This window comes from Nothoprocta perdicaria, unplaced genomic scaffold, assembly GCF_003342845.1.
Source record: "Nothoprocta perdicaria isolate Ctin4 unplaced genomic scaffold, notPer1 scaffold_7, whole genome shotgun sequence".
Classification (NCBI taxonomy): Eukaryota; Metazoa; Chordata; class Aves; order Tinamiformes; family Tinamidae; genus Nothoprocta; species Nothoprocta perdicaria.
The window spans coordinates 9209695-9277878 of record NW_020455976.1 but is presented as its reverse complement, the minus strand read 5'-3'; the positions used below and the strand labels follow the sequence as shown (position 1 = coordinate 9277878).

Sequence of the window (68184 nt, the reverse complement as noted above, 5' to 3'; positions counted from 1 at the left end):
CTGGGGGACACCACTGGCCACAGGCCTCCAACTGGACTCGGCCCCATTTATCACCACCCTTTCACAAGTTACATACCTAAAAAGCATGAAACGTAASAAAAGAGTTGGCTGGGATAGAACCCTACAAAGACTTTAAGAGAAGGAAAGCTTTTGGAGGGGCTGAGTCTTTCAGCAGAAGTCATGACTCTGTGAATGAAACAACGTATTATGTACAAGACTCTGCAGCAGCCTTAGGAAAGGAAGATTGGTAGCAGGAAAACCATTTCCTCTCCTAAGAAAGAACCATAAGTACAACCGTCTGGTTTAGCAGGTCCAAAAATGAGTAACAATAAACTGAATCTTGAAAAGTAGCTGCGTCAACAGTCAGCAGAAAGGGCGATTTGAAGTTGTGTCATTCCCACGTCCCGATGCACGAAGYACTATAATCCATAAAAGCCTTGGGCTATTGGGATCCCTCCAGCCTTTCCAGCTACAATAGTTTCTGAGATGCACAACATTAAAACTGTCACTGTCCTTTACTCAWGCGGTGTTTTTTCTGGCATTTAACCAAGGATGACTGCAAGTCTTGGAGCAACAGACTGCTCAGTCCCTGCCATCACCATGCTTCATAAATGTTGGGTTTGTTTGGTATTAGTGGGGAAATTACATGCTTTTTAATGCAAACAAAACTGGTCGAGGTCTTAAGCAACTTGCTCACTATATATATACAYGCTGCTAGAAACTTCAGGGTGACAAATAAATACACTTGCAAAGTTTTCCAAAATGCTGGTTTTGAAAGTGGCAATACAGCTAGAAGACCCCCTGAAGAACAGTGCCCACCAGTCCTGCATGTTATGCAAACACCCTGGGCCATGCACTATGGTTCTTTACTCCCACATGTATATAGACAAAAATAGTAGTTACTTGGATATAAATTTTAACTGAAAATTCAAAAGAAAGGGCTATGCTAAGCCTGTATAAGTACTAAAAATAGTGATGACAATTAGAAACAGTTGTATGGCTAGTCAAATGTCTCCACAAACAAATACAATTCTTCATTGAAATTTTGAAATAAAAAGTTTCTGCTTTTTTCACTTTTTCTGTCTAAGCCTAAGTTTACSTTTTAGAAGAGGTATTTGCCATTACACATATGAAGAGGTACTCCTCTAAAATTAGATTTGGTCACAATGAAAATATTCTTTTCATATTTTGGCATTTGGCATCACTAGATGCACCTTGCATGCACAGACGCCCTCAAAATCTCAGCCTAAAGAGAAAATGTCCATCTAGCTGCCAGAGTTGCTCTAAAGGTCTATCTTGATCTGGGCTCCTGCTCAGGTGCTGAGAACAGGAAAGGACACAGTCAACGTAAGTCATAGAGAAAACTGGTTCAACTTTCTCTGCTGCACGCTCAGCAGGGCAAAGGTTCAGCAAACAGGATCAGTAGTATAGCTAAAAGGGTATTAAGAAAGCCAAACTATTTCRGAGCTTTTACTTCTTGTTATTGCTGGCCCTGGGAATCTGCAGCGATTCCTGCTCCTGTAGCCATCGCTCTCCATACAGGCCCTGCCTGTATATACGGGTCTGTGCAGGCTGCAAGTGGCCGTGCATCAAGCAGATATAGCATTTATGGTCGGTTTAACGACTGTTGTGGAAGCCCCAATATGATATGAAACTTTTTTAATCACAGTGTGTATTCTGGCCTGCCCAACAGTCAAGGTGGACTTGGAGGATTTATACTAATCTGAGAGCGAGCTCACAAGCTTTGTTGGAAGTTCATATTTATAGAGCACGAAGAGACCAGAATACACGTTTTAAACAACAGGGAAAAGGGGCTCTTTCAGAGCAGGTGTTCCTAAATCATASAAAGATAAACGAGTAAAAATGAAAAAAAAAAATCAAGTCCTAAGCTTGTAAGCATAGACCAGATGAAATGATGCAGCCCTGTCAACCTGGGCTGCAATTGCTGCCAGCCCGAGCTAGCTCTAAACTAGACCTGCAAATGAAATACTCCGGGAAATCAGGGCTCTAAGACACTGCCATCCCGTGGCCATTCAGGCAGAAATGAAACCAGATCCTGGAATTAATTAAAAGTCGGGATGTGGCCAAAACCCAGGCTGAGCCAGGCCTCAAAGCCAACGTCACATCTGCCTCCTCGCATCCCCTCTGCTCCCAACCAGTCACACCAGCCACTCTGGGGTCAATATTACAGAACCAACAGGGAAAAACTTCTCCTGTCACAAATTTTTGGTGCTCTTTTCTAAATGCAGAATAAGCTACTGTGATCTACGTTCCTACATGGGAAGGGTGCCAACAACTTGCTGTGCATTACAGGCATCTGTATTCTCTGACGCTCGGAGTTCGCTTGCAGCAGTTTGTTTGAATTGAATTTTCAGTAATCTGAAAATCAGATATATTTTCTGCAATTTCTTTGTGCATGGGAGTTGCTCTTTGTGTTTTGCAGGGAGAAAACTGTACTTTTTTTTTTGTAAATAATTTATAATTAAAAGAGACTTCTCCATCACAGACATAAGAGGAGCCAGATTTCACTGCAACCAGCCGTCAATTTTTAAAACAAACCTCACTCTGTGGGTACTAGATACCAAGGAGTTAAAAGCCACACTCATTAATGCCTTTTCCAGCACTGTTTACCTGCCAAGCCAAAACACATTTCAGATGAGGTGCAGCTCAGTGTTTAAAAACAACCTTGGCTCCTGCTTATCACCTTACAGGAAAACTGGAGCGTGTTGCTCTTGCTTTTCCAAAGAGCCTGCAGCCAGCTCTAAATTACCCTGCAATCCATGATCGCGAGTGCCCTGCTGGGCTGGCACCTTGAGCTGCTGCACTTTTTAAGGGCTGAACATGTAAGTGGTTTTTTAGTGGGAAAGAAAAATACAAACAATTCACATTATTTCACTGTGCAACCGATTTGCCTACTTAGCCCCTCCATTTCCTTATCTCTGCTGCCCTCTCCTGTAGGAAATATAATGTTTAATGCAACAACACAGAACTTTAAATGATTTTTGTATGCCCTCATAAGGTAGGAGCTCTGGGGTTAGGGGGAAAGGAAGATGGAAATGGAAAGGGATTGTGAAAGGGCTTAGAGGGTAAGAGGGGAAAGGRAAGAAATGGAGATAATTAAAAAAAAGTGGAGCTGATCTGTATTAGAAGACTCTGAAAGAGAGATGTCCAGTAAGAGAGGAGAAAATTTAAAAGTGAGTGCACTTATCTATTTTGTAAATATAAAAAAGAGGTAAGCTTCTCTCACATTAGAATCAGCTAGTTGTTTTCCTGCCTGGACTATTTTGTACAAAAAAAAATAAAAATAAAAATAAAAATAAAAATAAATAAAAGAGGTGTTTCAGTGTGTCTTTAAATAAAAAAATGAAGACAACTGAGGCTGAGATTACCTCTAGGGATGCCTAGCATACTAACTGGTAAGGTAGTGATTTCAAAGCATTTTTTGGGGTTAAAAGCACATATCATAGATGAGATTATTATAAAGCACTGCAATTTTGCAGGAATACAAACATTTTAAAATGCATGGCAAAAATGGAAGYGTGGTGAAATGGGAAAGGCAAGAATGTTCTTTGCAAACAGCTCTGCAGCTGAGGAATGTGCTTGCAAAGCACTCAGATAATTTCAGTTTTATGCAAGAAAATTGTCTTGGCTTTTTTAAAAAAACCGCTGTGGTATAAAATAATAATAAAATCCCTTCCTACACATCAGCTTAGCCCTACCAGGAGGAAAAGCTGCTACCAAAAACCATTGCATCCAGGACAGGTGATTGTTTCTGAATTACCTCCCTGCTCTTTTTTTGTATTAGCRAGGCTGCTGTTCCTTGCCGTGCAAGAATCTGCCTTTCAGCTTATTTTTAATCAAAAGCAGACRACTGTGGAGCGAGGAGAAAGAAAGCAGATGCTGGGGTAAGCCACAAAGCTGAGCTGGGAGAAACAGCCATAACGCAAAGTCTCTTCAGTTTGATGAGTATTTCAGCATTAGTTTTCTAAAGGGAAGGGAGAAAGAACATACTCAACATTGTTTTAGTTTAGAAGAGTGGCATTCTTTCCCAAATGTTGGACAAAAGTACTGTTTTATACAATATTTTGCATGCTGGAAGTGCAAAACTCAGTGCTAATGATGGGCAGAAGAGGTCTCAGGGATTGCGGAAGCTCCAGCAACCGCAGGGCTATGATAGAAACTAAAGAAAAAAATAATGAAATCAAAATCAAACTGTTCCTCTATGTTCTGCTAGATAGATAGTAGATATAACTGAAGTCAAGATATGATACTGCAATTGCTAAAAATAAATGGGTAACTTCACACTTTGCCATYTTTCTGAGAGATCCATCACATCACTCAGTATTGAAAATAGGAAAAAAACAAACTTTTTCTTTTTTAAATCAATCAAGAGGAAAAAAAGACTAATAAATACTATTAATACTCAGGGGAATGACTTATCTCSGTATGTTCAGGGGAAACTGCAGAGGAACGACAGGGTGTTCTTGGCTTGGTGTGCAGGTGAAGGCACGGAGAGAACAGAAGCCTTTTTTCAGAATATCTGATTTTCGGTTGAAGCCTTTCCAAAAACAGCCATTCTGCCCAGGTCTTCCTGTTCCAAGCTGCTCTCCCAGTAAACCAAAAATGCACCAAGGAACAGGCCAGGTTATGGATCACCGGCTTCTCTTTCGCCTGTTAAAACAAATAATAGCTTACCATAAAAAAAAAGTATTTTCTATTGCCCAAAGTAGCAAATGTTTATTCTCTAAACATTAAATCCACAGCTTTAATATGCAACCAATTAGCTCCTAGGGCCATTATCTTCTACATCAGAAAAGCAGCTGTTATCAAACCCCRAGCGAGGGGTTTCACTTTAGGAAACGTATCTTCTACAGACTTTCTCCAAGAAAAAATATGAAATTTTATAGGATTTCTTAGGATTCTATGAATGCTGAATACTGTCAAAAGCAATATATATACACACACACACACTATAAAGTAGACTGGTTTTTGATCACCCTTTAAGAAGACACGGACAAATTCAATTTAGTCTGGTAAATTTTGCATTGTCCCTCCAAAATTCCATGAGGGAAAAAAATAAAATTGGCAACATCTGCCCATGCATTAGGGATCTTGGGTTTCAGTTTTGCAGAGCTAGCTTAGGCATGGATTTCATGGAAAATAACTGCATTGGAAGATGTGTCCAACTCCTCCATTCAGCTTTGAGAAATCTTTATTTCAGATCTTATCTTTTTGGCAAGTCAAGAATTTTCATTGTCATAACTAAGGAGATAYTTCATTTAAAGCTATATACCCATTTCTCCTGGTTAAAATACAGGGGAGAAAAATATGACCAAAAGTTATCTCATAATTCTTTTAAATAGTTCTATTTTCATATAGAATGGTCAAAAAGTTATTTAAAARAATAGGGATGAAGAGAACACAACTCATTTTTATTCTGACTTTATATTTAAAAAGTATTCCTCTCTCCTTCTATATTCCTCACTTTTCTTTGAAATTTTTGCTGGGTTTGGATATCTGACCCCGCTACCTTTATTGAACAAGAAGGCAGAGGCTGTTCTYTCCCAGCAGATGAATACAGCTAAATGTGCAGCAACCTGTGCAGGATAAGGCCTCAACGGGATCAGTGCTGGGCTCCTCCTTTTCTCATCTCTGATTCAACCGAAACAGCTTTTAAAAATATAAGGCTGCATCAACTTACCTGGAGAGTAAATCAGYAAAACATTAGTTAATGAAATCAATACAGCATACTCAATGAAAACAAAAATAAAATAATCTGGATAAACATTTGATGAGCAGTAGGATGATAAATGGTTCTACCTATGAAATACATAATTAAACAGACATTAGTTTGGTGTGTTTTTTCCCTGTTTTTCTTGTATTAAATATAAAAACTTAGTCTTACCGTCCACTAAAAAGGAATTTTACATGTAAAATTCTGCAGGTATTTTAGGTACCAATTTTCACTCATCTGAATAGAAGGGAATCATGGAAACTAATTATAAAACATGCTGCTTTAAGAAAACTGTCGCCTGCCAAATCTTTTTAATCTTAGCTCTTTCCTTTTTAGCTCTGCTTGATTGCTCTGCTTTCCAGCAATACCAGCTGAGTTACTTATAAGCCATAGCTGTACTGTTTTCTATTTCCAGTGTTTAAGTATAAACCACGTAACAACTTATTCTCAAGCAGTCACAGTTCAACGTATTAACAAGTCAGTAGCATCCTGGCAACAGAATTTCATGCCAATCCTTAAATSAGATACAAAATGTTTACCCTGAAGTCACTAACAAATTCTCGCATAGGGCTCATGTTAACATCAATGCTGTGTTGACTTCTACTGCCAAAATTTTATTATTACTCATCAACAACTAAAATTTTAGTTATGCTTTTGGAGGACAATTTTAGCAACTAGTGATCATCACCTCAAAAATCTGTGATCGCCCTTGTTTTTCTCTCTCCAGGGTCAATTCCTGCAGAACAACATCTCTTAGGTTGTTTACTCAGATATTGATCACAACAGTTTGGGCTGTTTCCTTATGTGCAACATATGCCTCTATCTGGTTACAAAGTCTCTGCACTAACAGATYATCAAAAAAGGTTTGCAATTTTAATGAAACTAAATTATAAATATTTTCCTTGCAATACAGCACTAATCAGTTTTATGCTGCAAACAGAGATTCCTTAATTATAGCTGCATTACAGAGTTCATATTTGATAGAAGCTTCAAAACACAGTAAGATTACAAAATAAGATTACAAACCTTAAGTGCCATTTGTATTATTCATAGTGGTTAGAGAAAGAAATTCTTATRAAGTAGTTAAAAACATATTTACAGGAAATATTTATTGCTTTAGTTTACTTCATACATACCAAACCTCTCRTGCTTGTCCTTTAAACATACTGTATGAAAAGCTTCTCATCTTGCATGCTTAAAACTCCAAATATATCTCAAAAACTCACCTGTACTTTTGTTAGGAAAAAAMCCACATTTTTAAGGCAATATTTCATATTTTGAAGAGTTGATTAACTACATTGAGTAGTTAATGTACTCTTACATTACATGTACAATGTACMACAAGTACATGCAAATACTTGATTCCTTTTCCAAAATAATAATAAGTCAAGACATGCAAACTTTCCTTTTATCAGTTGAAAAGGGASAAAAGCCTCTTTTTTAGTAGTCTAGCATAGTTAGACAGAATGCACGAAAACAAAAAGGAAGTATTCTTTGTTCATCGCTTATATCCACGCTTTTAAAGATGGGAAAGGACGGCCAATGACCTGCTCAAATTTAACTGCCATTAACTTTATTGTGTTAATTAAGGTCGGTAATTACCACCTTAACCTACATTAGACTTTAAYGTTTTGTTACTAATAATACAGAAAATATAACCACCATTCATCAAGGATAATGACTTCCTTTACTACAAGTAACCATGAGTACAGTTCCAGTCTGGAAGGCAAAATGGCAACATAAAATAGCACAATCATCATTCGGAGCAAGTAAAAATAATGGTATTTTTGCATTAAATYGGGACAAGCAGGAGATTTTCAAAGTCTGGTTTATTATTGTAGTGTAACTACAACATTAAATGAAATTTTCAATCACTTTTACACTCTATTTTCCTCATATTGCTTTCAACATGGAATATCACACAGTCTTCACACTTAAAAGTAGATAGAAACATTCAGTATTAAAAGGACTTTGCAAATATTTTCTTTTAAAAATGATTTATAATTCAGATTTGCAATTCCACCTGGATGCAAAAGCAGTTTTTTTTTTACCCAGAGACCTAATGACAGACAATYCTCGATGGTTTGTTGAGGGCAGGGCTCAAGTGTGCTTGTATCAACTGGGTAGTAACCGTGTCTGCAAGAACTGCTTCCGAGAACCAGAGCAGGAATTGAGGAGCATTGTAGTGGTAGTCCGTGTGAGACAGAATTTGGCCCACTGTTAATGACAGGTATTTTTGCATAACTTTGTGGTTTTCCAGTTAATACTTAAGGCAAAGTGCATTGTATAGTTATTTTTCCAAGCTAGAGTAACTATATAAGCTTTGTTTATAAGACACTAAACAGAAGTTTCGGATGTACGTATTATGTGGCAGAAATAAACAAGCCACATTGTACTTAAAACATTTAGTTTTCTAAGTAGAGCAACAAAACTCACATTTTCAATTTGTATAAAACTGATCATTATTCAAAGTAATTACAATGAAAAAAAACCTTTCCAGTTTTATCGGAAATGTTATTTTAGATCTGGATGTAAAGGTTGATGGAGTTACAAGATGTCCTGACGCTGGTGCTCCTTGAAGGAGGAGAGTATAGCTACAAATGTATGGATCTACAAATGCTCAGACATAAGGAGAATCCAACGCCCTTTAAGTAAGCAACACGTGAATTACATTCAAAGCAGTGAGAGATATTTTACATGATATTCTTTCCACTACTGCATAATAAACCTCTGTAGCTCCAATAACTTTATTTCAAGAGGAATAAAGTCTTTCAAGCAAAGAATTATTTCCAGAGCCTTCAGTCTTCCATTTGTAAGTATGATTTAACATTCACATCCACTCTTCCGTTGTAAACTCTCTCAATGATTTCCATAATAAATAGAAAAGATACATCCGACATGAGAAAGAATAATGAAAACTATCACTTAAACACTSTGATACTGTGGAAAGCTATTTTGCTTCTGATGAAATACTGGCACAAAAATGAAAACAAGGACACCAGCAGCATCCGCAAGTATCTGGACCATWGCAAGTGTTACCATTCAAAAGTACCTCATCAAAATGCCAACATTCAGGCTTTGCTGCAATGCTTCTTCCATCTACTGTTTTATTAACACTATCAAATAGAAAATAAATCAGTAACTGTGGAGACAGCAATAGCAGCTCAAGAGTATCATACAGGACCTTAACGCTTGCTGCTTTTGAGGTAGGATCTTTCCTGGTCCTTCGATCCCAATAACCAGTCAACACAAGGAGGCAGAATTTACTCCCCAAGGTGTGAAGGGAATGCACACATAAGAAGATGGAATATAACAATTACCTTGACTGATCAAATGATATTTGATGGATTTTCTGAARTTGCATAATTCCTATAATTAAAYCCAATAAAACTTCCAGTCAGTTATGAAAATGACAGTACAGGGAACTGATTTAAAATACAATATTTTTAAAATTGATRAATGGGATGTGAGAAAACATGACTGTGATCACTATACACTCTTTAAATATATTTATATTTATAGTACAGACTAAGTCATTTACTTATATAAATACAAGAGCAGTGCAGATCTACATAGATTTGATTTTTAGAAGTGTAGACTTCTACATATGTTCAGAAATCTCAGGAAAATTTTAAGATTTCATCTCTGCTTTAGTTGAAAAAAGTTGGAAATATTCTGGTACAGGTTCATCATATGCTTCCACCTCTTCTCCTGAAGATGAAGACAATTTAAACACAGAAATGAGATACTGTGAATCATTAACCAATAAGTTCTTAGCCTCGCCTCCACACATATTTAACAATTTTTGCTCAAATCAAATTTATCAGGTATTACAGCAATTCAGGAGAAAATTCATTTTTCACACAGTGGACTCTCAATCTGATTGATCTCACCCTGTTTGACAGGAAATCTCCTTTTAGCAATGAATTGTTACTCTAGTGCCACTTCCTCTTTAGGCTGTTTAAGCTCAATTAATAAATCTTTGCCAGCTTCTCCTGCTTTTGAGGCAAAGAGAACAGCTCCCTGTTTAAAGCCCAGGATCTTCAAGCTCCTGGCATAATCTGCAAACACAGCATGGATCAGTTTATGTAAAAGAAGGATTAAGGAAAACATAGTTGAAATGCAAATTTAAAAGCTTGCAACCCATTCCCCATTCCTAAGCTCTCCTAAAATGAAAAGAGTTCAGGATTCCAAATACTGTGCTGGAATAAATATAAATGCCATCTAAAATATTTCCCAGTGCAAGTAAAAACAAAAAAGCTGTTTTAAATGATGCAGTTGACTACACACTATCATTTACAAAGTGACATGTGAAATATTATTAACCAAACATATAATAAAAATAATAAAATTAACTAAATATATKAATAGAAATAAAATATAAATAGAACACAAGTAGCTGCTTGTTATTTAGGACATAATCCCATGCCCTAACTTGCAAAAATATTAAGAAATTATACAAACACACAACAAGACTTAGTCATTGTTTGGTCATTGCTCAGATTTATAGTTATCTACATGATGAAGTTGTTTTTTTTTTTTTAATGAGATGACACTGATGATGACTCCATGGAACTCAATAATATTTACATATGCATTATTACTTACTACATATGCATATATACACACATCTAAATATTCTACATAAATAGAAGACATAGTTTCAAAAAAGGATATTTGTATCRTCATTAACTTCAAATGCCCCATACTTCAGACAAGCTTCAACAAATAAAGCTGCTCTATCGAAGTACCTCATACTGTGGAAATGAATGTGGAAAAAGAAAAAGAAATAATTGTTATAATAGTAAAACAGCCAAGTGTTCCAGGACACTGCATAAAATGGTGGCAGATCTTTCTCACACCATCTCCTCATGCATGGCCATCCCACCCATCAGTGTGGCACTGCTCTCTCWCCAAGTTTCAGACACCATCCTGCACCTCCCTTCTTGCATCCAGGGAACTGACATTCGATACACATTTTTTGAAAGAGCAAGGCTCAAATTGCTTAGCTAAACTGTAGCTACTATAAATTGTTACTGCTAGATCAAAACGTGCTAGTGATCCTAAAGCCTGCAGTAAATTAGAACGCCTGCATTTTCCTGAAATTGCAGCAAAAACATCAGTACGAGCCCACAGAAATGATTCACTGAAAAAGATACTGACAGACAGGGGAAAAAAACCAAACCTATTCTAAATGCAAACAAATCTCAGAAATGAAATCCCTTCGGCTTCCAAGAGACRTGTTCAAATGACAATTTTAGACAGGAAAAAAAATACAGACTGATTTCTCAGCTTTACCTGTGCAACATCTCCACAACTTTTGTGAAGTACCCAAGTGACAAGAGGACGAGAATGGCTTTGGATTTCTGGTTGACTTGGGGAGAGCAAAGGTGGTCTACCCAACGCCTCAACACATCAGCACACTCTTCTGAGCTTAAGCGAACCTTTATGAGATGGAAAATAGTTCTGAACATATTACATGAAGCTTAGCATACAGTCACAGACTAAGTATTTATTGATTTCTAACAGTGTGGTGTTTTTTTTTTTTTTGCAGTTCATGTAAACTCTCTACTGCTGTGACAGACCACTGCACAAAACTTAGACATTTGCACAATCCAGACAACTTCAGGACCCGACATTACTCACATTCAACTAGAGTCTAGAGGCTGTATGGCAGTTTTCTTGCAAAAGAATCTATCAGAATTGACTGCATGGATTGGTTTGTTGTAAATTAATGCATGGAAAGAATTAATCATATTATTTTGAATTGATGCCTTTTTTTTTTTAAATGGAGAATTTGAATCATGCAAGCAGTTTCCATACCTACATATGCTAAGCAGATAGTTTATGTTAATAAAATAAAAATCAAGAAATTACAAACTTTTGCAAGCCATGCTGCACGATTCCACTCGCCATAAGTTTGCAAGTAGCGACAGGCATCAGCAGCCTTATCTATCAGACACAGTAACTGGACACCCTCTAGAAAATAAAAGCAGATTATATAAAAAGCCAAAGAAATATAATATTATGTTTTAAATTATAAATATAAATAAATTTATTGCAATTTAAAATTATAAGTGTGAGCAGAACATTCATCCTCAGAAGAAGGATCCCTTTGGAATTCCTTCCCTGCGTTTGAAAGTGTTGAAAAATCCTAGTTTCTACAACTTGACTCTCCATGCAAACTAAGTGCTAAGGCTTTTCCCCAGAAGGGCTTCAAAGTGTCTTCTAAAGCTCCCATTAATCTCTGCTGTAAGTTGAAATGACAGGAAGTTCACTGAACTTCTCATCATAAAAACACRATGACCTCTATAAATCAGAAAAAAATCATTTTAGAAAAAAATGCTTAATGTTGTCCATAATGCAATTAACATAATATCATCCATACAGTAGAAAGTATCTTTTTGATTTGAATATTAAAAAAAGTATTTGAAAAAGTACTAAAAAGAGTATGTACTTTCCTTACACATCTAAATATTTAATCCAATCCTAAATCATGAACAGCTCAACTATCGCAAAAAAATAATCCGTACATACGTGTAAAAAATACATGTAAATACATGTAAAAAACTTTTTGAAATAAGTTCTGAAATTAAAATGAAACTAAGTCTGTATTCTAACTTCAGCATAAAACATGATTTTTATTTACTTTTACAATTAGGAAAGCAGAAAATACGTAGTGTTGTGTATTYAACCTCTTTTGTTACATGCAAACAATTCTAAGAAAATCACTCTAGAAATGGTTTCAAATAAAAAGAAAAAAAGTCAAAACCAGTTGAACTTTTAACTGCTGAACTTGCTGCTCATCTCTGTCTTAACCACTGTATGTAGCATATAGTACAAAATATAAAACATGTAAGATTTACAATAATAAGACATTTTCTTCTCCTAGCTGCATTAGTAGCCTTAAYAAACAGAATTACTAGTTTATAAGTAAATGGAAAATCCAAGTTGCATTTTACCTGCAAGCTTTCCATTGGCTATCATGTTGGTTGCTACCAGTTTGATCGTACTTTGGGATGGACCTGATGAGGTGACAGTTGTGACCAGGCAGGCTTTGAGTGAATCACAGTAGTAATGTGCATTCTCCGAGCTTGTTTCCAGCAGAAGCTGCACTGCTCTGTCCGTCTGGAAAGAGAAATAAAACAAAAATTTCACGATGATATATTCACTTAAAAATATCCTTAAATTGCATTTTTAACTTAAGACATGAAAGAAATTTGAAAGCTGAGATATTACCTTTGTTAAATAGGATAAGCATATAAAAAGACAGGGAAGAACAACGACAATGAAAAAGTCCAAGTATTACCCACCAACCTGGCCTAAGAGAATAAGTTGGTCAGCACATTTCTTGGTGTGATCATATGTGGATCTCTTGACCTCCTGGAGATTTACCCGTTCAAGTTGAAATTTCTATACAAAGAATAATAACAAAAAAAAAACATGTGTAAGAGTAACAGAATAGGTGACAATAGCATTTCAAAAATATGCCAATGGTATTTATTGCTGAAATACCTGRAAGTAATTATTTTCACACAGGATGTCATAGCATATATCCAATGGATTGGTCAAGTTTTCTTGAACTAAGGCTACATCTGTTGTTTTTGCGAGTTTTTCCTGGGATAAGCTGTGTAAATAGTGGGCAGCAAGAGTCCAGAAATGCAGTTCAGATTCATCCCCATATAGTCTGAGAAGATAAAAAAAATCAGGATGAGAAACACGATGATATCTTTCCTATGACAGGCATTTTATACTTAGAACATATACAAAAAGATGCATCGTTTTGGGTACTAGAACTATTCTGAATTATTAGTGTAGCAAATTATAAGAACAAAAATAACAGAGTGGCATTCAGCAAACTAGATAAATAGGATATTATTACAAGAGAAAATGAATTCAAGGATCTGTTCATGTAAATACATGCATGTAAATACACCTGTAAYTGCTTTTTTATTATGATTTTACACTCAGTCATTACAATCCTCTATCCTCTTTTAATAGCAAGTTACTAGCAATAATTTGAAAAAACTGCGAAAAAGACCAAATTAACTACAGTTAATTAACTACAGAAAAATAATACAAAACAGATAAATTTGATTAAAAATATATATACCGTATGACATGAAGTTCAGAATTACACTTTTAGACACTACACAAATTTCCCTTCCCAATCCTGAAAACACTCAAATAACCTCAAGTACTTCAGCAATACCATGGGTTAGAGGAAAATTAGCTCATATTTAAGCATGTTCATAAGCATTAATATGRTCGATATGATTAATACACGCTTTATACTGCTATATAAATCTTACCTTGCAACTAGAAGGCATCTTTGCAAAAGAGTAAACTCTGGATCAAGCAAAAGTTTCTTTATGTCACTGCAAAAAGAGGAAATCRTAAGTAATCTGCAAAAATGCTGGGCACTTTTTAATCAAACAAACAGTATTTGTTATCTAATAAATCAAAAATTAAAGCAGCACAGTTTCTTTTCAGAACTGAAAAAAGGATCTATCAAATAAAAGGTGCAACAGGTATAACTGAAATATAATTCAACCTTAGGAAGCAAGGCACAACCAGTTTAGATAGCAACAGTCAGCCTGTAAATTACACTTTCTTCTTGCAATAAAGAGAACAACCACACGGGTGTATAAGAAGCTGTAATTTAGTTTGCAGTAGTTCTACTGTCTACAAGATTAAAATATTCACATATGAATACATAATTATTCAGTCCCATAATTTAACAGGCCCATATGTAGGCTTTCAACAGAGTTGAAAAAAAAGAAAAATCTATCCTATTAAGTGAAACGCAAAAAAAACCAACTCTATTGGGTCAAAGCAGGAAAGGAAAATGGCAAAACTTATGATTCTTAGTTTTGAATAACAATTTTCATATTTTAAATGCAATACAATATTTCTATGTAAGTAGAGCACTGTAAATAAGAATCACCCAGAGCAGGAACCTTATTCGAGAGCTTCAACAGAAGATTTTCAAAAAGTTTCAAAAGGTTTTTTTTTCTCTCTCTCTCTCTCTCTCTCTCTCTCTCTCTCTCCCCCCCCCCGTTTCAGAGCTTATATGTCTTAGCTTTGGAATATTTAAGCAGCAGAGTCCTTCAAGTCCATCAAAGACCATTAACAGAGTAGCACCAGCTAATAAGCTGCAAATGCTCACTAGTGTATTAGAGACTATATAGTGACTCCCATCAGTATCTTTAAATCTACAGTTGGCAGCCACTACTACAATAAACCTATGTGAAAAGCAATGACTTCCAACCCACTCTACAGATCCAGAACACTATCATTTTCATTTTTGAGTCATTACTTAAACTACCTGTTTAAGTGCAAACTAAAGATAGTTTGCTTAATAAAAACTGTATTTTAAACATGTATTACAGTTTAATTTTATAAGTAATTTTTTTCCTAACAACTGAATAAAGGGACATCTTTAGGAATTACATAGAAGTTATTAAATGTATTTAATATAAAAGCTGCTAGTACTCAATGTTTATCTTTAATACTAGAGTCAAAAAACATTCCTTTTTTACTTTTGGTCCTTCTCTGAATGCAATATCCTAGTAATTTTAATAAAAACATTCTTACTTGGACAATGAATTCAGCTGCTCTTGCATCAGGTTTTTAACATTTTCATTTTCTGGATAATCACTACATTAAAAAAATGACAATGTTATTTGAAACATCAGAGAATTATTATTAGCAGAAAATACCAGTGTGTATATGGAAATTTTTATTGTGTTCTTAAGGAAGCAATTCATACAAGACTTTCTCTAATTAATAGTTCTAAAACACAATTAAAAATTATCTTTGCTTTCTTTCAACCTCATTGAATCAGTGTAATGTTTCTTTCTCCCCTTTATTCTCTTTATTCATTCACACTGAAGTTAATGAACTACCCTAAAATACCAACACTTCATTAGAGTGTTTTCTTATAATTCTTTTTCTCCCTCGGTTGCAGTAGCACCGAGGATCTTATTCCTCTGCCTTACTCATTTTACAAAATAAATAAATTCCMCTCCAACATCTGCAACTGGTTAGTCCTTCCAGCACACTGATCTCTTCCACATTGCCACAAATCTGCAGATTTTATGGATTTCTACACAAATCAGAATTCACAAACTCTTCACCTCTTCTTTCTTGCCCTTGCTTACACATTCCCATGGATCTCTTTACACGGATTTTAAGAATCTGACTTTCTCCTTCTTGTTCATTTCTTTTGTTTCTATGTCCTACGCACACCTATGACCTGTCATCCCCTCTTGCCAATAACTTTTTTGAATATATACACATATCTATACACATATATACACACACATATATTTATATATATACGCACAAATACACACACACATRTATTTGCTTACATGTTTAATATATCTAGACAGTATTTCCCATTCCATGGTTGATGCAGTAAGAATGCTTTTAAAGCTAATGAAGCCCTTGGAACAAGGAGATAGGGACACCATACAGGTTCTAAAAGAAAAGGAAAAGATTCATTGTTGAGTGACTTATGTGCAGTAACACTCTACTCACAATCTATAATATGCAAGAGAAAGTCATAAACCATATCTCTTCATAAACACACCATGGGTTATCAGACATAAAAACTTATTGTTACCTTCAAGCMAGAATATTTCATAAAAGGCCCAAGGGCTTTCTATCATGCTGAAATGAGAACTTTAGAGCTACTGAATTTACAAGAGATCATATTTCAAGAAACTAAATGCTCAGAAGCTCAAATACCAATTTGCAGAAAATTGATCATGAAAGGTACTAATTATTTGGGCACTCATACCCAACTAGCAGGTAGTAATTTTAGTTTAATTTGCAATCGTATCTTCCTTGGAATAAAATGGGGGTTAAACGCATGTTTACATCCACAAATATGATAAGAAATGGGATGAAAGTTATTGTACCGTCTATTTGTCATACAAGCTCAGTCAGGAACATTCAGTATGAGGCTTGGATGAAACACAGTAAATACTATCCAGCAACTTCAGAAAAGAAAGAAAACAAACACGAGCTAGCTACATTATTACATAATTATTCATTGTCATTCATAGGGTCTGAATGATATATGTGTCTTTTAAACATTATTTTTCAATTTAAAAGTTACCAGAGTATATAGTCAGAACTGAAGTTAAATCACAGGCAACCTTTGAAAAACTAAGATACTCAAGATATTTTGTATCTTTTTTCCCCTCCAAATAAAGGTATCCTCATAAGAGATCTTGGATACTACTCTATGAAATGAATACCACAGAAATATGCTCTGGAATCAAGCTCCGTATTTATCATTTTCTCCCTTTCTACTGAGTACTTCACTGAGAGCATAAAAGAGCGTGTCTGGGTAGGTAGCTGCCACAGAAAGGGCAGCACAAGTTCTCAGGAAGCAATACAAGAGCAGATGCCTTTATTCCTGAGGACAGTTTTATCTTCAGCCATTGAAATGAGTGGTATTTTTGGTAAAACTGTCTGTCAAGAGGTAAATTGTTTGCTTTGAGAACCCACCTATGAAAATAATTCCCTTGGGGCTCCCTCCGTAGTAGTCCGGCCTTTGCCGTGAGTTTTGGGGAGCCCASTGCAGGGGTCACTTTCCTTGGGTAATTAACATACTAATATGAAACAAATGAAACAACCTTCTTTGCAGTGATCACCATTAACAGAGGGAACTTGAAAAAAACATGAAAGAAGTTTTTTTCCTTTTTTTTTTTTTTAAACAAAGATGTTTATGTTTATGAAACTGAAAAACTTCTATCTCTAGAAGGTTTTTTTGTTTTTCTAGAAGTAAAACTCATCAGACTCTTAAATCTTGCAATATATTTTAACTTTTCAGGATTTTGTTTTTCTTCTAGTAAAATATTGATGAYTGCCTAAAAGCTATAGCTAGATTACAGAGAAGCAACTTTTGACATCTAAGAAACCRAATATTTTTCTTCTTTTATTGTAACATGTCATTAGATCAAACTGCTTCTTTGACAGTGCAAATAAAAGATTTTATTTCTACTGAAGTAACCAAGAGCGRCTGTTAGTTTGCAAAACAGCACAGAAATTGGATTGGAAGACCCTGAAGAAAAAAAAGAAGGAAAAAAAAGAAAAAAAGAAAGAGATGTAGAAGAAAACAGCCTATCTTTAAGACGATATTTTCTTAAAGATTTTGTCTGAAAAATATTCAAGCTTGAATGCAAGCTGCTGTCATTTCTGTCAGTGTGGGATGCCATGAGTAAAACAAAAGATACCAATTTACACACACTTTTCACTCCATCCRGGTTCCTAGTTGCTGGATCTCTGTTTTACTAAACCGAGGCAAGTATGCAGAATTACAGAATGGTTGAGGTTGGAAGGGACCTCTAGAAATCATCTAGTCCAACCCCCTGCTCCAGCAGGGACACCCAGAGCACAGGGTGGCATCCAGATGGGTTTGGAAGATCCCCAGAGAAGGAGACTCCACAACCTTCCTCGGCAGCCTGTTCCACTGCTCTGTCACCCTCATAGGAAAGAAGTTCTTCCTCACAAGRAGATGGAGTTGCCTGGGTTTCAACTTGTACCCATTGCCCCTTGTCCTGTCACTGGTSACCACCAACAAGAGTCCGGCCCCCTCCACCCTACCTTCTCCACTCAGGTACTTATACATATTGATCAGATCTCCTCTCAACCTTCTCTTCTCCAGGCTAAACAGGCCCAGCTCACCTAGTCTTTCCTCATGAGAGAGATGCTCCAGCCCCTTCTTTTCTTTTTTTTTTTTTTTTTAGACAAATGTTGACAAACTATAGTAAACAAAGATAATTACGACAAACAGCAAACTACATACAATATTTSTCATTTTTAATAGTAATTCATTGAATATTTATTTCAATTGGCTCAGAATTTCCCATGCTTTCCATTTATCTGTATACTGTGTTTTTCCCCTAAGACTATTAGTTTAACTGCATTAAGTTCCCCATTGAAGTGTATGGTATAAAAGTCAAACAGCATTAACTACTAACAGTTTAATACTTAGTGGGAAAAAAATCTAACTTGGAAAGTAAAGGATTAGTCTACAAGCAGGCTGCAATATCTGGAAATTTCACCAAAATCCCACCACTGTCACATATTAACAGATCTTGCAAAATTATGCAATGCATTTCAGTGATTTATGTAGTGGTAAACAGGTGATGCCCTGATATTTTTTACATTAATTTTCTAGACATCTGTAAAAAAAACTCTCCTATTGTTAGCTATATTTCTATTAAAATATTAAAATTATCTTACTTGGGAAACTAAACATTTATTGTAAAAACATCCGTATTTCCCAAGCCCATGGAAATATGTATGTGTGAAAAATACATAAGAATATCTAACCTTCTACTTATGACCATTCCCTGGTCTACTAGAAGTCCTGAGCATTTTTATAGTCCACTTTCAAAATCAAATATCCAGCAATCAAAAGCAAAAGGAAAATCAATCATACCTACTAACTCTTGTTCATCCATTTTAAAACATGATGGTTTCATGGACATCTCTAGGACTCTAATGCACCCATCATCTGATGCCAAGATGACTTTGTCTGAAGTGCACCAGTCTACATCCAGGATCCGGAAAGTGACATTTCTTCCACTTCTTAAACTGCTTACCATTTGTACCTTGAAAAGTTGAGATATGTTTCATTTTTRGCAGGCTCTCTATCATGCAGTGCAATACTCTGTCTCATTCCCATGAGGCACATCACAAAACTTGCAATAAAAGTTGAAGTTAATCGTGAATAATTTTCTAATACAGAATTTTCAAAGGTGAGAATCTAGACAAAGTTAATTATCAAGTGTCTAGTTTCCTGGTATTCTCTAGTAAATTAAATCCATGCATGGAAGCAGACATGCTCTTTACTACACACAGAAGCAAGGAAATCTTTCATAAAAATACTCTTCTATTCAAAGATTCAGACTTCAGGAACGTGGCTCCGAGCCTTAAATCTTCAATGCATGTCTCCAAAACTTGACTAAAAAACTGACACAGGATCTCAGAGCCACATCAGCTTTATGAATGAAAAGCATTTTTAATCTGAAACTGGTTTGAAAATGTTTTATATGAACTAGGAGAATTCTGAGCACTCTTCCCGACTTCGAAAACAGGAGTATTTTGAAAAAAAAAAAAAAGAGGAAAAAAAGGCATATATTAGAAAAATAGCAGATATATACCTCTTTTGCATCCCAAACTTCTGCTCCATCATTGTACACTGCAATAAGCTTTTGATTTCCTTTCCCCGGGGCAAAACGAATTTTTTTCACCCAGCTTCGGTGRGTAGGGATTCCCCTAGGAAAAGGGAGAGGGGAATATTCATCATTCTACAACTAAAACTTAGGGTTATTAGGTCCTCTCCATAAGCATTACATCCTGGTACTACATATGCSTGTGTACTTATGGTTAGATACACATACAGTTGGTTATGCAAACTATCATGAAAAATAAAAAAATAGATACCTGAAACATTCTAAAATACTTAATATTTTATCAAAAACCATTACAGACTTACTACACTGAGAAAGGTCTTTAGTTGATATTAAAACTCTGATATTAAAACAGTTTCACATCAGCTGCAAACAAACTGGAAAGTATGAAAAACTATCAGAAAGTATTTTTAAGATTTTATATTGAAATATTTATACTATTTTATCAAACATACGACCATCCAATAGTGAAGAGAAATGATAAACACACTCAAAAACTCCTTAGCTTATGTTTGTCAAACTGAATTTGCAGTCATACCTGGATACTCGAGCTTTCAAGTCCCAGAAGTTTAAGTTTCCATCAACATCTCCAAGAACCAAAGTATCCCCTTTCCAGGCAATACAYGTAATACTACCCATACTTCCCTGGAAATATTTAGAAATCAAAATCTCATTTTAAAATAGAAAACCAGAAAAACATGAAAAACAGAAATATTACAGAYCTCATATTTTAAAATCTATTCCATATTTCAAGCAACTGAATTTAGTGATCACTTGCCATTAAAAAGCATTTTCTTAATTATTTTTCTCTTCCTCTATGGCAACTAAAAAAAAAAAAAATAAAGCACCAATTATACACTTGGAACTCACATCAGGAGGAATTCTTGCACTGTCTTTTACTGAGTTTCCTTCTACTGTGAGATGATAAACCTGTCCATCATTATCTGTAAGCACAAAGTGCTCTCTGGCAGAAATGTTCTGGCTCAGCTCAGATTTACTTTCAGCTTCCTGTAACAAACTAGAGAGAACACAGTGAGACACAGATGCTACCTGAAATCTGAATTGCAAGTTAAAATCCCCCTAACTATTTACAGAAGTGATATAAAAATACATATTTCCTTCAAAGCAATTTACCAAAAAAAAAAAAATATCATTTACACACTTATGGCAATGTTCAAGGGACAAATAAAGGGTTTTRCCTGAAGACCCAGACAACTAAAAGACAGAGAGCAGTCCTGCTTGCTACACTGCTTATCTCATCCAATAGTAAAATCAAAGTTTCATATTTAAAAGCTCTCCTACAATGTTTAGGTACTAAAAGGAGCCCAGAAAGTTGCCTTACCTGCTATGTATCCAAGAACCAGTTTCAAAATATTCCATTCTATAAAGCAACAGCATGCAGTAGAAAACAAGAAGTGATGTATTATGGAATTCAATTAAATAGTTATCAGAAATACCTGATAACAGAAGACTCTACACTGCTGACTTCAGTATCTGAGGCAACCGTCTGTCGGGCCATGGCCTCACGGGCTGCCAGCTGCTTCTTTCTCAAGCTTTTTAAGTTATGAGAAGGTGACCATTCCTTTGAAAAATAATGGAAAATATAAGGTTTTACTCTGCAAATTTAGTGGGATTTTTTTTTTTTTCCTAATTGTAATGATTTCACTGAAAATTGCCTTCTTTGATTCCTCACCTCCCACCTCCCAAGATGCGGATCAATTTTCCGCCAAGTATTTCCTTTTTTCTTCACTATGTTTGATAACAGACAAAGAAAGCAAAAAGGGTGAAAGCACTTATCTTTATGCTACAGATTAAAAAAAAAGAACAATTTTGCGATAAAACATTATTATGCTGAGTATATTAGATTTAATAAATGTCAAGCAACCAGAGATGTTATTGCTTACCAAAGCTGTCACTACCGGGAAGTTTTTTGACATTTCTCTGAGCAGAGTGCATGTTCTGACATCCCAGATTTCCAGGGGCTTGTCTTTAAATACTACAGCCAGATACTGCCTAAAATAAGCAAGACTTTACTACATCAACAGTAACCATTCCATTTTAATTTCAGCATTTTATGTCATACATGGAAGTTTGTAACAGTACTTTGGAAACGCTCAGAAACTAGGAATAGAAAGCAGAATAAATTAATTTCACTCAAATCCCATTAACTTGAGATTTTCTTGAGTTACATAGGTGCAAAAGAGTCTGCCTGAAGAGAGTCCCCCCTTAGGATTTTCTTTTTCCCCCAGAAATTTCTGTCAGGTTGATGGTGCTGCTGAATTATGGTAAAGATGACATGGGAAGGAATTTAGAGAAAGATGCAGCAGTTTCAATTTGGCCACATTTGGCCACGCAGAGTATCAGAATGACAGGCCGAGACTATAATTTAGACAGATTTCTCTACTCCATGTGCATGCTATTTCCGTAATCCAGTGATAAATGAGTAGAAGATACTTTTATTCTAAACCCCTTGCCAATCCTTTCTTCATGATTTGTATCTGTTGAACTAACACATTAGCAGCTTCTACATGTAACATGAAAACAGAGAAACTAGTTTTACTCTCCTCCGCTGAATTTATCTATTACTTATCATCCAGTAATTCTCCAAATGCTTCCTGCTCAAGCTAAAGAGCATTATTTCTCTACTATAGAAAAAAACCTTTGAAAATTTAAGGATGGTATCCTATTAAATTGAGCACTATTTTAATCACATTTACAACAATAAAGAAAATACTTACTTCAAATGAGACACCTTTATCATTTCAATAGCTGGCTCATCATTACCTCGCTCCCCACGAAATGCAATGCTCCTGCCTGGAACACAGAAGGGACATGGCAGAAAACAGAAACGGCCAAACTAAAACACAACCTCTCTAACTGGCCTGCCATACCTTACCTAACTCGTGTCACTGTTAGAATTTAACTGTATTTCTAGAGATTAATATGATTCTGTGATTAAGTTTTCCTCATATTCACTTGGAACTTCCTGTGYTTCAGTTTGTGCCCGTTGCCTCTTGTCCGATCACTGTTAACCAGTGAAAACAGTCTGGCCCCATCCTCTCGACATCCCTTCCCTCAGATATTTTTAGGCACTGCTAAGACCTTCTTTCAGTCTTCTCTTCCCAGGTCAAACGCCCAGCTCTCAGAGCGATACCTCAGYCTCCTGATCATTTTTGTAGCCCTACACTAGACTCTCCAGCAGCTCCATGTCTCCCTTGTACTGCGATGTCTCCCAGTGCTCCAGACATGGCCTCACCAGGGCCATAATGCAAGTATTTCTATGAATTAGCTCATCATATTCTTAGTGGGACCATTGTTTTCTTTCCAGGTAAAACAGCCAACTCTGATAAGATAGTGAGTTTGTGTTTGGGTTTTTTTTTTTTTTTTTAAATCTTCAAACAAAATTGTGATCCACCTATACAAAGCATCACAGAATTAAGGCTTTTACACACAACACTGAAATAAAGAATGACCTACAAACATTAAACATATCACAGCATCTTTATGCAAGTTTCTTCTCTTTCCATAACATGTTTTCAAAAGCACCCCTCTCATTGCTACTCACAGCTAAATAATTTAGCTTACACTGGGTAGATGAACAATCCCACTATCAACAATATAGCAGCACTCATGTCAGAGGCCAGGCAACAGGAAACCTTAAATCTCCATTTTCTTCATTACTGATCAAACACCTTAGGATAATTTTTCCTTGATGCTGTTTATAGCTCGAAAAATAAAGCAAGAATTTTGTCAAGGCATTTATGAAATGGATGCAAATAGCACTTATTTCTCAGCCCTGAAAAATGAAGTTGGACTAATACTGACAGCAGACCCAATGCTCATTCACTTAAATATTATGCCTTTCTTGTAGGCTTTAAAAGACCATTTTTTTAAAATAAATTGCAAGTATCAATTATTCATATTATARATGTTCCCACAATTTAAAAATCTAAGTGAAAAATTGAGATCACATTTTCCATCAAATATATCTTACCAAAGTTCATCTCTTTACTCCACATTTTGTTTTCAAAACGGGCACCACACATCTGCACCACAATAAACGCTTCAACACTATGTCAGTTGCACATGAAACTACAGGTATAGCTTATTTGCAAATACATGGATTCTGTGACTAAAATATTCCTTTAACATCCATAGTCTGTAAATGCTGCTAGACCTCCTGCTGACAAATGGTCATTATTTTATTGAGTCCAAGGCACAGACRTCACTCCAAACTTATTGTTTGCAGTGGGTGAAGCACCATTTGGAACACATTAGGTGGTTTCAAAAGGGAAGAAGAGCAAAATCTGTTAAATTTCCCTTCTTTTTTTTTTTTTTTTGCCATGACAACAAAAATTATTAATAAAGAAAGCAGTAMGAATTCATATTTGTCACTCATCAACAAATCTGTCAGCCTCCTAAAAAGATTTCTCAGGATATACTAACCTGTTGGTAAGTCCACCAGCTGCAGCTCGTTCCTTACTAACCCCAAATTGTTAGGTGTTGATGTGGCAAAGGAAAGAAAACCTGTCAAGCTTATCCACTCAATTCCCCTGTCATCAAAAGGGAGCACACAGAGCTTATTAGCAGAAACATTTGAATAGCTGGAAAATATCCCAGCTTGAAATAAAGTAAGAACTTCATATAACTGACAAAAAGACATACAACTAGTTTTCTACAATTTACAGAAAGACTGTATTTTAGCTTAAAAAGAAGATATACCCTTGCAAATGTGATGTACATACAATAATAATATTTCAAATTGAAAGAGCACTCAGACTATACTGGCATATTAGGTTCTTGCTTGATCACACAAAAATTTGATTCAACTTTTTCAGAACTCATCATAGATGCTCAGCGCTACTGTGGACCAAAAGCACAGCCGTAATAAAAATCAGTGATTTATCACCTGGAAGAACTATGAAATAACTCAGATCTGCCAAAATATAAAAATCAAGGAAGGAAAATCTATGCCTTTCACTCCAAAGCACCAAAAAAAACTGGCAGACAACCGGGAACAGATTTTCCTCTTTCAAATAATGCCATGGCATCAAAATAAAAATCACTTTGTGTTRTAAGGATGTAAAGTTACAACCTCATGTAACACCATGGCAGCCTATATGGGTTCAAGGCACATTCATTTGGGTAGGATACCACAAACAAAAAAAACTATCACAAAAATGTGAGAGGACACAATTTCAAAAAGAGATAATCTTGTCCTTTCCCTTTTCCCATGTGCATACTTTGTGCAAGCACAAACATTTTATCGGTTAATCYGTTAAATAAATCAAGGAACTAATATGAAAGAAAATTAAGACCATTCTAATATATATCTATATAAACATATACATAGTTCATTTTTATTYAGATAAAAAGACTTGGGTTTCTTCCTCAAATCCTTCAGATGCAGATTACATAACTATCTCTAAGATGATTGTTCTGTTGCATTACTTATAAAGTAATGGTCTGTTTTGCAGCAAAAGATGTGAAACACAAGATAATCAAACAAACAATAACTTAATTACCATATATTCACAGTATATGAAGTCTAGAGGTTGTAAAATCCTTTAAATGCAATTTAAACAAACAAGGCAAAAAGTATTCTTGTAACATTTTACATATTCAAAATATATCCATATCTTGATTTCTTTCGTTTAAACTATTAAAGGTCATAAGCTTCAATGCAAATGAAAAGCATCCAATTATTAATTGTAATATTGAAAGAAGAGCTAAAAAGAAATTTATGATTGTATGCAACGTGTGATGTTTCAGGTCTGTAAATGATTAAGAACACTGGCAGCATTCTGAAAAGGATGAAATACAATTTATGACACCTTTCTGATTTTTATCTGTTATTCCATTTTTTTATTATAAATAATACAGAAAAATTGTAACGTATTGCTATTGTATTGTAGTTACTTTGCATTCTCTGTCAAATAGATGAATCCTTTTCTTTTTCCTTCAYCAGCTCAGATTTAACAGAAGTGCCGTTTCCTTGCTTCCAGCTGGCCATTTGTCAATACCAATAAAGATATAAAGAATCCCAAGACATTCATAATCCAAAAGAAATCCTAGCTAATCTGCTTGTACCTGCCTGAGGCAATGTTTTTTTTCTTGTCAAACACAAAAACTAAGGATTCAAACACATAAACAGCAGTTTAAGGTTTAATAATGGGATCAAGTAGTGACTTCCCTATTGCAATATTTCCATTTTGCAAAATTTCCTCCTGAAAGACACCTTTATCTCCTAAAATTGAGGGTTTCATTCAGCCAGATTTACAGAATGGGTCTATTTAAAAAAAAAAAAAAAAAAAAAAGTATTTTTTTAATGAGAGTATTTATACATATAACTTGAGTCAATTACTTGAGTAAGAACAGAAGTAAAACAGTTATTAAAACCAAAAACTCAGAAAACTATTTCAACCTCAATTGTACTTATTTCAAAAGTATTTTACTTTTATTTCAAAAGAATTTGAATACTTTGAATATCCAGATTTGAATATCAGCAATGGAACAACCTTTTTTCCTAAGAAATCCTAAGTGCTGAAGACTGCAAGTCCTACATAACATTAAAAAATGAAGCTCCATTTCAAATGCAAAACTTAGAAGTCATTATCAGCAGTGGTTTGCTCTTCTCAACAATTTTGGCCTTTTTCGTATGAATTTCAAGATAGACTGACACTAATTTTTATGAAAATTACTCTATTTCTAGTACTACTATTACTATTCACAATACAGTGTATTTTGATTTTGAAACAGATATCACTCCAGCTTATTAATCTTAGTTATACATGTCTCTCAACATCAAGTTACTTTCAATGTATAGTCTTTATATGGGATGTCAGTACACTACTGAAATGTAAAAATTAGAAAACAACAAACTACAAAATTATCTTTAAAGAAAATGACCTGTGTTTTCAAATTTCTCCATTTCACCATKCAAAAGCAATGAAAAACATGTAATTTTGGACATTCCTCCTATTAAAAGGCCCTAACAGAAATCAAGCTTTGACTTCTAACTCTGTAACACTGCCTAAGAACTCAAAAACACACTCAAGAAACCTGAAGATTTTCTTACAGGGATGTTTAAAAGCCACTGAGCCATCCAMCCATTTACATCTCTAATCTTCTACTTTATACTTTTTGCTTCTGCAACTTCCCCTATCCATTACTGGAGAATTGAGAATACACAAGATTTCACTGAAAGGCTGCTGGCACCTCTCAGGCAAAGCGTAATTTAAAAATACACAAAAATAAGACAAGTTCACTAACATCTGTACGGCAGAACTGGCAGCTATCCAGTTCTCCATCTCTCTCCAAGTGAGAAAGGGTTTTTAAGGAGGTGATAAGCATTTGCAAAAGCATTTCCCAGGGGGAGCCAGCCTAAATCTGGCTGCTAACCCATGGAAGCTGTGCATTAATACACCAGCAAGATGTCATGTTTTGCCTGCAGGCCATACACATTCTAATTTACAGGCAGCAAGATTTTAAGTTTAAAAATTAAACRTGTTGCTTCTTTGAACTTGCTGGGCATCGGTAAAGAATTAAGCAGCACTGCTCTAGTCATGGTTATCTATACAGCAATGAGCCAAAGCAGCAGTGAAAGCATTCAGAAAGAATCATTTTAACTAAAAAAGAAGCTAAATCACAGACATTTTAATTACATGTCTCCAATGTGTTGCTTCTACCCTTATGACATAMTATCACCACCCATTTTGCCACCCCGGCTTATGAAAAATTCAGGTTGCTCCAGTTAGGAAAAAAAAAGGGAGAAGGTAACAGAATTATTTTGTAATTCTAATTCCTCTTTGTAATAAATAAATAAAAACACATTTTTGGTATAAAAATGTAACTATATTTCTCTGTATTGTAAAGGAACAAAAACACCAACAAGAACAGACCAATCCCGCAGTCGGAGCCTCTCTCGGCCAGCCCACCTTCCAAAGCCTCCTGCTTGCTCCTGCTCCTCCTGGCCCTAGCCTGGCTTCTTCCTCAATATCCTCTGAAGCTCTTCTGCTGTTTCTTTCCTCCAGCTCCAAATACAAACCCAAATCAAACTCRAAGAAAAAGAATTTACCTGCATAGTTTGTACTCATGAGTAACAATAATTTTTMATTTTGTCACTGATTGCTATTTAGATGTTCCATTACTTCTTTAGAACTGTCTTAAAAACAGATAGTTTTAAAAAATATTTCCTCCTAATCACAGTACGGCTCTGCAAAGGTTTYTGTTGTTGCTGTTTTTAAGTCATAATTCCCAGCACCTAGTAACACGTGTAGGTAACATGTGAAGGACAGCTGCCTGCACTGTAAGATTCAAAGACCTGAATTTTATTTTTTTCAAACCACAGTGCACAGAAAACTCTGCTGGCATTAGACACAGTTCTAGGGTATTATCAATTACATACTAAAATAATGTTGCTCCCTGCAGGTATACTATGAATTAAAACTGAATCCAGCATTTGGAGGCAAAGAACTCCCACTGAAAGAAAAACTGTTGCACTCTATAAATATGCATTTAAAAATTATCATGCATTATTCCACACTGCTTCAATCACTCCTTTGAACTCATSAGAATTATGTAGAAAGTCACTGAGACCATTAAAAGCTGGATTGAAAAACTAAATAAATCTTTAGATGCTTTGCTCAGATGACTGCTTTTGACTCTAAGCATTAAACAAAATTCATAATCGTTTTAATTCTGTTCTGAAAAGACCATCTATGCAAGGACATTTCCTGGAAAGTCAAAGTACTGATGAAATYGTTCCAGCATTGCACAACTTCTTCAAAGTGAAGAGCTCACACTAACTATATTTTCAGTAATACATATAACTTAAAGAAAATAACAAAATATTTTTCAAAGTATATTTTAGATGTGTTCTAATCTTAAGAAAACATTTTAACCCCATGTGTGAAATGTTAGCAGTGACTTTTATAAAAATTTAATTATAACYGTGTAGTAACATCAGCATTAACTTTAAATGCAATAAGCACATGAACGAAAATTTCATGCAAAAAAGCAAAAAAGAAAGTATCTCCTTGGGCTGCATAAGAAAACAGAAGAAAAACCAYCTTGTGAACAGTTAATCATATGAAACAAGTGTAAAGCTCAAATGCACTGGAATAGAAAGCAAATTTCTGTTCTTACAATATCTATCAACCACATGACAAATGCAACAAACACACAAACAGCCGATACACATCTTAGATCAACCTGCCCAGAATCAATTCATTTATTCAATTATTTATATTTCAGTGTAATTTTCACTCTAGTTTTGATAGTGAGTAACTGCTTRTATATGGTCAGTATATTACTCCTTATGACAGATTATTCAACAGGCAATTTTCTTGAGTGTCACTACCGATGAAACAAGACACCCACACTGCTTGCTGCTTGTACCTTTCTTTTTCCCTATTTCCCAAAARRATTATATATGAATTCAAATCTTACYTGACTTCACAGGAATGGATGCTTATCTCTTTGTGTAAGAGTCCACTTGTAAGATTAAACACCAAGACAGAGCCATTACCTGTACCTACAAAGAGCGATTTACAAAAAAGACACACAAATCAGTTTTATTCTTCTTTTTCATCCTTGAGTGAAAATACAAGATTTACAGCTATTTCTCTCTTTTTTTCTTTTTAATATCTTTAACTAGCATGTATTATGCAATTTTAGAAAAGGCACTTTGATTTCTCCTTTTTAAATACAAATTAAATCCTCAGATTCTCTGACGCCAGCTAAATTATCTTGAGTCAAGACATTTTCCTGAAGCTATTTGTGATGCCTGCAGAATACCAGCTAATTCTTTTTGCATTTTCACCATATACCAAATCACAGGAGAAAGAAGTATTTTTATTTTGATTACTCAAGGAAGAGAATTAACCATTTACATCAGTAATCCCAGGAGARAATCATGAGTAAATTTTACCCAATCATTAAAGCAATTCTGTTTTCTTATCCCTGAGATATTGACCTCTTTCAAATAAGAAATCAGTAAACAAGTAGCTGTTAGATACAAGTAGATGAAAAACTCTGGGGGATGCTGAAATTATAATTTTCTCATAGACACTGGGAAGACTTACAGTCCTTCTTTATACTCTCATCAACTGCAAAGGTTCACGTACCTCAAGTGCAGAAYGCTGCAGACTTTGCTGTAAATGCTCTCTGCACCTACAACTAGCTTCTTAATCTTGTGTTTCACCTAACAGCAATAGCTAAAATGTCTATAGGATTGAAAGTTATATTTTGGTAGCATGCTATCAAGTAATCACAGCTTGCAAAACTAGGGAAGGGACACTGGGCTGAGTGATAACAAGTGTTATAAGAAGTGCATGTGTTCATGCATGCATTAGTGTCATACTCATCACTGCAGTGAAATGTTCATGAGGAGCTTGAGAAGCTCCTCAAGATAAAAAACAAAAACTGTTGAATAGAAAGACTATCTTAGAAGACTCTCTTAGATAAAACCTAATACCAGGGTTACAGGGAGCAGTTACACACACTCAAAATAATAGAAATGTATTTTTTCCACATTTTTTTCATAACTATGGTTGCATTTAACCAAAAATATAAAACTTTCAGAGCAATCAATAAACTATTCAAGATACTTACCAACAGCAAGGAGTAGCTCATATTGCTTAATGTTTTTTGTTGTAAGAGGTGGGCACATACGGATAGCAAATGGAGGCAAAGGAAGCCCTGAAAGAAGCCCAGTCAGCAGAAATTTCAGGTGTACTTCTTGCAGAAAAGGACTTTTTGACTGTTCTTCTGYGGCAGCTGTGCCTTGCCCTGCTTTACAAATTAACACATCTGTTAGTATTACATTTTAATCTCAGAGCTTGTAGAAAATTATCAGACACAGAGGCTAAAAAATAAAAATTACAATAGCTTAACATATAAATTTACTCAGGTGACACATGAAAGATGTGCAAAAACAGTCAATTGTACCAGTTCAAGTGATGCATGATACAARTTGACAATATCTATGATGTAAATGACCACAGAATCTGTAGATAACAGAAAAAACACTTAATCTTTAAAACAGCGGAGATTAAGATAACATCACATGCTGGTAAGTCTGCACCAGCAATACACACAACTTTTATCAACGGCAAATCCAAATCTCTTCCWTGACACCTCTGAGGAGCACTAGACATTTTTCCAATAAAGATCAACTTCAGTACATAATTGTCTGTATGGAACTTCTTCACAGAACAGTTCTCTGTACTGAAGTGTTAGTTGCTATCTAGCTTTCACAGAGGCCTGGAATAGATCAGTTAAACTGTCTTCATCCACTTAAGATAACGTTGAAAAGAACATAAAGGAATTGGATTTTTGGCCAAATTCCAATTTGAATTACATTTTCCTCTTAGAGGGTGTGAATTCTGAGCAACAGTTCTCAACTAAAAAAGGATAATCGATAATTTCTTTAGCAAGCAGAAATTATTTCTTTTACTTTGYGATTGCTATTAAAATTACATAGAAAATAAACCTAACATAATTCTCAAGTTAGAGGTACAATGTTTCAGAAATCTTAGAAATTAATAACCATATTATTGTAGCAAATTCTTACCTATCATGTTGTCTAATGAAAGGTCTGGAAGCTTATTTTGGAATGTTCCTATAGGAATCCCACAGAATGACACTGGAGAATACAAAGGCGACACACTTGAACGGCTGCAAGAGAAAGCAAATGAGTTCCTAACGCAAACTGACTCAAGTCCTCAATTCAGAAGCTTCTCCATATTGTTCCCTCAGCATTCCCACTACTTATTACTTGCAATATCATTTGGAAAGATTACTTCCCGCATCATTTTCTGTACGCAACTCTACCATGAGGAAACATACGCAATTCAAAACTACTATCATCTTGCATGTGACTTCTACTACACACGAAAAAATGAATATAGGGTTTTTTTTTCTAATCCAGAAGTGCACCCAGCATTGAAAGAAGCYTTTTAAATACATTGTTTCTTCATATTTAGAGCTACATTAATGAATTCACCTAATCAGAAATATTTAGCCATTTAAGAACACAGATCCCAGAAGTTCTGCTCAGAAGGACTTCCTTCCTAGACTGGATTCGTTTAATGAAACTCAACACTGAAGCAAYGCCTGCCACCTAACAGATGAAATGTGTGTACAAAGGTACAACAAAAACTCATACGACCTGTTTTCATACTTCTGTCTGTATCTATGCCTCAAATTGGGGGGTGGTTTTTTTCCTGCTAACTGCATCTGGACGCTCCAATGCGATCTCCAGCTGAAAGGGACTCGAAGGGGCCCTGCAGCCTTGACAAGAATGTTACTGGCCTGAGGACAGATCTAGGCGATCCACAAAAGCAATGGAATGCWCCCAGTTTAAGGTACCTAGAAAGCCTTTTTCCTTACATTTCCACTTCAACACCTTGTATTCAAAGTTTAAGCAAGATCAGAACAAATTCATCAAAAGCAGAAGCAAAGGAGGAAGACTCTTAAAAGTCCCTTTAAAATTCTGTGTCAATGAGAAATATTCTTTACTTTTCAGCACAACCCAACCATGTTTGGGAATTCTCTAGGCTCAGTACTTCTTATTTTATTCTATTATTCCTAGTTATATAATCATGACAAAAGCCAGTGTTTTAGACATGTACTTTAAGAATTCAAGGAATGAAACCTAGCAACATATGGATCATAAACAGCCCTCCTGGATATGCATCACAAAGAATTCAGCCAATAGCACTTTTGGGAACATCAACAATCAAAAAGTTAAATTCCTGACGAGCAACAAAAGCTGCTATGTTAAAAATCTGCTATTTCTAGCATTTAAAAGTGTAACACAATTTTTTTATGCAAATAAGCAACTTAGTTTATTCCACAGTCACAGGTTTATTGACCTTAGTGCACTGAAGGTTCAAAGAACTATACTATTTCACCAAATATTTTTGGCGACTGCTCAAAAATCTGCAATATTAAATGCTTTGCATGAAAGATATATTAATTGCTTATGTCACCATATTCCASCCATGTGCTCTGCAGCCTCATATTGCCCAGTGTCAAACTCAAGGGAAGCCAGGAACGGCTAGCTAGGTATCTTTTTCCTCCTAAAAATGTAGTAATTTCCAGATTGACTTTTCAGGCTCCTTTTTGTATGATTTAAACTCCAATTGATGATACATGGCTTCAATTCCATGGAAAAATATACAGCTTGAATATATAGCCTCTATAGCTTATAGAGAGAGGAATAAGAAAGTGTTTCCTGTGACTATTTCTTCTATTTTTTGTTTCCTTATGCATCCACTCAGGAAGAGATTACTTTTACAGGGGAAAAAAGCAAATACTAGTCCCTTTGGATAATATATTTCATCTTCTTTTCATGCATATGTACCACACATCCGCACTATCCACTACCTAAGTGGAGAAAACACTTGTTACTTTTAGAATTTAATTTACCAGAGGCACTTATTGTTAAATCACGCTGATGAAAGCTTTGATGAGAAAAACAAATCCCCCTCACCTGTTCGGTAAATTTCTGCCAGAAACATTGGATTTTAATTCCCAGATCATTACCCTGCCATCGCTGACTATGAGAGCTGCAGAATTCTCATTCACTGGGCAACACACCATGCTGAATGGGCGAACGGTTTTTGTTACTCTAATTGCATCACACTGACTTCTCAGGTCGTAAATCAGCTCCTGGACTGGATCAGCATCTGCAACATCAACGAGCCACACGAGACAGTTAGAAGAGAAAACATAAAAGGAGATGGATGCTCAGAGGTAAACGGTTACAGTGACCAGGTTCTTTCGTTGAAATCACATCCTGTGGACTATTCAGGAGAAAAAAAAATCCAAGATTAGATTCTGCCAATTTTCCTGTATTCAATGTGTGGCTCTGAAGAGGTCTCCAAAGCACGATTCTGTCTTTGAAGTGGCTTTTTTCCACTTGGATCACACAAAATCTGTATTACCTCTGAATGGAAACTGCCTCTTCTCTCCCCAGTCCAAAACTCATTGACTTGCTAGTAAAAACGGGAAGCAAGTAACATTGTAGCTCTCTAAAAACTGCTCAATTGCCAACTTCATTAAAAAAGTAATTAAATATATTTATTCTTACAATGTAGTTGACATTTATAGAATTGCTTTTAGTCAGCTTTTATTGTCTCCTTAATCATACATTTACAGAAATATTTTTAGATGTCTTTTCCAATCCTCTTAACTACATATATTTAGAAATCACTCTTAGTAATACTCTGTAAAAAGGTAACGGCTTAATAGTTCAGAAGTTAATGCAGATTTAAGTCAACAGAAAGTAGTCCCAGAATCAATTCTTCAGACAAAATGATTTCCATAAAATTGGTTGGTAGTAAAATACATTTTTCCCCTAAAGGTAAAAAGAACAAATAAATCACATCCAAAATGTGCTTGTATATCTGATTATTAAGCCATTTTACAAACAATAATATCTTCAGCAATTCATCATGCAAGGCAAGACAGTTGATGCCTTCAAACCTGAAGCAACAGCTTAAATACTGGTGCTAAATAACAGAAATGCCTCAAAGTTCATTTCTGGCCGTTTTTTGACACCTGACTTACCTGGTTCTTCATTTGGAGATCCAGCTATACAGCAGTTAGATCTTCGAACTCTTAAAGTTATGCAGCCATTTTCATGTAGACAGAATAACCCGTCACGCTGGAAGCAAGGGATTACCTGTGTAAACAGATATCATATTGCACTTGGTTACTGAAATTACACCCTTTGCCAAGTACATCTGTAAATGAACATGATGCATACCCAAGGTCATCGGGAACATGGAAACTCGTGATTAGGGCAAACTTAAAAACTGATGTAAAAAGAATAAAAAAGAAAAAAGGCAACAGGTCCCTATCTCCTATTCTTCACAATGAGAAATTCAGTTAGGTTATTTTATCTTATGCTGTTAAATAAAATCCTTAACTTTATTCCTTAAACTAATTAGTTTACATAGTAAAGTATACAAGGGTATAGCGTAGAAAAAGTACTCTTTTGTAAACTTGGAGCAATTTCATTGCTCAAAATACAGTCAAATATTCATGAAAAATCCAACTGTCTAGCGAATTTGGCACAATAGTATTTTAAAGTGAACCTGAGGACTTCTATGATCATGTAACTAAATATAATCTGTCCTATCAAGTAATAATATCCGTAGCACATATGGGACAAGACAAATTTTTATTACCTGTAGGAAAGGCACACCCGTTCGTTCAATTGCAATCACACCCACTGTCTGATTCACTTCCAAGTCAAGAATCAAAATTTCTCTGGGATAGAGTAACAGCATGTAATTTCTCTTGGAAGGCAGGTATGATAATTGAAGACAATCGTTGAGCGTAACAGATTCAGCACTGTAATATATCAAAGAAAAATTTTAGGTAGCCCCAAAACAAAGAATATCTTTAGTACAGTTTCTGTATTAACAAATACTTCAAATTCAAAATAAGATTCCTGCAACACTGCTTATTTTGATTGCAGGGAATTGCAGAAATCCATTTAATTGCTACAGTCCTGCAAAGCAACACTGATGCTCAAAGTTTTCAAAACACAGATTCAACCTCTGTYCAAAAAAGACCATAGTGTAATTTTTAAAATAATACATGATTCAAACAAAACAGGTATAACTTTTACACATTTCAAATATTGTGAAATTAAATGATGAACAATGCTAGCTGACAAGCACTTAATGGTATTGATGGGAAACCACCCTAAACACATACTGTTGATTTCAATGTTTATATTATTGTAGATACTTATTTTGAATGAATTAGCCTAAAATATCAGTCTTCCAAATCACAGAAAGTAACAGATAACAGGGAYGTTACACAGGGATGCTGACTGTAACACTTAAGTCAAAGGTGATGGTATTTCAACAGTATTATCATGCTTATACTGTGCTCACTGCTGACGCACCTCTTTTGAAGAGCTTTGTTTTTGATCTAGCACACTCTATCCCTCCATAAGCTTCTTATATCTTGCCTCTTGTTTCAGGAGTTTGAGTCAACTTATGTTTTGCAAACACTTTCCTGACAATCTCCTGCTCCTCTTTTCTCAAAGCTTCCTTAAAATAATGTAAAATCAGACAAATCACTGCTGCTACAATTTTTCCTCCCCTTTTTTCCCCCCATTCTAGCTTATGGGCTGTTCTGGAGGGGAAAAAGGGAGAGATTACTCTCACATCCTTAGCGACATCCACATACAATTCAAAATGCAATCAAAAGAATGCAGAAAATTGCATTGCTGGTTTACCTGCATTTGCTGTTTTGCTGCTATTATTTAAAATACATAATGTTGCAGAAGAATATGTACTATTTTAATATTTGGAAATCTAGTGTTCTGTTCAATACAAGTCAGACAAAATAAACCACAAAAAGACTATGCCCTTCAGCTTAATGTCAAATTCACCATTATTTAAATGACTACAGAATGACATGTCATCAAGTCTTCTGCTCTGTTCACACTTTAAACAGCACAAATTTCAAATAYACAAAAAAGTTTGCTGTTAAGTGCTGGCCGACAATACAGTCTGATCAGTTTGTTCTCAGTCACTGATTTGAGAAATACTTTTGTTATGTAAAGTGCAAAAGGAAAATTAACAGTTATGAACATTAGAAGTCATCTAGATAAATCCTAAAAAGTACTCATGCTTGCAGCAAATTTAGTTTTAAAAACTCATAAAACATTTTTAATAAWTACAGTACATGTTTAAATACTAATTTTATTTATATTATATTAAAAAAGCCTATTACTGCGGCATCACACATCATCAGGGTGACAGAACTATTCTCAGGTGCTACTACTAATGCTCAGTTCTCTTACTTCAACCCTTCCTCATTCCACAACTGAAACAAACTCTTTCAGCCCCTTTTCATTCCTCACCATCCCTTCCCTGCCGCTACCTCCCACAGCCRAAGGGGTGTTTTCTGGATTTATATTTGCATAAAACTGTTAGCTAACTGTTATGCCATCCACTTACCCAAAACATGCTGGGATGATACAGCTGCTTTTACAAATAGAACTGGAAGAACAACTATCAATATTATATCCTAATATAAATGCGATAAACCCAATGCGATCTTTCACAAATTATCTCATATTTAATCTAACATCTACAGAATACAAAGGTATAAAACCATCTGAGAAGAAATCTTTGTAACCTACCTTGGTTTTTCATTACTAATTAAAATTTTTACTTTATCAAGGGCTTTTTTGGCCCCTGTAGCAGGAGCCAGCTTGCTGTGAGAAGGACTAGAATGGGGACTGGAGATGTAGACCTTCTTCCCTGAGCTGGCTGGAGCTTTGGAAGGAGAGAAGTCAGAGATGAACACTATTCCCTCGCTGGTGAGCACTGTACCAAGAGAAACAGGTTTTACTACAGCAAAATGCAAGTTTATCAATTTTACTGTAATATGCAATTTCATCTGCAATTTTATTTTAATGCAACTTTGGTGTGGAGAAATGATAAGGGTTTTAATAGTCGCCTATCAAATGGAAAACTCGTAATTCCAGCTAGAAGGCCCTTTCTACCAAAAAGATAGCAGATGTCTACAATTCATTAAAATCCACAAAACTTTTTCAAAATTAAGTCTATACTAAAAAACACTGAGATTATTGGCAGAAACCTTTTTCTTGTCCTTTCATATTTGTTTTGTACAGTGAATCTCTGTCTTCAACTAGTCTTCATTAAACTACAGCACAAGAAAAGCAGAATTGTTGATACCAGCTATATCCCTATTTCTGTTCTCATACAGAGAACTGCTCAAAGGATCATTAAAATCATTAAGTCACATTATGTATGTGACAGCATAAAGATTTAGTTAAGCTGTAAAGATATAGCTAAGGTTTTTCTACATATTTATGAGCAAAAAGTCCTTTCCTATTTGAACAGCAGATAAAAAAGACAAATATAAAACCTCAGTTCTATAGATTATCTCATTACAGATCAGTAGTGATTAAACTAAGCTAAAGAATAAATGGTCATTCTCGTTACTTCTCATTTTATTTCTGCTAAAATGCAAATAAACACACACTGAATTGCTTCAAACAGATAGTAACACTTTAAAACAAATTTACAAATTACAAATTTAAAACAAATCCTTCACGTTGAAGATGCAACATTTTCTTCGTCTACTTTTATCAACTTGGATTTTCTTGCTCAGCATCCARGTCTTCCGCAGCTTGTTAAGACAGGGCTTAGTATTAACAGGGCTTTCTGTACCTGCCTTCCTTCAGCTTGCTCTTCACATGCTTCCCACTTTGAGATAAAAATCTCAATCATTTCGTTTCAGATCTCTGACTTGTCTTCCATACCAATGCCCACTGTTCCCCTCTCTCAAAAGCATCTTTCAATCCAACAGGAATGAAAGACTCCTCCACTTTGTCATATGAATTCTTCTCAGAATTAACGACCTTACTAATTCTAATCTACTGCTTCAACTTCAAAACCTCTTTTAATTACCACTTTTTTTCTTGTCACACGTATTCAGCTCACACCATGCTCTTGCAAACTCTCTGGCAATATTTCTTAGAGTAGGGCTATTTTCCCCCTCACTTAAAGTTCTTCTCCAGCTAACAGTACTAACGTAATGAATTAATGTAATCCGTAAGTATCAATGATTCTTGATAACATTAAATAAGATTTGTTTTTTTAAAAAAAATTGCTACTGCAAATTAGCCTCCTGTACTAAAATTGCCCTTTCTTACTACTGTATAAACTTACATGCTAGGTGTGATGGATCAAAGGGGTCAAATGAAAAAGACAGAATATTTTCTGCATAACTTTTCTTCCAAAGTTTGGTGCCTGTATCTGCATTCCACAGTACAATATAGTTAGGTGGATGAACTGCAAGTAGCAGATCTCTTGAAGCATCCTGATTCCACAACCACTGCATGTCTGTCAAGACAAAGAACAAAAAAGAGTCAGCTTGGAAATCATAAAAAAAAAAAAAAACACAAAACACCTATTGTAGAATTATTCTTTTTCTGTAATGCCTTGTCTTTAAAGGAGCACTGACTTGTGAACATTATGTTTCCATTTCTTGATTCCAAAACACAACTTCTTTTGCTCCCTGAATTTACATTTTTAACAAGTAATAATGCAGTGTATTACCCATGTCCACACACACATACACAACCCACATCCCTGCTGATGGGTTCATTTTTTACAGCCAGAAAATTTCTATATGCAACAACACGCTCTACTTAGTAGAGCCATCATAGAGTCAGTGAACAGAACAATACAAGATCCCAAATTAAACAGTTCTATGATGCTGTTTTCTATCTTAGCTACATCAGTCAGAAGAACCAGACATAGCTACATTGATAACAACACACTGAAACGGGTAAATCCTTCTTCATTTGGAGATAAGCAAGTGTACTACCCCATGCTAACAAATACTGTGTCACCTTATTGCCTCTGTATCTATATTAAATACATTCTGATTTTAGTCTATAACTATAATGATTTAGTATTTGGAAATATTTATGTATTTAGCCTTACAGTTAACTAAAAGAAACATATAATTAGAGAGAAGTACTCAGACACCCTCAGATATATTCAGATAGAATTTCTCTGTTCCTTCCTTCCTCCCATACTCTTTTTGCAATTTCCTTTAGATTTATTTGTCAGACAACTATAAATCTCTACTGCTTGAATGCCCTGGACAATGTGTTCTAATCAAAACAAATAAAAATGATGGAGGGAGAAGAGAGGCAAAAAAGGCAGAAATGGCTTTCAAATTGAAATAAGAGCTGCAAACAAAACTCAAATTTGCAGAATATCTAAAACTGCAAAGAGAAAAGAAATTTAGTAAAATAAAAAAAAGGAAGCAATAATTATACTGAAATGTCTTTAATCTGAAACCCAGGATGTAAATAACAAAAAAATCAGTATTTCTTTTGATTAAATTAACATTTTATACCTCATGTTTCCAGATGGTACCATTTTTTCACATGTCATGTATAATAAAGTTAACATTAGGACGATACAAAAATACATATAAATCATTTATATGAAATATCAATTACTTCTGAGATGTTTAAGCTGATGAGAAGAAAATTATTTAAATCTTCATAGATGATGGTTTTCACTATGCAATTTTTCTCTTTAGAAAACAAACATGAAAGACACTCAGTGGATTATATGATATATTTTCAGCATATCCTGTTGAGGAAGAGTGTTTGGTTTGCTACTAAGTAAAGAGCATAGGAAAAAAAAAGAAAAACAGAGATGAAATATGTTAAATCATTTTATCTGCACTGTATGTTTTATCACAAGCATTATCTTCATGCTCTAACATATTAAAAATTTGCACTGGCTGAACTGAATTCAGTGCGCTTTGCTTTTATCTCAAGCAAACTCCAAAAGGACTTGTTCTATAACTGTTAAAATCCGACAGCAATGCACATTTTACATGGGAAGACGTGGAAGACAAGGGAAGGGGGGAGGTAGGGAATGGATAAAGCCTTGCCTCCAGCCTCATCAAGTCACAGCTTCTTTACAGCACATTCCCTTATATGAAGATGGAAAAAACTGAGATCAAGGCATGTGAATCAGATGAAGGACACCTTACAATACCTTATAATGAAGCACCACCTGCACCACCACCAACTTGCCCTTGCACCACCACAGAGGGCTGGCAGCTCCCTCGGGTGCCACATCACTGCATTCCTACTGTTTTCCATAGGCTTGCAGAAAACAGCCAGCAGCTCAGAAACAGAGGGAAAGGAAAAGTTGCTGACCAGCTGCTTTTGTTACAGGCTATTGCCAAATAAAGCCAGGAACTGAAGAAACAACAGAATTTTAACTGTTGCTTACTGACTTTGTTTTCCTACCCAATAGAATAGCAGACTGCAAGGCTTCCATTAGGTCTGCAAATGCACAAAATACAAAAAACACCTTCATATGGCACAGGTAAAACCTCATTAGAAATTCAGTGACTCGGTGTCAGCGGGAGCAAAACAACTTGTAACACAAAAAAATGCCAGTAAAATTTACTACACTCAAAGGCAAAATAAATATTCGGTGTCCTACTATATGACTTACAGGTAGTGCACAGCATATACTTTATAAAGATTTATAAAAGCAGAAGCATAATGTAAAAAACTAATTTGGTAAGTGGTTTTTCAGATGACAGAATTTAAAATAAAAAACCAAAAAAAACGCAAGGGTGATGGTAAGCTTCTAAAACACAGTCCAAATGAACCATAAAATTTTCTTAGAAACTCACTATGGTTGGGTTTTTCCCTCCCCCTGCCCACACACACACAAAAGGTACTCTAAGTTCAGAAATAATTTGTAGACATGTTGCTAATACAATGTTTCAACTACACAGGAAACTTCTTTTGCACAAGTCCCTTCCTGCAAAATCAAGCGTTACAACAGTAGTACTATCAAACTGCACCAATTAATGAGATAATAAAGATGTTAACGGATACATGAGGTTACTAGAAAGGAAGTCCAGATCTTTTGATTCCATTACTGTAATTTCTAACTGTACTGCTAACTAATATACCATAATTAATACAACATTCSCCTCACTAACAGAGGAACATAAGTGGAAGCCAGGAGTAATATTATTCCTTTCCGATCTTCTCTTAGTTGTGTTGAATCAGGTCGTTGGCTAAATTTTCTGTTTCCTCCTCTTCCAGTCCAGTTACGATTGCATTAAATGTTTTGCTTGGCATAGCAGTCAGATTTCAAATGTTTAGTTTCTTTTTCCATTTCATTCCTACTTCCCTCATGTTTTRTGAAATATGTACACTTTTAAAAATTACGGATATGCTGAGAATTACTGAATTAGTCTTTTTTATGCAAAAATAATAAAGATTTTTTTAAACATCCAGCTGCCCAGAAGAGTTCATGTACAGTTCCCTGGATATTTTCCAGACCTTCCCTGTTGCACTGGGCTACAATATGTAAAGCAGAAATGTAAGCAGCAAATATCAGCTATCTTCTSAAATGAAATTAAAGATCATATGCATTCACACCAAATTTCCCCTTTTTCTTGACTGTTCAATTGTTTATCCTTCATATTTATCTCTATTATTGTTATCTATGCATAGAGAAGCAGTACTGTGCCTATAAGCAGCCAATTGGACAGATGCCTAGGAAAAAAAAAAAACACACTCTCTTTATGTTTATATTGCAGAATTATGGTACCAAGCTAGCATGTCTAGCCAACAGCAGCTATGTAAATCATTTTAAAAAACATCAAAAAACCTCTAACTTACACGAATGCTATGCTGTAAAGATACTACACCTACATAAATGGCATTAATGTTTGCATGGAATGCAAGTTTTCTTAGATTTCCAATTTAAAAACAGGAAGAGGTACCTGACATTCAATAGTATAATTTCTGCCAATAACGTTAATGAAAATGGTTTGCAAATTTTTGTCAAAAGAACTTRGAAAATATTACAAAGAATTAACATAGCATTGCTTTGGGAGATGCTAAGTCTTACACAGAAAATGAGTAAATGAACATACAGAAGGTGAATAACCCCAAAAGTAAAATTCAGTGGCAGAACTGAGCATGAGTTTATAAATCATAGCTGATGGATTTGTACATACAGCTCCCTAAGGTAACTTCCATACAAACATTAAAGATAATCATTACCTTGAATTGGTTTTGCATGTTCTTGTATTTCACAGCGAGCTGTTCCAGTTGCTACATCCCAAACAATTATTTTTCCAGAAGCATCAGCAGAGGCTAAACGTAAAGAATATGGAGAGCCAATATTGTGATGGTAGTTTTCTTTAGCCCATTTAACCTGCAGATATAAATGAAAACTGGTCAAAGGCTAATTAACTGATAATGGTATCTATATGCTATAAAGCATATATTTAAGAATTACCATTAGGCAGCACTACTTTGAAAAAAAATGGATTTACAAGTGATAGTGGACAGCAAATTAGCCACTCTCTTGCTACCCACATACTCCTGCTATCACCAGGATGCACTTCAAAAAGCACAGCTGAATAAATTAAATAAAACATTAGATATGTACATATGCACAGTAAGCAATCTTAAAAGACTTCTAGCTATTAAGCTAAGGCATACTTCTACCAGAGTAGCCAGAGAAGAATTCCTGTGAGAGTCTATCTGTGAATTTTAGCTTTGTAATTCCTACTCCCTCCTGTTAAAGGCAAACAAACACAAAGGCCAGAAAATTATCTGTGAGGGCACCTTCGTGTGAACTGTGCATGTGCAATATTTTTATATATGTGTGTATATACATGTATATATATACGTATATGTGTGTGTATATGTATATATTATATATATACACATAGAGAGAGAGAGAGAGAGAGAGAATAGTAGAAATCTACAAGCCTATTTCTTCCTCAGCTACACAGATATTACTTCCAAACTAATGGCAAGCTGGGACAACATCAGTTCTCAAGGGTGGAGCTGTCAGCAGTTACGAACAATAAGTGGGTGGCTTTAAGCAGGGTACGTGCAGCTCTAGCAACCTAAGCCCTCCTTCCCCATTGCACTCCACCAGAATCCCACATGCAACCCAGTYCTCTCCTACAAGGAACGATTTTCTCACTGTTGATCATTGCTTCTCCATCCTGAGTGACAAAAGGAATTTTCAGTGAGACCATTACTTATTCCATACGAAGTTAAGCAGCCAAAGAACAGTAACTATTTAAAATAATTAAACAGAATGCAGATGGATCATGAAACAATTGTTTATTTGCTTTTTAACTGCAGACAGTGATGAGTTGTAAAGGCTGGCCTGAGGACAGCTAAGGCCAAGGATATACTTAACCAAACAAGGTGCCAGGGGAAGCAAACGCAGATGCGCATAGTGTTATAAATTCAAAGCAATGTTACAATACACAAATCTAAAAATTTTTAGTAAGCTTCTATTCTGAAATTTAATTCTCAATCTTCCTTTCTGCTGTAAACAGTTGTAAGATTCCACCTAAGCAAGCTAGAGTGACACCTAAACTTCACAATCCTAAAAAGGCAAAAATTTTTAAAAGAACAAGCGCAATCCTATTCTGTTAATAGTTCTGAAGCCTACTTTATTTTGCCTTATGAAATATTACCTAGTAGACAGATCAAAAGATCAAAACTATTCATTTAGGTTCATATTTATCCCAAAAAAGAATTYCTATACAGTGAGGTGACCAACATCTTTCCTCTGATACACGGGCAAGAAGTTTTTCCTATAGAAATGATGAACAACCCTCCTATGTAAGGCTTGCAGAGAAGATGTAGTCTCTGCTGTAGTCTACTGGCTGTTCATAGACCATGGAAAAAAGCATCTGCAATCCAAGAACCTCTGTAGAGCTTGATAAAGAGCACAGGAGGACCGGAAAAGACCTGTATTTGCCCCTCAAAAGCTATTACAAAGCGTCCTAAAACTTTCTTAGTGAAAGTTGGGTTAGTTTTCCCCACAAGGAAGGTCAGTAGCAGAAGCAAGAARAGATTCAGTTAACATTTTGTAAAGTTAAAAATATTCTTGGAATCTCTCGGAATCTTTTTCTGTGTCCTATAACACAATCGTGTATATTTCTACTTATAGATACACTACCAATATCAGCTAAAACTTATTTAGCCCTAAGAGATCATTCAAAATACAAGCATTTTATAATAGACAAATTCTATATAACATTAAGTATTGGCAGTGTTAGAATAACAACTCACACACCATAATACCTTAAAACACATATCTCACCTTGACAACGTTAGCTTTGTGTCTTTCCAAGACTTGCAAAGTCTGAGCAGTGTTGGCATCAACCACCAGCACGAGGGAATGACATCCATATGCAATCAAACCTTGCCAGCCCCTGCAAGAGCATCGAACGGGTCAAAATCCACAAATCGCCCCTCACAAGGCTTTTTTTTTTTTTTTTTTTTTTTTGTAGGACTTATTCATACCACTAACACAAATATCAAACAGTGAAAGCTACGTAGCAACATAAAGCCCCAGGGCTCTGTGAATTGCAGTTCCAGCACCATCTACAACAACACTTGCTGTTGTGACCCTGGGAAGCCACAAAGCATCTCCTTGTGTCCACCTACAGAACCCCTTTGCACTCCTGATTTTGTAACGGAGCAGGCTGATAAATAAAACACTCATTTCTGAGACTATGCATTAAAGCTGACAGAAATCCTGGGCTGTTTGGTCTAACAGGGTGGATCAACACAGCCGCTGCTGACAGCCATAAGGCAAGGCCCAAGCGAGGAAGGAGACTCCAGGAAGGAAACCTAAGCGTCCACAGAGCAGGGAGAGCCCCAGGCAACGCTCACCGCTCGGCGCGCTGACAAAACTACAGCTCCCCGTTTCAAACGCGTTAGTTTCTCAGGCTCGGCAGCGCCAGCGCGAGGGAGCCCCAAGGCGGGGGTTGGGGTTGGGGTTGGAGGCGGCGGCCCCGGCCCCCCGCCCGCCACCGCGCGGCCCTGCGCGGCTCCTCACCAGTCGGCAGCCGCCCTGTTGTGCGCGCTGAGGGCGCCCGTGAGGGTGCGCGCCGCCAGCTTGATGTTCACYGTGAAGGGCTGCATGGCGCCCGCGGCCCTGCAGGAAGCGCCGCCCGGCCGCCCCGCGCCGGTGCGCGCCGCCGGGCTCCGGCTGCGCCCCGCGGCCCCGCAACGCCCGTTCCGCGCCGCGGCCCGCGCAGCCTCTTGGGGTGTTTTCCGTGATTCCTCACAAAGCAAAACCAACCAAAACAGGGGCAGCCACCCACTTCCTCTCTGTTTTATGCGGTCAAAGCGAAAAAAAAATCGGAATCCACTGTTTTTAGTGGCCTGGGGGAAGCCACGTCAGTTCCTCCATCACAGGGTTACCAAGAGGGCCRGGTGCAGATAATCGCTCAGGATTCTCAAATTGTAGTTTTGTAGTTCACWTATGTCCTGCTGTTTGCACATCTTGCTTCCTTTCACAATAGATACGGCTATTAGTTCCTTGACTGTTATTTTTGGTAACAAAATACACAAAATGTTTTGCATAAAATACAAAAAGAATGTGGACAAGATGCCACTAGATGGCCAAAGACAGCAAAATCCCAGTGCCAGGTGTTTTTGAAATGCTGAGGTGCCCCTTGGTTACAACAGGTGCCATAATCCTGCTTTTCCTTTTGTTCTTATTAATCAATCACAAGTGAATTTGTGAAAAGGGGAACTCAAGAAACTACCTGCTGCTGGTGTCCGCTCCAGCTCTCACCTGGAGAAATCTGCCATTTAAACACAATTTTCAGCTGCTCTTGAAACRCAGTCCATGACTCAATGCGATTTTAAGCTAACCATTTAATACAGAAATTCCTCTGTCAGAATCTGGTCCCAAAACATATCTCACTGTTTGGAGAAATAAGAGGATTGTTTTTGTTCTTTTTTGTTTACCACTACTTAAGAACAACACCTCAAGAGATCAGTTCTGCAAGATCCCGAGCAACCACTAACCTCGCTGATTTCAGTTATTTTTTTGCTTATCTTCTATTTTTACTCAGTATTCTTGGGCATCCTATTTCTACATATGTTTTAGGGTTTTTTTTTTTTTTTGATAATTTGCTTGGTTTATTGGCAGTATTTTGTGGTGGCGAGGGTGGGATGAAACGTTTTCACACATCGGAAACCAAGACTCCTTTTGACAGATTTTTAAGTTTTCGAGCCATTTTCTTCACCTCAGAAAACCAGAGGATAAATGAAAAGCTCCACTCATTAAGATTCACTAAGGTAGTTGAAGGAAAGAAGAAAGGTTTTAGGAAAAGGGAAAGATAAAGGAAGTGCTGACAATTTCAGCAAATAATAGGTTGAAGAGTTAAGACTGTAAGAGTGCACTGGTTTACTGCATCAGATAGTGGAGCAAAAATCATTTCAGAGTGCATTAGTTGTCTCTGAATACGTTATCAAGATTCTTCAAGGGAAGAAAGAGTTGATGAGGAAGAGATTTGAGACAATGATAAGMGTTGAAACGAATGGGAATATTGTGAGATGTCTGATAGAGAAGATCTGTCAGRGGAGAAGAAGATGGACTCCATGTGACAACAGCGGATGTGAATCAAACCTTTTAGTTCTCTTACAGTAAAAGCAACTCAGCATCCTCTCTGGGCCTGTCTTTCTTGAAAGGTTTCTCACGGCTCAAGCACACGTCTCAGAATCAAAGAACGTTTCTACAGATACCTTTACTTGGCAATACACCCTGATCAAAAGCTGTGTAAAAATCAATATATCATATTGCAGAGATGCCAAACATAAATCTACAGAAGTTCATATCTCAGGAAAATTGAAATTTTATTGATTTTAGGAAAAATCAGGGCCTGAGAAGATGTGTTAAATTAGTTTGATGATCTCCTTGAAAATGTCACAAAAGCTTGGGTGATGCTTTGGTCATTTTTACAGTTTTACATTGTCTGTTGTTACCAAGTAAGAGTGTGAAATGTTCAGATGAGACAGTCTGCTCATTCAYCTGTAGGTATTTTTGTTGTTCTGCAAGCAATAAATATCAAACCTCGCTGCACAGTCAGAAATGCTGTTCACAGAGCAAGCCTTGGCTTGTTAACACTAAAGCCTTTGGGATAGGCAAATTTCTAAGAAATGATGCCTAGTGAGAGAGAATTCTTTCTGGACAGCTTGAGCTCCAAGTGTCCTCACAAAGTTTGTATGGAGAGCAAGGTTGTGGGTTACCAAAAGAATCTGTGAAGTAGAAAACATCCTATTAAATGACCATATTAAATAAAAGCTCATGACTCAACGTGGTATGAGTTTGAGCAATAAAAATGGCACCAAAATATAGAAATACAGTCTTCCTCTTTTTATCTTTTGTGTAATAATAACTACTGTAAGAATAATCCTTGTGAAAGCTTCTGAGACTTCCTTAATTTCCAYGGCCTTCAGCTAGAGCTCTAGGAGCTCATGGGATCCACCAGCAAAGCACCAAGACTGGAGAATGTGCTATGTTACATTCCTTTATACAAAACCCTGTTTGAAATCAGGATATGTAACTAAGTCATATAGGCTGTTGGGCAGAGTAGTATTTGCATTACAAATTACATTGCTATTATCCTGGCATTATCATTTCTGCTCCAAGCATTTCAGACTTCTTAAGTGTTCTCCTAATTAAGTGTCCCTTGGCAGGAGGAGTAATCCCATTTTCAGATCTATCTGGACTGAGAGAATTAGGTTTTCTTTCAGCAAAGTGTACGTATGCAACAAAGAGATGTAGGCAATCACGTCACACTTTATTCAGCATGCTTACATAGCAAAACACTTCAGATATTTCTGAGACTGCACTAAAGAAAGAGAATGCAAATATCTCAAAGCATTCCTGAATTCAGGTGGAGTTGAATAGTGAGTGTGAATAACTCTGTTATTTAAAATCAAGCAAATGTTTTTGTTTTTCCCAAAGGAAATGCATCTGAAGTCAAGATTAATCCAAAYACAGCCTAAATCCGTAACCCTAATAGAGATCTTTGCATTTCATTTCATAATTTCAGAAAGAGAAGATAGAAAAGGAAAAAGATGTTATAAAGTTCTGCTGAAATTCACATAAAATAACAACCTTCAGAGTCTGAAACATTTTACTCCTAAAACCCTATCAGTTTTATGAGAAATTAGATGCTTTTGACCAGAGCCTCCTTATACCAAATGCAGTCAACTCAAAAGTTGAAAAAATATCCAGGAACTGTCCTTCTAAATGACCACATATGGCCTAATCCAGCTCTACTAAAGAATATATTAAATTTCAAGGCTGTTGCTCCAGATTCAGTTTGGAACTAAATAAGAAAAGAGTCTCTGCAGCACAAAATCCTCAGAAAACAGTGAAGTCCACTCTGCTAGAATGAGTTCTAACTTACTGCCATCTGTCAGCTATTTCATTCAGCTATTCAGAAAAGGCAAAAATAGGATGTTATTTATAGGCGAAAGAAGAAATATTTTTGCACTGACTTCTTACTCAAAAATAGCAAAACTTCCAACTTTTTAGTTCTCTGATGTAGTTGCAGAGTCCACAGCTGCACGTCCCCAGCTCTAAGCTGCTACATGGCCCGATATGTCTTACTGCAAGTGAAGTTGATCCTTTAGGAAACACTCTGGGACAAGCGGCTTACTGCAAGCTGCCTTCAAGATAAACAAGGCATTATCATGTGCAAACATCCCACATTACAAATATAGCTGTATCTCTTCAGAAATTGCCTTTCCAGCTACTTTAGAGGGCAGATACTTTTGCTTGGGTTCAGATATGTGTGGGCCCATCATTCTGTAAAGCGTGGCTTTTCTAAACCTGATATACTCACAGAACCAGCTGTCACTCAGCTTTTTGCAGCAAGAAAGTTTATTGGAAAATAGGCAATGAGGACAATGAAAAGGAAGATGAAAGAAAATATCCATTTTTCTATTGATATATCTGATAACTGGAGTAAATTATTGCTCATTTTCTCATTAAGGATGGTGAGCAGCAGACACAAAATAAATAAACCAGCACTCACCAGTGCTTTTTTTGATGGTACACATACTGGCAACTGCTCCATCTTATGCAGAACATCTACATTTCCTGATAGRTAACAGTGTCTTTTTGAGTCCTTTCATGAGCCTTCTTTGAACAGTATTGCAGATAAACACACACTGATTTCTCAGAAAGATATTGCTAAAGCAGAGTTCACATCTAAGTCAGATTTCCTATCTGCTGTTGTTAAAGAAAATTTTCATTAAGCATTACTTTGGATTTCAGATGTGAGTTCGGGAAATGTTATGACAGCCATGCAGAGAAAAGTCTTCTGCTCAGTCTATGATCCTTCCCTTGCATCTGACAATAACTACACTGGCAGCATTCAGGCAGGGCAACTTTTAGCCCTTTTCAGGACAAACGTCTTATTCCAGTGGTATACATTGCTAATGTGCAGCTTAGTACATGCCTGAGGAGACCTAGAACAAGATATGAGAGCCTCACGGGAGAGCTTGAGGTTCCTCCTGCTGTCCTGCTGCTGGCTCTATGTGACTCATGCAGCTCGTACTTACTGGAGCTCTTGTATGCAATATATGAACAGTATATCGTGTCCATTATCTCCTTAGATTATGGACACACGTATTTACCTCTTCTGTCTGGCTTGAGTAGATTTTTGTGAAGAGAAAATCAAAAACTACTTAGGACTTGGAATCACACAGTGTATTGATGCTGGACCACAGTATTGGGGTGGTTTAATCCTTTGAATGAGGGATGAAATGAATCATAAAAGATTTAAAGCTTTTGTAAAAAGAATAGAGGATTATTCTGTTACCCGGGCAACATCATCTTGTCCAAGTAATAGTGCCATGAAATAATTAACTGGAATGTGATTGAGCAGGTAAATTACTGCTGCATCAACTTTGACTGTAATAAAATTTCATACTTGGAAAYGCAGCTTCGGAAAAGTCATAAGTAAAATGCAGAGAATAGAGACACTAGCAAAAAGGACAGTGAACTGAGACTAAAAAGATTGATTCCTATTTCTATCACAAATGTGCAAATCTTTTTAAATCATGCTACCTCATCTAATGCAGGCCAAGGCAATCATATCCTTTAAAAAGTACACAGTGATAGTGAGTTTATCAGAATGCACGTCTGTTTACTTACATTCTCATCTACTAAACGACAATGGTTATTTGSTTTTTCCTACCTTTCTCTCGTGTCTTTGGTCTATGAGGTCTTGAGACAGAGGCTGTCTATTTCTCTGTAGTTGTCGCGCATTTTGTGCTGGAAGTTSTGAGCTCAGTTTCTAACCTAGAAGCCCTACATGAAAATAATTCATAAGAGCAATACAGTCCCCATCAACTCTGTAATATCATACACATGGACAGCATGAAAAACCTCCTGAGATGTACCTTAGATATAGACATAAATGTGAAATATCAGTGTAATCATTCACAGACACAGAGAGGGAACTGCTTTCACATTCTTAAAAATAATTCCTATTACTTGTCTGATTCCAYTGTGAACATGGGCATCCAAAGTCTTTCAACTAAGGCCCTGCTTCAAGGATTTAGATGGAAGACATYGATTGGAAATCTCAGTATAGCAAGATAATTCAAAAGGTGGAAATCCAGTCTACATGAGGCTGGGAAGCCAACATCCTAGCGTATCAGTCACTTGAACTATAGGGAATGGTGCACCCGTATCTCCCCTCTGCAGGTGAATTCTGGGGTCTGGACTGATTTATGAACAAAGTGAGACTGGAGATTTGAGCTTCTGAAGGTCTTGTAAGCTTAAGAAGGACTGAGGATGCTTAAAGATTGACTAGATAATGCTCTGTAAATAATCAAATAAAAGGTAATGCTGTGTGAATAATCAAATAAAAGGCTAACAAGGCCTGTGAAGGATCAAATCCATGTTTAAACACAAATGGCTTTAGTAAACAACAACATTAAATAAACAAATAAGAGTTTGTTCAACAGGCTTGATGGGTCTTCAGTCCTCGTGGCTGTTACGAGCTGCTGTTGTTACTCTAAAAGACTGACACTACACTAAATTATAGGTGTAAGTCTCACCAGTTCCCTTGAGTGGTATTAATGCCTCTAGATGATGGTCTCTATATATTAATTTTCCTTAGCAGTTTTGAAATTGCTCATATTTATTCTAATAAAGACGTGTTAAGAGTGCTGCATAGCAGTTTATTACTGGGTCTAGGTTCTTTGCTCAAACTTTCTGTTCTTTGAAAGCCTTTTTGGAAAGAATTCTGACCTCAACACTGAGATATATTAAGTAGGGGACCAAAACATTGGCAAGTAAGCAGGAGAAAAAAAAAATGTTTCAGAATTTTGAAAATAGGATGTGCAAAGTTTTCTTTCTCATGCAGCACAGTGATGAACAGTGACTTATCTGTAGATGTGCCATGATTTCTTGTTCCTCTGGAGGAATTATAAATTGAATACAAGCAGGAAGATAAAATACAGGTTCTGGAACAAAAGCATCAGGGGACCAGAGCAGCTGAGGATTTTCTTATCAACTTGATTTGGGATTTGTCACCTTACCAGTTTCAATAAGGCAAAAAAATGGCCACCTGGAAACAGTTCCTAAGAATCAGAAGATACCAGAAGATTCTGTGGCAATCCATATAGTTCACAGAATAAAATTATAATCTGTATAATTTACATACTGACATCAGAAAAAAAAAATTCAGATTTATGACAGTCAGAAAAAGGAAGTAGTTATACATAGCTGATGGTATTCAAATATTTTCTAAAAATGTAAAAAAATCACCTGATACAATGAAGATGCTGCCCGCCTGCTCTAGCAATATTGCTTTACAAGCTGCTTCACAGGTTGTAGCTTTTAATGTGTCCAGGAAGGATACTGAAGCATCCTGAAGGAAGGAATACAAAATGACCTTTAAGATTGGGTTAAAAGGTGAAAAGAAGATCCAGAAAAAGGCTCTGAAAGGAAACCACTGTCATAAACAGCACAGAATGTTAGGGCAGTGCAAAGCATTTCACTGGCTATGGATAACCGCAGGGTTTGGATGGTCTCTCAGGAGAGGGGAACGGGGCTGTCTTGTCCAGACTGGCTAAGCCAGTTAGAAGGCAGCTCTGCAGGAAAATTGCATGCATAGGAAATAGGAATAAAAAAAGTGGAAGCAGACAGCAATGAGTTTAAAGTAGACACCAGGAACTGTCAAAAAAAAAAAAAAAAAAGAAAAAAAAATGTGGTTCATAAAGCAAAGGCAAATGACAAGGAATTTTTTCTTCAAAAAGTCTGAATCCTGCAATGACCAATTTTCGCACTTTAAAGCACTTTTTCATTTGGCATTAGGTGACTGAGAGAAATCAAGTCTACTTTTTCTATGGTTTCTTACTGTTTAAATTTCAGATTTAAAAGTGTTTATGTAAATGTTTCCCATAAGTACAGTCATTTCTTGATCTGGTTTTGAAATAGTGCTGAAAATGCAACTTATATGATCACTGATAGATGTAACATAGAAGTAAATGTTCTCCCAAGAACCATCATAACTAACATTAAAAATGTCTTGTTCTTATAAATGTCTGCAGGGCGGAAAATGACTTTGCTGAAGTACAGGGTCTATTAATCAACAGATCTCATATATACCTATATTTGAAAATCATTTGAAGATTCTATTTAAAAAAATAAAGAGAAAAAAGACTTTGTAATAGAGATCAGACCCCTACCTCACCAGCTATGAATTTCTTAAGATACATTTCTTGAAAGCCCTGAGATCGAGCTGTGTATCTTCTTTTACATTCTGTGGCATCAGCAGTGATCATCTACATTTTCCCTTCCATGAAAGTAGTAGAGGGAGTTGCCTCTTTGCTTATTAGTGCTTTTCTAAAATGCTCACCTTCTTTTGCTTAAAGGCAGTTCTTTAAAATGTGATATTATTCTCCCAAGATGCAATGGATGTCGTAAAAATAACAGGAGCTGTTTCTTTACTACGTTCTCATAATAGTTTCACTGCCTTTAGTTGCGTGGCTCATTGACTTTAAGACCCTCCACATTGTGGCAATATTTCCATGCTTTCTTTTAGTTACCTTTTCAATTTTGATTGTTCAGATTGTGAAGCACAGGGGAAAAAACAGAGGGAGATTAAAGATAAAAAGGCTTTCTGGGGCTGACATGAAATTCTTGCCATCTTTATCAGTTAGAGACATCTCATACCTCAGAAGTGCAAGCTCTGTTCAAGTGGGAATTAGAGAGAAATGTAAGACTTGGAAATTCCTGCTATTGAGCAGAGATTCAACAAGGAAACAGAGTGTTCTTTCACTCCTCAATAAGCTCCCCTGAAATGACCCAGTCAGTGTTGGAAAAGTTCAGAAAAGATAAACTGTTCTAGAGAATTCATTTTTTTAAACTACATTCATTGTAGGGGCACAAGGCATAGCCCTGCATGTACAAATATATGTAGGAATTTATGCTTATCGGGGAATTTGGATGGGAACGCACAAAACTACWATAATTTTTTACAGAAGTAACATCTGAAAGCCTCTGAAAGCTGATTTTATCACAACAAGCTCAAATGGAAGTAACCTCTCAAAGTAACATTGGGTGAGATAATCTAAGGAATCAGATTTTTCCAGAGTGGAAAGGGACTGAGTTTAAAATCTGTTGATTTTTACTGTGATTTTGTAGCTTTCAAAAATGTATCTTTATCTCTTTCTTACAAAACACTTTCAGATTGCTGCCTTGAAACTCTGCCATAAAGGGATCTCTGTATTCTTGTACTGCAAACACTGGGAGTGATTTCAGTTTTCCTTCGCCTCTCCTTCCAAAGTAGGACAGCTATATTTACTCACATGAGATTGGGGAAGAAAGGGATATGTTTGCTTTTAAACCAGCTCCCGCAGGCCATATTCACAGTAATATATTTGATGACTGTCATTCCCATTGGAATAGATATAAGAATAAGAAACCTTTACTTCATAATGCTTATACGCAAGCATTTTTTTCCCTACAAATAAAAAAAAAAGAAAAAATCACTGTAAGCCAAATCTTAAATTCTGCCAGTGTTGAGTAATGAATAAATTACTTCTTCCCTTTAGAAGTAATATGATACTTTTCKTTGTGTATTGACAATTTCTGTATCTACCTCTGGGGGAAAATATTCTGCTGCGTGCTTGGGCTGGCACCAAACAAGCATCCCATACCTGTACCCATCCAGCCTCCATTCGTTTTCCTAAATTTTGAAGGTGCTGATAGTAGATTGAAGAAAACACAAAATAATTTCTCTTGCTGTGTGAAGTAAGGAGATATTTTCCCTAATTCRGCAAACACGCAGTCGATATATGTCTGTTTTCATCTCACTTCCTCACTAAATGTATTTAGTCTACAAGCTCATAAGTTATTTATTGTGCTAAATCTCCCCGGATATATTTTGTCAGTACTTCCAGCATGGGAAGCCGTGATAATCTTTTACAAGAGACATGACAAATATTCAATTTCCCTTGAGAGGGAAGACACTGAAAACAAAAATCTGGCTCAAAATGGTGTAGTTTAAGGGCTATCCCATCCTTAAATGTTACTGGGTATCATTTAATACATATACACACTGATAGCCACACAATACGGGCATATTGAGGATTTCAGTTCAGGAGAAATGACTTCTCGAAGATTGCTACTGTTATATACGACTGACAGAGGGAGGGTTTTTTAAAGTCACTTTGGGAAAAGGCAATGAGTTTTAAGGTTTACATGTCTGTACTAAAAGCACAGTATCTGATGTCACCAAAGTTCCCATCTTCTCAACTTTAATGGGCAGCAGATGTAAACCACAAGTGGCCTGTGGTAATAACAGAGTAAAGAGTTATGTTCCTGTATGCTTCCCGTGGGACGAGACCTAGCACAGCAAAGCATTTCTCACATGCTTCTGAGATGCAGAGGCTACCTCAGGTCTTTCTCCTCCCTGGAGCRGAGGATGAAAGCAGGAAAGTAAGGACACTTGATGGATTTGAGAGACAGCAATGTGTAGAGGGTACAAATGAAAAAATATTCTCGCAGTTTATCACACATTCTGGTAACTATTATCAACTATCTCAGCGATAATAGGTAAATAAAATAAATATACACATATCATAATACTAGTACTTCCTACATACCGTGGGAAGATGACTAGCTTGCTTCTGTCTTGGGATGATATTTTTTTTCCACATGTGTTTTGGCTTCATGGCCCCACCAATTCAAARTCAACAATCTGCATTTTGCTCCAGATGGATTCCTGGTAGTACAAAGGTATCGACTCTGCTTTAAGCAAAACTCAGCTATATGAAATTGTTGATAAAGTAAAAAAGCACATTATTGCAGTATGAAACTAAGGTACGATTGCATGGTCTAGAGAAGCACTCATTCTCTCTTGATCAAGGATTATTTCAATATGGGCCTTGTTTACTTCAGCCTAACATTTCTCTTTGATCATCATTTTACCTACAAATAAGACCAAATCCTGTACTGTGGTTAGAACTTCTTAGCATCTGGAGCTCAACAAGCTTAGCTAGGAGCTAGAGCTAGCTCTTGAGAAGTTACTGATGTTTAACTGATGCGTTACTGATATGTAAGACAAGATACGACAAGAAAATAACAGGGTGAAGGATCACAAAGAGACAATGAAGCAATACTGGTCAACATAACCAATGAAAATCAGCTGCCAAACCATAGTAAGCTGAAGTATGTGGTGAAGATATTGTTAGCAGACKAAGACTATTTTTGAAGGGGCTTCCTTCATTTTGTTTTTATTCCCCTGTAAACTACTCCTTCCTGCTGTAGCAATTGGACAAACATGTGTTTTCGATTTTTTTTTCTATAGAAGATTTAAGTAAAACGTTCTTGCTTTAAGCTAGTGTCATCCTTGTGCATATTGCKGTAGCTCCTATGAGAGGGACTGATATCTAGTTTATTAGGAAATAAGCAGCCAGGTTTGCACAAACAAGATCAATGGATCTAAAGCTCCGAGCCCAAAGCAAAAAAGCTTTTTCTTGCTTAGCAATTCTGTTTCAGTGTCATTCCTGCATTCCCATGACTTCTTATMTTTCAAAAGCATGCTACATTTTGCATGCACTGGGGAACACAGATGTTTTACACAGAATGGACTATCATAGATGATTTTCCATTATAAAAGTTCTCTAGCTCCCTAGTCTCTACAGAAGTTAAATAATATATCTGTAATTTGAAAACAGAATGATTGGTCTKAATCACATCAAAGATATGCATGCTTTAGAGCAGAAAATGTATAAAAATATTTAAATATTTATCGTGAGTCATATAATATTAAAGCCAAGGGAGATYTGAACTCAGAGTGGTGATATTACARGGCATTCTTGATTTTGATAATAAAAATTAATTATTTACACGTAACTTCTCAAGTTAAATCACAAKTCTTATGTCTAACTATCAATTTAATATTTATCCGACATTCTAATGCAGACAGCTCAGAACTTCTGCCTTGCATTTGGACAGGTCAAAAGCACCTGTTTTCACTGCACCCATGAAGGGCAATCTATAGCTCTCTGTATTGCAACTAATTTGCACTAGGAGCCAGAATCCTGTCCCTAGTGATCAACCAGGCGGTGCTTATTCACCCACAAAGTTTATTCTTTATTTTGGAGAGCTCAGGAACCAAGGGAGGGCATGCTGCTCTCTGCAAGAGGAAAGGCACTTCACATCTTCTGGAAAGAAGGAAAACCTTCTTGTGTGAGGGACAATGTATATGAACCGAAGTTAAAACTCCCTTTTATTTGGCTTAAAAGTCTGCAAAATAAGATTTTTTTTTCTTTCTCCTTTCAGCCTCTTCCCCATATTTGTTGATGGGAGAGTGTGAAGGAAAGAGAATTCTTGCTCTGCCTGGGTCACACAGTGCTCAAGGCTTTGGTCAAAATGACCCTTTCAAGCTCAGCAGCTCAGGCTCTGTGGACAGAAACAAATGAAGAAAACAGGCAGCACAGAGGCTGGGAGAAGAAAGATAAATGGATAAGATAAAAAGCTAGTAGATAACTGAAAGGTTTGCCCAAGCTTGACACCGCAGGGTTTGCTACCTTGGTAAATGTTTTGGAAATTTATAGACTTTCCATCACCATCTAAGATTGTCTAAACTCTAAAGTTCTATCTGTAATGTCCACATACGGATTGTATTCTAAGACTTATTTTCTTGAGAGTCAAGAAAAATTCTGAAAGAACAAATATGTATTCTTTCATTTACAAGCATAAGATTACTCTGTATTCCTTTAAAGGACAATTCAGTCAGTTAAATATGTTAGTAAGCATATATTACTACCAAAAATCTTTCATGCATATTGTAAGTGCAGCTTAAGTGCAAGAAGTGTACTATAAAAAAGACACATATGCGTAAGTATTTGTATTTATCATTAAAATTGCATTTAAGTATGAAACTTTAAATTTCAGAAGATTCTAAGTCCTTTGATTTTCCAAGATGTAGAACTTCTTTTACATGCTTATTTGCACRTAAAATTCTACAAGTTGAATAGTTGCAATGATTTGCAAGGTTGACAGCCACAATCTTTTTTACATTTGAAGGAGTAAAGCCAGTTTCAAAGTATAATCTTCTCTTTTGTCCCCCTTTGTAAAGTAACTAAACACAAGGAATCTTAAGGACTTATTTTTGCTTGGTGTGAACAAGCATGTCTAATCTTTTCTGCTACATTTTACCAAGGAATAATAGCTTACTCCCAAGAAAAATGAAAACAAAGAAAACTCTTACCATCCTACCATCCTTTTTCCTTCTGAATTGTTATCAGGTTTTCTTCTYTATTTACTTTGCTTTTTCCACTATGTTTTTATAATTTTGAAAGACTAGTTAACTAGCTCACATCAATAACAGATGAGACTAATTATACTGGCACTATAAATGTTTATGTTGTTCTATCCTTCCTTACTCCTACATTCATTAAAATTTATAAAGTTTAACATTAATTTAACAATTATTTTATCAATATTAGAAATTACACAAAGTGGTAGCATAGATGGGATCATATAATTAAGCACATTCCTCATGCCATTACAAAGATCATTGAAAAAAAGTATGATTGTGTTCTTATTAGCAATCAGCAACATTTTTTACCCCCAATTTCTATGTTTCATGTAGACCTTATCAGCTCTCAGAAGGGTTGTTGGACAAATTGAATTCTTGTGTCTTTGATTAAGCTGAAAGCAGTCTGATTTGTTTTTATAAATAGCTATTCTAYTGACTTCAGCAAGAAGTCAAGATTGAGGAACCTTTGTGTACCRAAGGATCTAGTAACAGGCAATCCTTCCAGATTGCAGATAGATTGCAAAATACTAGCAGATATATAACTGAGATAAGAATATTTAAATATTGTACACCATTTAASTTTCCTCATATCAAATCTTCTTTGAAATTTTTTGCTTAACTGGGATCAACCCAGAGTTTTCCCATAAAAGTGCTGCTAACATTGAAACTGTTTGCAGCCACTGGGGCAGAGCACATTGACGAAAGAGAATCCTCAATAGTAGAGAATGAGCATCCTGATAAGGTGCTAATATGACACAAAACCCCTTGTCATTGCTTGTGATAACATTGGCCCTAAAATAAAGTAGTTTTCTAATGTAGCCTTTCAACATCAGCAGATTTACTACAAGAACGAGTTTGACTCATCCTTTTCTCTCTTAAGGACAAGTTCTGTCTCTCCTGTGCTTTGCTCTTCCTGTGGCAATAAAGCAGCAAACTTTGCATATTTAGTGATGTGAACAGTCCTGTCGTGCACATGTTCCCTTAGCAAAAGGGATGCTGCTGGAACAGCATTTGATTCACCTGGGCATGGCTTAGCCTACCTGTTAATATACATCRTTATACATCATGCTAAGTAACTTCAGCATTGCTGCTCTGCTGAGCAAGTGCCGTGGCAGCAAATTAATTCTTGCAGTGAAAACTTTTTGCCCTKTCAACAAAGCTTCCAAATTTCCAAAACAGAAACAAGTATTGGTTTTGTTTTACGGAAATTGTAGCAGCAGTGACTGGTATGTATAGGTACTAGAACTAATTATGAAGATGGCATGAGTTAACTTTTAAATTTAATTTCAGAAAAGAACAATAGGAATAATCAACCCTACAGTCCTTAAAAAGATAACCAACTGCACCAATGAGATGACTTGTATCTTCAACTCACAGGAAATAAATACATTTTCTCAATGTGTTTGCATGTATTATTCTGTCACATTTACTGTAGTCTTGTCTAAAGGCAGCTGCTCAAACTTTGTTAGTTGCTTTCAATTCCTATCTTGCTCTTTGATTAAACAACTGAACATCCTTTCAGCTTTCCAGCTTTTACATGTCTTGACCCATTTGTTAACGGCAGATATATATTTTCAAAGCAGTCTGGAAGTATGCAAATACTTTTGGAATTTTGATCATACCACCTRGAGTCCTCAAAGGCATCAAACTCTTCTAATTAAGAAATGATTCAGTATATTAAAAATGTATCCCCACAAGTTCATGTTTGGAAAAAATGGATTTAGAAATTAACTGGTGTAGTTTTTCATTATACTTTGTTTCTTTTTTAGATTTTTTTTGAAAAGTAAAGGGAGAATAGAAAGAAAAAAGACTAGAAAAGGGAAGCAAAGTGAAAACAGAAGAAAAAAGAAAGAAGTGGAGAATGGGATTTCAGTCACATCTAGTAGTGATAAATCAAAGATTTCAAAAAAGCTAGATCAAATGTTTGCTGTTCTCCTCCTGCTGTTTGCTACCCATACAGTCAGCAAGTGGTTGACTATTTTTCTATGTCATCAATATAAATCACTTGGGTAAGCCAATGTCTTTTGGACTATAAAGTCCCTATGAGCTGCAGGAATTCAAAGATATTGGGATATTCCAAAACTTTTTTCTGAGAAGCAATTTTCAAGAATATGTTTCCTACCCATCAAGTACCTCTAACTAACATATTGCTGCCCAGCGGTTCAGTGCTCAAGGATGATCAGCAAGGATGGAGCTTCCATGATCAGCCATGAACCTTCACACAAGATGTTCTGCATGGAGAGACCTCACGCAGCATTGATTATAGTGGACAGTTGTGAAYCCAGAACAGGGACACATTTTCATGTATACTCCAACAAGACATGTATTTTGTCTTTATCCTAGGATGGGTGAAGATCATCAAAACTTTGTGTTACCCTAAGTGTTGTGAGTACATGATACTGCAGCCTTAATAGGCTACATTGAATTTGGCAAGTGATTGACATTTCTACCTGGAGTCACTTGAATGCAGGATAGTGTTTTGTTGCTTTGAAGTTTAATCTTTGAAACCAGCTGTCCATTAGTGTTCCTTAATACCTTAGAATTTAAAAAGGTTGAGCATTAGAAATATTCTCTGTTGTCCTTGAGTTTAAAAATATATAGTGCCTATATATTTTGCAATATATATAGCAATGCATTGATATTGTGGAATATTTATGCTTATAATTTTTAGTTAAATTACTGTGTTCCATATATTCTGTTTTAGTAAAGTTTCTTTAACATTGATCTTTGAAATATTTAGCTTTTTTTAATTGCAATAGCACATTTTCCAAAATTATTCTATTCTTAGCTCATGCTTAAGGTCACTGATGCAGAAGGGATTCTCAATCAGGAGAATGGAAAGTCCAGACTTCATCTTAAATTCGGCATAAACTTTGCTGTCCTTTAACATTTCAGCAAAGAGTCTTCCTAAAAATGGCAAAACAGTGACCAGAAGAGCTTTCGAGGCAAGAACTATTTTAGAGGGTCTCATTCCCATATTATCTAAAGGACTAATGGCAAATGCTCTCCTCTGGGCATATCTTTCACTACCCAGATTAAAATGGACCTGTGATTAATTTCAATAATTTCTTCTTCCATTAAAATAGAATAATGTCATGTCCAGAGTAACACATACAATCTCATTATGTTTCCCAAAAATCAGAAAACATGCCAAAAATAAAATTAATTGTCAGAAGTTAGAAATATCTGAGCTATATCCAGAATCACTTTTTTTGGCTGAATAGAAAATTCTAGTCTAGCTGCAAAAGAAGAGTATGATCAACATGAAGCATGACTTTATCTTCTTTTCAACCTGGCGTGATTTCGTAGATTTATTAGTCCTCATGAAAAAGGATAGCTAACGTCTGACCTAATCGTTCCTAATGGAATATAATCAATGACCTAACAGTAGGCCATAGGCACCCGCCATCTGTCTCTCTCTGGCCTTCAAGGACAGAGAAGATCAAGCTCCTGGACCACAGTGCAGCAAATGTACATTTAATCCTTTGCCCTTCCATATATATCTTGCTAATTGCCTTAAACAGAGCTAGTATTTCCCTACTTATCAGACAACTTGTCTATAATTTATAGCATTAAGAAATCAAAGTGAAACCATTTTAAACTACAAATCTTTCAGATCATAGAAAGGATATAATGTATAGCAAATTCCAGAAGCTTTCTGAGTAGTTTGGTTTTTTGTTCTAAAAATTTCTTTAAGCATCCTAAGCCTGGTAAAAGGGCAAAACTATTTTGTTTAGCCTAGACAGCCTACTGCAATTATATTGTTGCATATTGAGCTTACATCTACTAAGTCACCTCTAAAAATAGGGTACACCACGTTCTCTTCCAAGATTCCACCTTAGCTTCCTTTTCCCAGAAACTGCCTCTTTTCTGACTTCAACCCTCATAGACCTCTGGGGTTTCTWTAGTGAACTGATCTTGCAAAATTAGAAACTTGGAATCCTGTTTTAACCTTATGACTAAGTTGCTTTGTGGACTGCGATATTCATTAATCCCAACCAAGATCTCTATATGCCCCAAATTACCTCCTTTTGACAACTTTGTTAACTGATGAATTAGTACAGTTTCCATTGCTAGAGTCTACCAGGCAGCCAAAGCACCAAAGGGATGACAGAGACATGAAGAGAGCCTTGCTAAATTTAAACAGGAATTCTATGGGAAAGGACTGACAAGAGYGATGCAGCACTGGGACCCACTCCTTCCCTCTTTACTGTTTCATTACAGACAGGAGTAAATAGGAGCGTGGAAAGTGAAATTTAGATCTTTTCAAAATTCTGAGTTTACAGCTCTACATCTCTAACTGCTATTTTGCACAACTGCTCTCATAATTGGTATAATTGGCCACACAAGAAAGACGTGCACTGTATCTCACTTTCAGTAGCACCTTAGCAAAAGATTTAAATCTTTAATGCTTATWTTCTCAAGACAGCCAAGAAATCCTATGCTATTAGAAAAGCTTCCTACTCCACCTTCTGAACTCAGTCTTGCTTCACAGGTGGGCCTGTTTCAGCCCAGATGGTTCCAATTCCTTTTGCCATCCACTAAAGGAGCCTTAGATTTTTTAAACTCTGGTTTTTTTTTTGGTTTGTTTGTTTTAAAGGAAGGGTCTGAATACATGAGAGCGCTCTGGTACAACTTTACTAAATGGGTAATATCATAAGTTGCTGAAACTAAGAACATGCTAAGACCAAGGTTCCTAAAACCATAGGAAAAAATGGAAAATTGCCCATTTTTTTAGCAGTGAGCTAAGTGGCCTGGGAGGGGTGCTGTGCACACTTTACAGCATGTCCTTTCTCAAAGGTTGTACATGAGACAGCTACCCAAAGTTAGGAAGATATGTCTACCCTTCCTTCAGTTCCTTCTCCTGAATGCCTGAACAGCATTAGCATGGATGACTTATGCAATCATCAATTTTTAACAATTCACCCTTGAGGAACAAATGAAACATATTTTGTGAGAGAAAGGATTGATCTCTATAGCTGCTACCTGCCCTGGGTTATTACTAGAGGAAAAAAAAWATATATCTGAATCATCGTCTGAATCACAGCATACCTTGAATGCTCCAGATTTGTCCTTTTTCAGTTGGAAGAACTCAAGACTCCCTGGCACTGATTATTTTGCAAGCTGGAAAGTTGATGTATGGTTCTTCAGGCTCCGTTCACTTGCTAACTGCAGGTCGGTACCCTGAAACTGCTATAGGCAGCGTGGAGCTGGTTGGATTCCCCAGCATCATGACTCTGCAGCACTTGGACTGAATGTCAATGCTGGCTTTCAGTACCTGAGGCCAACATGACTCAAGAGAGTCCTGCTTTGTCACACAGACTCTAAAAATCTGCTCACTTCCAGACCAAAAAGGACTTAGACCTCATTTAATGTTGCAGGCACAATACAATTTTCTCAGGTTTTAACAGCCCTCTAAGTCAGACCTTCAGGGTATCTATTACTGGCAAATATGCTTATAATAATGGAACCAGTCCTGCATGTCTTGTTCAGTGAGAAATGAATTGAAATTCTGCCCAAGAAAGGACACCAAATTTCAGCCCATCATGTCAGTAAGACCTAATTCAAGAATGTCTGTTTGATACGGCTATAYAGCACTATTAAGCAGAGCACTAATAGCACCTCATTTTACAGATGGATGATGGTTGGCCTCTGAGTGGAGAAAAGAATCTATCTATACAGGTTTGCCATAGGCAGAAAATGTCTTGCAACTGAAGCATCAGGAATTTTCTGTCCACAAAAGCAGTGTGTCCTGTTTTTCAGCCACTGCTCTCAAGGTGGTAGAAACCATCTTCAAAAAATCTGAACACACATATCGTGGAGTTCAAAGTGAGGCACTCAGGACTGCTTGACCTAAGTAAATTCAGAAAGGAAAACAAAATAGATTCAGTGATAGAGAAAGGAAAACATGGGGAAAGAGCAATTTGCAGTAGTTTTATGCCAGCAGGGTTCCTGCATCACTGTAAGCAGTTACCACCTTCCTAAATTCACTCTCAGCCACAGAAATTCATGAAAACTCTTGAGATTTGAGGCGGACAGGGTCCCTGGAGATGGAGAAACATACATAAAATCACTTCTCTTAGGCATCTAATCAAATTCAGACTACCCATAATTTGTYATTTGTTATTTGTTAATTAGCTTGACTGGATACAAACTTCCTAGTCTTGGGAAATCCCTCAACACTCAGCTTGTTGTATAAAGACATGTGTCTAAAGAAGTGTGTCTGGCCATGCTTTTGTAGAAGAAAATACCTTAACCTATAATGACACTTTAAAAAGAGCAAGAAATGAAATTTTAGCTGGAAATGATCGTCTCTCACCAAATGATTGCCAAAGCAAATCCCTTGCAGCTCTCTCTGAAGTACCCTATGCTTTGATGATGATGATTATTTATAAAATAAATCTTGTCAGTCAGGGAAACTTCATGAACTTTTCCTTACCTAATGCAAAACGATTCTCCTCTGCTGAAATGAATGCAGCTCTACTGAAGCCTGTGAAGCACAAATTAGCTAATTATTGCAAAAGTGGGAAAAGAACATGAGGCAGTAGATGGCATTTTAGGGAGACAGAAGAAGTGGCTTAGATCTGGGGATGCTAAATTTATGTTCCTTGCATGTGTAAAAAGTGATGAGTCTTAACCACAGCCCCCACATGAACCTGAATGATGTCTCACACAAATCACTAAGCGCTCGCTAAATCGCTGCAGCGTCCGATTGTGCTAAACCATTCCCTGAGGATGGATACGAAAATGAACAGTGCTGTCCCAGACTTGACCCCCATATTGACTACGATATTTTTCCCCTAAGCTCTGCCCTCTCCTTTTAGCTTTAGAAAGCAGCTCCCAACGCCTCGCTCTGCCAGACAAACAGCACGTTTGGGGTTGGGGCTGCCTTTCTTTAAAAAGAAATGTTTATAACATTATTAGTTGAGGACCGCTAGGCAGTAAAAGTTAACTATTGAAAAGTACAAGCTTAGGAAGCTCAGGTCATCTATTCAAACCTGGATTTTTTTGGTCTTGAAAGCAGAGCTCTTTCAAGGAAAGTTCCTCAGAGAGATGTCCTCTCCTCCTGCATCTGATGCCTGAGCAGGTGCTCCTGCAGGCAGGGTTGATGGTGCTAACGACGCATCATCTCTCCCACTTTAGGTAGAAACCTAGAACAGTTGTGGGATGTAGCAAAAACTTTTACCATTCACCCCTTAACTGGAACAAAATAGAAGTTTTCCATTTGCTTTCCCTTGTTTTCCTCAACAGCCAGTGAAATAGCAGTGTTTACACTCACCTTTGTATTTGCTATTTGTTAAAATTGTTGTTTGTTTGTTATTTCTTAGAACCCTGCGATGATGGTATATGTAGGTGGAATCGTTTTTTTTTAGATAAGAATTATTAAAAGTAAGGATCAAGATTTAATGTTAGAAATTACTTCATTAAGTGTCATTCTTAACTGGCTCTCTTAAAGTATAAATATATGCTCCACACGTAAGCACATACCATTACTTTTATTTTTGTTGTAATAAATATTCTGACTTTCATCACAAAGTTCAAAAAAAAAGCACAAAATATTGTTTGGCAGATTCAGTTAAAGTGTCCCAGTTTCCTACCAAGAACCCAGTTCTTTCTTCAGACTGCTGAAGTTGGGATACACCAGGGAATAAGTTAGAGAGATTGCTGAGAAATGCCAAAAGCCAGCAACAAAATCTTCCAAGTCTCWGCTATCTTCAACTYTGATTCCTCTGGAAGAGTAAATGATATTGCAATAAATACCCCAAAAGTTAATAATCTCAGAAAACTAACTTATTTCCAGATCCTTGGAGAAGTTTGCATTGCATTTGTGTACTCCTGATGAATATTTTTTTTTCTGAGTTGAAATCTACCAATAAAAATCTACCAATGCTATTGGTATAATGCAGGGTTTTTTTTTTTTTAATATACTAGTCAATCTAGGCGCTGAACTTCAGGTTTTGAGCAAGAAGCTGCATTCAAGAACTGCTCCTTCTCATTTCAATTAATGTCTCCTGTAAGTGCTTCACAGAGTTGTATGGCTCAGGGTCTCTGCAGGTATTAAAACACGTTCACAGAATAAAGGCAAACAGCACAGGGGCTTTTCAATCCACAGAGAGCTTACAAAGAAGAAATCCTGATGATTTGCTTAACAAACACTGTCTTCTCTCTTCGTGGCCGCAGATGAAAAATACGACGACGTAAACTAGGGAGAAAGTTAAGGGAAAAAATTGCAATTTCATTATAACAAGAGTTTCAAATAAAATCATCCTCCTTTTCTTTCAGAGATTAAACTATTAAAGATCAGAGAATGTTATCTGAGACGCACAAGGGATAATCCAGGGGAGATGGTTAATGTTTCCATTCCCACACCACGGATAAATGAAGACCCTGCTGGGCTGGTTGCGCCTGCAGTTCCTCTCCTGCCATTTTGGAGGATCAAATCAGTCAGTGACCTTGCTCTCCATGGCTCTGCTCCTGCACGAAGCAGGAAATACTGGGCAATACTGACAACATGGACAACTAAGGTCTCCCTTGTTCCATATCTGCATAAGAGGGGGATACATGATGAAAATGATACTGATCTTTGTAGGACAACATACACATTGAAGTAGTGTGAAGTATATGAAGCCCTTGACTGCTGTCTGCCATCTCTTTCAATACAGTTCAAAGAACAACACTCTGATCTGATGGCTCTGAAAAACAGCATTTTGTTGTACAAAAATTTGTAAACAAATTTTGAGGTTCCCTGGAAATGTTTCTCAACCTTGCAGCAAGGCAACAGCTGCCCATCCCCAAACAGCACCAGCTTGTTTATTAAATTGCATGGCTGAAGTTTTGAAAAGCCATCTCTTGATTCTCCGTGGCACAATATTGGCAATTTGACCATTGACCTTGCAAGCTGCTCCGTGCTGTTCTGCGGAAAGGCGCTTCAGAGAAGGGAGAACAGCCTGGTGCTTAATCGCAGCAAACCGAAGGCAACACTTACTCAGCGTGTACGGTGCTAATTATTTACCAAACAACCATTAAGCGTTCGGTTTTAAAGCGATGACTCAGAAYAATTTACAAATCAAGAGTACAAATTTAAAGCCTCTGATTTCATTTAGCAATATCTAACAGGTCCTAAATGTTCTCCTAAAAAGCAATCTTTCAAAATCATTTGCRAATGCTTTTAAAAGGTGGAAAGACCCATTTGTAGAACATCATCTGAAAACGTGAATGTGAAATCATTCATTTCTTTACAGAAGGGACAACATTGGGAGAAAAACAGATGCAAATATAGCTCAAGCTATTATCTAAAACCTGKGGGTGACATACAGCTATCTCATATGTTTATCCATTGTATTCTCATCTCAGTTTGAATATTCAAGAGAAGTATATTTGGAAAATCAAGCAGTAGATTCAGATTTCTGAAGCAATGCAGCTTCAAAATGAGTTGCAACTCTTTTGTGCTTAAGTGCATCCTAATTTTGCTAGCTAGGCTGGAATTGGGTGTAGAGGGGCCAAGTGGCATTTAATACATCTAAGGTTTCTTTGCACAGTCTGCCCCTGGAGACTTTCTGGTGCTTGCAAGGCTAGCAGGCCTATAAAAGCTGCAGCTAATGCACARTACTTTGCAGGTACACTGCACCAGGGCCGTACCGTGCCATTAATAGGCAGAGTAAGTGTTAACCACTTCTCTAAACTTCTTCAAAGAAAAAAGTATTTTATATACCTACGTGCGCACAAGGAATGAATTCAGACAGCTTTGTTTAATTAACTCATATCTTTTCCACTATGAAGCTTAGCCTCCCTATAATAAAATCCAATAAGATAAAACTGTGACTTAATTCTTTGCTGAAATTTTCTAGTAGAGGTGCAAAGATGCTATATCTTCATTTTGCAGAAGTTCATAGTGGGTTTTTTTTTTCACATCTGATCTAACTTATTGATACAAATTGTAGTCCCAAGAAGTCACAAACTGAAAAAAGCTTTTTTCTAGAGAACTGTCATCACTTGAATGCTTATCCTTTTTTCTAATCACTTCATATT

At 36.3% G+C, this 68184-nt stretch overlaps 1 protein-coding gene across 2 annotated transcripts; it reads right to left on the bottom strand.

The window, feature by feature from the left end:
• Window positions 1-8058: 8058 nt before the first annotated feature.
• Window positions 8059-45484, bottom strand: WDR11 (WD repeat domain 11). Of its 2 annotated transcripts, none has more exons than XM_026050555.1 (29): window positions 45399-45484; window positions 44658-44769; window positions 42584-42737; window positions 38685-38858; window positions 37127-37313; window positions 35151-35316; window positions 34528-34642; window positions 33449-33644; window positions 31526-31629; window positions 30565-30744; window positions 29401-29485; window positions 24397-24503; window positions 22689-22764; window positions 21855-21963; window positions 21408-21532; window positions 20821-20968; window positions 20489-20595; window positions 19921-20035; window positions 19197-19368; window positions 16111-16219; window positions 15332-15394; window positions 14047-14112; window positions 13250-13421; window positions 13052-13147; window positions 12697-12862; window positions 11616-11713; window positions 11033-11178; window positions 10412-10491; window positions 8059-9822 (listed from the first exon to the last, which is right to left on the bottom strand). In XM_026050555.1, the coding sequence occupies exons 1-29, from the start codon at window positions 45482-45484 to the stop codon at window positions 9665-9667; spliced, it is 3672 nt and encodes a 1223-aa protein (XP_025906340.1). In that variant the 3' UTR covers window positions 8059-9664. The 2 variants fall into 2 exon arrangements, with proteins under 2 accessions (XP_025906340.1, XP_025906341.1); XM_026050556.1 differs by having other exon boundaries at window positions 30565-30741.
• Between the last annotated feature and the right edge of the window lie 22700 nt (window positions 45485-68184).